Source organism: Mastigoproctus giganteus, chromosome 12 (assembly GCF_048544385.1).
Source record: "Mastigoproctus giganteus isolate SK-2022 chromosome 12, ASM4854438v1, whole genome shotgun sequence".
In the NCBI taxonomy this organism is placed as follows: Eukaryota; Metazoa; Arthropoda; class Arachnida; order Uropygi; family Thelyphonidae; genus Mastigoproctus; species Mastigoproctus giganteus.
The window spans coordinates 12,018,862-12,080,078 of record NC_143586.1 but is presented as its reverse complement, the minus strand read 5'-3'; the positions used below and the strand labels follow the sequence as shown (position 1 = coordinate 12,080,078).

The 61,217-nt window shown below is 38.4% G+C and overlaps 1 protein-coding gene across 3 annotated transcripts; it reads right to left on the bottom strand.

The window, feature by feature from the left end:
• Positions 1–34,015: 34,015 nt before the first annotated feature.
• Positions 34,016–60,136, bottom strand: LOC150076689 (uncharacterized). Of its 3 annotated transcripts, none has more exons than XM_090386846.1 (3): positions 60,003–60,136; positions 46,485–46,742; positions 34,016–35,477 (listed from the first exon to the last, which is right to left on the bottom strand). In XM_090386846.1, the coding sequence occupies exons 2-3, from the start codon at positions 46,651–46,653 to the stop codon at positions 34,231–34,233; spliced, it is 1,416 nt and encodes a 471-aa protein (XP_090242972.1). In that variant the 5' UTR covers positions 46,654–46,742; positions 60,003–60,136; the 3' UTR covers positions 34,016–34,230. The 3 variants fall into 3 exon arrangements, with proteins under 3 accessions (XP_090242972.1, XP_090242973.1, XP_090242974.1); XM_090386847.1 differs by having other exon boundaries at positions 46,557–46,742; XM_090386848.1 differs by lacking the exon at positions 60,003–60,136 and adding an exon at positions 39,733–39,792 and having other exon boundaries at positions 46,485–46,587.
• Positions 60,137–61,217: the final 1,081 nt, after the last annotated feature.

Sequence of the window (61,217 nt, the reverse complement as noted above, 5' to 3'; positions counted from 1 at the left end):
TTATTTGTTATCGTTTATTTCGATAGATATTATGTTTTTATTATATTTTGTGTTTATTTTAAAGCTGTTAATGGACTGATTGGTTGGCCGTGACCGTTCAGTACATTTAGCACTCAGTATATTTTTAATTTCACATAAATACGTGAAGGGCAAAAAAAAATGTCTTCAGTTAATTGTATTCGTTGTATTACGTGAGATAAATTCATCTGCAGCTCGAAGATTGTTTTTTTTTTTTTTTTGAAATCCCTCCTCGAAATAATAACGATCCCTAAATATTCCATCTCTAATGTAATCATAACCTACTTTGGCCATTCAAGTGTGCGTTTGTATATTTATAATCGCGAAATGAATGCAGCAGGCTTTTCTTTCTTTTCCAAAAAAAGTGACTGTGACTCATGGTTTCGAAATTATCCAGATGAATTATTTGGTTACGGTGATTATTTAGGGGCGGGTACTCACTGGCTGTTTTATGTACTTTTGTTAAGGCTCCCGGCACGAAAAACTCCGCGTCACATGGCCACCACTGAAAGGGAACTCCACTTTTCGTCGCGCAAGTAGGTTTTGAGGAAATTGTGTTATGAAGAAAATTAAGAGGTAATGATGGAGGACTTTGAGTGCGAGTCGGCGAAATATTTTAATTTTATCTCCTGTCCTTCACGGAGCATGACGACCTCCTTTAAAAATATTGATGGAAGTGCTTATAAGAATTTTCAGAAAAAAATAGAACTTGAATCCTTACGTTTACTTTTTATAGCATTTTTTTTCATGAATTTCTGAACGTATAGGAAGGTAAATACGATAGATTTAAAGAGTGTGACATTTTAGCTGAATGACATGATCTGAGGAGAAGGTATCCCTTAGTTTTTGCGTCCCCAAAAATGCTTAACTTGATAACAGAAAAGGACACACTAGATAGACGGATTTATTTCATCCATGTATTATTTCAATCATCCATCCATCCATGGATTATTTCCAATTACTAATATCGCCTAAGCAAGAAAAGTCCTATTTTAATTATATTTTTATTGTCTAAGGCGCTTTTCATTTACTTCTACAAGTTTGTTATTTAGTTAAGAAAAGAAGGAATTGCCTCTATGATGTCCTGTAGAACACTTCTGTGCTGTTACTCTTCCTTGTTGAATTAACTATGCAAATAATTTAGACGGATTCCTCACACTCGTAGACAAAATCAAAGAACCAATGTACCGCGGACCCCAAACCCGATCCCAAAATACATCGAATCACCAACCGAAATCTTTGAGCGAGAGAAGACAATAAGTCCATACTTTAAAAACAATTGAAATACTTTGAAACCAATTTAAGCCATAAGTCCATTCTTTAAATTTAAAAGAATTTCGTAACTTTCCTCTGAAACATTAAGAAACTTGCTTTTTGAAATAATTTCTTAATGTTTCAGGGGAAAGTTGCGAAATTCTTTTAAATTTAATATTTTTTTATTTTTTTAACATTTGTTTTTAAAGAATGGACTTATGGTTTGAATTTGTTTCACAGCATTTAAATTGTTTTTAAAGTATGAACTTATTGTCTTCTCTCATTCTAAGATTTGGGTTGGTGATTCGATGTATTTTGGGGTCGCGGCCCTCCGATTTCGCGGTGCATTGGATAATTGATTTTGTCTACGAGAGTGAGGAATCCACGTAAATTATTTGCATAATTAATTCAACAACGGAAAGTATCTGCACAGAAGTGTTCTACAGGACATCTTAGAGGTAATTCCTCCTTTTTTTAACTAATTGAAGTAGAACATATTAAGCCATTGCAACTCTGGCAACTATTGATTACACAAGTTTATCATGGATAATTCATGGTGTCCTCTTAACTATATCATAGAAAAACTGGCCTTCTTTTAACTCATGCGAAGGATATGTCTGAAATGGTCAAGATAGATAGATATTGCACCCGTTTGGTAATAACACAGCGGTCACTGAATTTGTTATAATAGGGTTTTAGGAGCATCAGTGACTAAGGCCATATTGCTTCGTATATAATGTCTGTAAATTGCATGCGTTATATTATCGACTTTCTGTTTGCTGGATAAAAAACCCGAGTTTCCGGGATAAAAAACCATGCCTGAAACCGACTAACTTTGAGCAGACTGTTTGCACTCTGAGCAATGCAGACAGTCTGCAAGAGTAGCTCATGGTGGCTTGTCAATGATATACAGGAATTTTTTTAGCAGGGATAAGGAGGTGATTATCACCTTGTATAAGGCAATGGTCAGGCCACATCTTGAGTACTGTATACAGGTCTGGAGGCCTTATTTTAGGAAGGATGTAGAATTGCTGGAACGAGTAAAGAGAAGGGCAACGAGATTAGTGAGTGGAACAAAAGGTTGCTCTAACGAAGAAAGGCTTAAGCTCTGCAAATTGCATGGTCTGGAGACTAGGCACCTGCGAGGGGATCTGATTGAGGTGTATAAGGCCTTGAATGGTTTGAGCATGTTCAATTCTGATGAGATTCTTCCTCTTGCTCAGAATAATCACCTGAGAGGGCATAAATTCAAATTGAGGAAAGACAGTTGTAGAATAGATGTGTGGAAATTTGCCTTTAGCCAGCGGATGGTTGATTGCTGGAACAAACGTCCATCTGTCCTTGGAAGTTCACATCTTAAATAAATTTAAGGCAGAACTATACAAACATTTGGAATAAATGGATGGGTGAAATGGGAAGGTTGTTATTTTCTTGCATCACATGCCTATGCTAATGCTAACGTGTGAAAAAGATCCATAAAAATTCCTCACGTCATCGACAGGACTGGAACAAAGGTCTTTTCCACCTGGTCGGCAATTCTACCACTGTGCCACCCACGAAGGCTACTGAATTTGACCCAACCATCATAATATTGTTCGTCATAATAGCATCATAATATTGTTTGCTGAATTTGTTAAAAGTTTTACATATGACTGTCTCCAGTGTACCGAGATGGCTTCAAAAACCAAATAACATTACTGCAACCCTCGATGGAAGCTGACCAACTCTTGTGCATGATAACAGAAAGGCTACAGTTAAGTAAAATAACAACAGTGGCAACCGAAGAGACATTTCAGAATGCATAACTAGTCGTATCTTGTGACAGTTGGATAATCACAGCCGACGACCAAACCGAATTTTATTCCTGTCAACAAAACACAAGAAAGGATGGTTACAGTGGACTTAGTAATACCGATACTAGACAATGGATGATTTGAAAAATGCTGCTTGGTCTGAAGAATCCCAACTTGCTGTTTCATGCTGGTTGGAAGATCAGAATATGAAAAAAACATGAGTCTATGGATCCATCTTGCTAAGTGTCAACAGTGCAGGCGGTGGTATTGTGGGGAAGTTTTCGTGGTACACATTGGACCCCCATTCCTCTATTAGTGTAATAACGTCTGGATGCCACAGGAAATGTTTTCTAGAAATTGTTTCCCAAAAGGTTCATAGCTGAAGTGTAATTCATATCCAAATGTAATCTTCCAACAGGGTAATGCTATGTCACAAGCTGTACAGAAATGTACAGAAATGGTTCCAAAAACATGAGATTGAATTCAGCTACTGTGGTGGCCTCCCCAGTCGACAGATTTCACTACAGTTGAGTACCTGTGGGATGAGGCAGAACGAGCTTTTCGAAGTAGAAATCCGCAACCATCCAGTTCGCAATAAGTGTGGGAAAATTGACTAAATGCAGGCCAGCATTTGCTCAATTTTCTTCCTGTGGTATGCTTCGGACATACTACAATGAATCCAAGCTGTTCTGAGGATTAGAGCGAAACCTACTCGCAAGTTCCACTTGCGAATCAGCAATTAATGAGGTTGGCTGCTTGAAGAAAAGAGTTAATGCCTTGAAAGCAGTTAAATCAGTGTTATCATCTTGTAATAATGTATTTGGCTCAAGGCCGAAGCCTGGCTTGTATCTAGTATGTGTGCCATGGGAAAAAGTTAATGATATCATAGAATATTTATCATCTATAAGGGAAGGAAAGGTGCCTTGTACATATAGAAATCTTTATTGCAATAATAATAATAATGGTAATACAATGGATACATTGCAATAAGCCCTTCACGGCCACAAGGCCAGGGGTTAACAGTGATATTACAATATGTAAGAAAGGAAATTAATAAATTAAATATAAAATACATATATGAACGAATCAAAAGTAAATAGAGCTCAACACTCAAAGTATAACACAATTATAAACATCACAATGAACAAAGAATATACAGGTGGAAAATTACAAGGCTCATTGGTAAGCCATCTTCATGTCGCATTTCTGGATTGCGGCGTTAAGGCGAGCTTCAAGGAGTAGAATCAGGGACGGGGAAGTACAATTTAAGGATGCGGCGTCTATACTCCTTATCACTAGAAAACTTATTAAGGTCAGCATCCAAAGACTGGGCACATGGAAGTAGCTGATATGGCAGAAACCTATCGGATAGGTGGAGACGGCTGAGATGTGGGCATAGAGCTGGAGTCGCTCTGAGGGAAGGCTGAGGGACTCTCCAAGAGCACAGGTCCCAGAATGATGGTGCCGAGATCTTTCCAGTAATCATTTTTACAGTTGTGGTAAGGCATTTCACCTTAATCAGCGTGGGAAGCCTGTGAATTTTTATCAAACTGGCCATTTCAGTTGTCCTTAACTGTGGAGGAAGTTTATGTTTGTTTATGACCCATTTTAAGAGCCAAAACTCAGTAGAAAAGAGTGGTCGAATTGTGCTAGGGGCGGCAGATGCCCATACTTCTGCAGCATATAGAAGCGGAGAGTATACCGTGCTTTTTATATATCTTCTGGTGATCGTTACTTCATTAATGTAATGCAAATGCTGTTTGGCCATCCATCGGAGTCGAGCTGCCTGGGTGAGCAGCTTTTCCATGTGGTTACCAAAGCAGAGCTTAGGATCAAAAACAACCCCCAAATCAGTATGTTTCTTGACGATGGGAATAGGGGAATTGCATAGTATTGGCTGAATATAGGAAGGCGTTTTCTTTAACGAGAATATCATAAATTCAGACTTTTCTGGATTTATTTTTAGTCCAAACTGGTTGAGGTAGTTTGCAAATTCCAGAAGTATATTGTTAATTGATGCTGTTATCACAAGAAGATCATCATGTGGAGAAATCAGTGTGAGGAGCTTCATATCATCAGCATAGCATAGAGTATCATGCCTGGACTCAACAAGCGGCGAGATGAGCGCTGTAAATAAGAGGCCGGATAAGACACCACCCTGTGGCACGCCTGAAGAGACACATCGCTCGTATGTTTGGCCGTGGACAGTAAGCCGGATTATTCTATTTTGAAGGAGTGAAGTGAGGAACTGTAGGGTGTCTCCCTTGATTTGATAATGGTCTGAAAGTAGCTTCAGCATTGCAGGAACATTTATTGAGTCAAATGCTGCTTCGAGGTCTACATAAGTGACTGCAAGCTCTGCATGAGATTCAAACGCAGAGAGGATAGAGCTGGTGGTGGCTAAGAGATTAGTCACAGTGGATCTATGAGGAAGAGAGTAGTGGATTTGATGAGGCTGATGTGGAAGAAGTTGTTTAGTTAAAATGGGGAGAAGTATCTTCTCTAGGAGTTTTAGAAGACTTGAGGCATTGGAGATTGGCCGGTAGTGCTTAAGAAGAGTAGGTGATTGAATTTTTGGTATAGGCTTCACAAGGTAGATGTTCCATTGCTGGGGAAAGAAATTACTTGACAAAATAGCATTAAAAATAGTTTGAAGGGGACCCAAAATGTATGAGCTAAGACATTTAATAATGAATTGGGGTATTTCATCTGCACCTGCCTTAGCAGAAGCCGGTGTAGAATTTATGGCAGAAATAAGCTGTTCCCTGGAAATTGATACTGCAGAAAGCGTGTCGGGGGGGATTTCAGTTGTTGGTGTCTCAAGATGAGGACATTGTTCCGAGTTCGAGGCAAATCTGGATATAAAGTCTAGCCACTGGTTAGGTTCAAGTTTTTGTGGGAAATCAGAAGGCCGTTCAAAGTAGGGGGTTTTTCCTCTACGAAGGGTGGTGTCCATATAATTCTTAATTGCTTGAGATTTCAGCCTGTTGAATGTTGCACGGGATCTAGAGTAGGCTATCCTGTCTTGAACACTTTGCGACTGCTTCCACATTTTGTGGAGTTGCTGTTTTAATTTGAAGCTCATATTAAGATGGGGAGTCCACCATGCTCTGGACCGAGGCATAATAGAAATTCTCTTTGATGCTGCAAATGTCGCAATCGTCTTAAGCCAATTAGTAAGCAGATTTACTGCAATTTCAAGATCACAGTTTTCAAGGATTGACCACGGGATGGCAGAGGCAGCCTCAACACATTTAGCAATGCTCAAAAATCTGGGACTAACTATTACTCTGGTGTTAATTGAATTCACAACATTGAAGTTTGGAGCAGGTATCTGTAAAATAACAATAATTGGCTTGTGGTCCGAATTAAAATAAGTCTCTGGCATGTAATCAGGTGTGCAAGGAAAAGAAGCAAGGATGAGATCTAGTTGATTGTTACCTCTGGTCGGGAGGTCATTAATCATTTGTAACCCAGTACAAGATAGGTTTGACAGGAGCATTTGCTGAAGGTTAGCTAGTTGGGGAGGAAGATTAAAGTCTCCACAGACAAAGTGCAAAGCTGACGGATGAAGCTGGTTAATGATCCAGTTTGATATTTCATGGATGGCGTCATATGAAGGTGCTGGGGGTATATATATGGCAATTACATCTATGACATATACTATGACAATTACATATACTTACTAATGATATCAAGCGTTGGAAATCTGATACCTTAGCGAAGAGTTATGAGGTGATACTAAGAAAATTCTGCAAATCAGGATTTGTCAGCAGTTCGAACTGGTCGAGTAAATTTTCCCAAACCGGCCTGGGCTTCTTAAAATAAATCTCTTAATTTCTAAATACAGATAATTTAAACAGAAGAGTTACGTGAATATCAGCTGATGCTGTTTATTTATGATGCAGAGTAGTTATTTCGGAAAACTGTTGATCTGGTACGCTATATTAATGGTATTAAATATATATATATATATGTAAATCAGATGGACTAAATTCAATTCAATAAAATTAAACAAATTTTCTTTTTATACTCCGGAATGGCCACATATATTTAAAGGAGCTTTAAAAAATACGGTGCTGTTTTATAAAAACAATAATGAAAATTCCTTCTTTCAGATTTACATCTGTAATATTAGGAAACACTTCCATTAGGTAGCAGAATCCATTTCTTAACAAAATTCTTCATTAATCCAAGCTTGATGGATAACACAGTGGGTAACACCGTTGATAAGATCGCCGTCCTCCCAACACCGAATGGAAAAGACCTGAGTTCGAGCCCTATCGATGACTTGAGGAATTTTTATGGGTCTTTTTCGCAATGTGGCTGAGTGAATCGGTCTCGGGAGAGGATATCATGGTATTTTCTCCCGGAAACTCGAGGTTTTGTCCAGCAAACAAAATCAAACACAGAACACACGCAATTTACAGACAATACACAAGGAGCAATATGGCCTTAGTCGCTGATGCTCCTAAAACTCCACTAGAACGAAGGCTCCTTATGGACCTGCACAATAGACACGTCTGTTCAGTCTTGTTTTTGTGACAATCCCATTTAAGAAAATTTTCATTAACGTTATTGAAATCATTCAAAAGCATTTTTTGTTTTTGTTATTATTTATTTATTATTATTATTTTTTTTTCCAGTTTCGTCAAAACAAGAAAATCCTGTTAGTGTGATTAAAACACGGCCTTTTGCTTTGTCTATCCTTCCTTGTACGGAAAGGTTGGCATGGCAGGAACTGTGTCACCAACAAAAGTTTTGTGTATTTAGGTCAGTTAATACTCAGTTTAGATAGAAATTCATAATAACACGCCAGCAGGAGAGGAGCTCGAAACAACACATGTTTATCGGTGTCACGTGGTATCCCAGTGAGATATCCGGTCTGAATGACAAAACCTAAGCCACGTAAGGGAAGCGAAATTCATCTTCACGGACTAAGCTTCATTTTGTCGCTAGAGGTCAGCACCAGTTTATGCTGCTTTTCGTTTTTTTCTTTCTTACAGTAGTTGCGATTCCATCATGAAAATAACACATGCTTGTGCCTGTGGAAGACACATTGTGCATTTAACTGAACTTTTTTATTTTCCATACTTCTGTGGTGCCCTCGTGGGTACCACAGTTGGTAAGCTCGCCATCCTCCCACAATGTCAATGACGGATGGAACTTTTATAGGTATTTTTCACAAAGTGGCTGAGTTAGACGGTCTCAATCGAAGGTAGTATAGTTTTTCCTCCCGGAAACTCGGGTTTTTCATCCAGCAAATAGAAAATCGATCTCAGAACAGACGATATACACGGAGCAATATGGCCTTAGTCACTAATGCCCCTAAAGCCTATTACAACAACCCTTCTTAAGTATATGAGCAATGTTTATTAAAAAGTAATAAATTATATAGTTTAATAACAAAGTGAGACTGGCAGATCATAGACTGGATGTTATGGCTGCAGTACTTGAATAAACATATTAGTTAAAAATAGATCTCCGTTTATCCTCTAGAGGGGCGAGACCAGAAGAATAGCGGCTCGAACCTGCTACCTCCTTACTTGTGGCGTATTAACTACTGGATCATTTCGGCCACGTGACCCTGAAGAACTACCTCGTAAAGGATTATTAATTGTAGTCCTAATTTCAATTCACCAAGAACGAAGTGCTCACTTTTTATTGTTCTCTGGTAAACGTAATATGAAAGTTTGTTTTAATTACTAGCTCTTACCCTCAGGCAGGGGGTCGGATGACAGGGAAATATATATATATTTTTTCCTTTCATTTTTAAGTACGTTTTAATTTCATCCTAAAAATCAGCACGAACAATAAAAACTGCAGCAGGTCGGTAAACAATGCCTCTGATGCTAGCTGCTTCAGAAAGCAATAAATTCCGAAGCTTTCTGGACAACCACCAATGGTCTCTCTCTCAGAAAGATTTCATCTTCAGGACTGAGGGCTCAGAAGAGATATTGCAATGGTTTCAAAAGTCAGGGATTTGGCTTTTGTTGTCAAATGATTGATCTTCACATCATTCACAATGCAAGAAAACAAGTAGGTTTATTAAATGGCAGAAGTCTACTCTTTTCAGGTACTACTACTATGGCTTTTCAGGTACTACTACTATGGCAGAGAACAAAAATGCATGGGATACATACAAATTAACACATGACACAGAAGCCTATGATAGATACAAGTTGATATGCAACCAAGTTACAAAGGAGGTTAGGCAGGCGAAGGCAGATTACGAGAAATCCTTGGCAAGGGATGCAAAGAAAAACAGCAAAGAGTTCTTTACTTATGTAAACTTTAGAAGGAAGGGGATGAATCAGATTGGTCCACTTGATATTGATGGGTCAAGTGTTGATGATCCTGCTCAGGTAGCTAACAAACTAAATGAATATTTTGCATCGACATTCACACATGAGGAGGTATTCAGCGAGGGGAATGCCAGAGGTGTATTCAACTGTAGCAGTAAGCTACAGAATCTTGAAATAACTGGGAGTAAAGTGGAGGAGAAACTGTTGAAGATAAACACAAGAAAGGCACCCGGGGTGGATGGGATCTATCCAGTTATATTAAAGGAGGCAGCAAAGGAAGTAAGCAAACCCTTAGCCATAATTATGAGAGCTTCCTTGGACTCAGGGGAGGTACCCATAGACTGGAAATGTGCAAATGTGACCCCAATTCACAAAGGAGGATCAAAGGCTGACACAAGTAATTATAGACCTGTGAGCTTAACTTCTGTTCCAGGAAAATTAATGGAGGCACTGGTTAAAGAAGCACTGCAGGATCATTTAGACAAGACTTCAGTTATAGCTCAGACACAGCATGGTTTTGTTAAGGGGAAGTCTTGCCTGACCAACTTGATTGGATACTATGATGCAGTCACAAAAGAACTGGATGCAGGGAATAACTTTGATATTATATACTTGGATCTTAGAAAGGCTTTTGATACTGTTGCACATGGAAGACTGCTACACAAATTGGAGCAGTGTGACATTGGAGGCAAATTGCTGCTATGGATAAAGGGGTGGTTGAGGGGGAGAAGACAGAGAGTGGTAATCAATGGACACTGCTCATCGTGGACTGATGTTATTAGTGGAGTCCCTCAGGGCTCAGTGTTGGGTCCATTATTGTTTTCTGTATTTATAAATGATATTGATGATGGTATATCGGGCTTAATGTCCAAGTTTGCAGACGATACAAAGGTTGGCAGGGTTGTCAAGGACACTACTGACACTATGCTGCTGCAACAGGATCTGGAAAGGTTGAGCAGATGGGCTGAGAGGTGGCAAATGAAGTTTAACATTGACAAATGTAAAGTACTACACATGGGAAACAGCAACCCCAGAGCAACGTATCAACTCTGTGGTACAACACTGACAGTGGTAGAGAATGAAAGGGACTTGGGGGTGGTTGTGCAGGCAGATATGAAGTTCTCTGAGCAGTGCAGACGGGCTGCAAGAGTAGCTCATGGAGTATTGTCAATGATATACAGGAATTTTTCCAGCAGGGATAAGGAGGTGATTATTCCATTGTATAAGGCGATGGTCAGGCCACACCTAGAGTACTATATACAGGTCTGGAGGCCTCATTTCAAGAAGGATGTAGAGCTGCTGGAACGAGTACAGAGAAGGGCAACAAGATTAGTGAATGGAACAAAGGGGTGCTCTTACGAAGAAAGGCTTAAGTTTTGCAAATTACAGTGTCTGGAGACTAGGCACCAGCGAGGTGATCTGATAGAGGTGTATAAAGCCTTGAATGGTTTAAGCATGCTCAATGCTGATGGGATTCTTCCTCTAGCTCAGAAAAATCACCTGAGAGGGCATAAATTCAAATTGAGGAAAGACAGATGTAGGATAGACGTGCGGAAATTTGCCTTTAGCCAGCGGGTGGTTGGTTGGTGGAACAGACTTCCATCCCTTGTGGTGGAGGTTGATAGCCTAAATAAGTTTAAGGCTCAGCTGGACAGGTATTTTGAACGAACAGAGGGGTGAAGTGGAAGTGGTTTTTTTTTTTTTTTTTTTTTGGCTGATGCTACATAAGCTTGCTTTCTTGCATCAAATGCCTCTACTAATGCTAATGCTAATACTCGTTCAGTGTGTCTCACTGCTTCCGAATTCATACACTAGTCACGTGAAACATCAAATGAAATAAGTTCAACGCCACTTCATCTATTACATCACCAAAAGAGGATCACTGTTCTTTAGCAGGATATTCTACAAGCAATTATGAAGTTGCTTAAGATCAAAGATTGGAATGAACCGGTGTGCACTGGAACGCAACTCCACCACGTCTTTTACGCATTGTTGATGCCATGCACGTTCTTGATTATTAAAAATAAGATAAAGGACCTAATTGTGCAGTCGGATATGAAGTTCTCTGAGCAGTGCAGATAGGCTGCCAAGACAGTATATGGCATTTGTCAATGATATACAAGAATTTTGCCAGCAGAGATAGGGAGGTGATTGTCCCTTTATACTGGGTGATTCAAGAGGAACAGTAAATATTTTAGGTTATAATATCGATTATTCTGAGTAAAAAGGTTCATATAAACGTGTCCAATTCTCAATGGATATGGAGATGCAGCTGTTTGAAACTGGCACGCACAGCTCCCTGAATCATATGTGACCAAGAAACAGTTATAACCAGACGCTGTTTGGTGTTAGAAGTGTTGGAATGGCGCACATCTTCACACATGCTCAATATGCCGATATGGTGTTTGTCTACGGTTTTTTACCATTGACGGTATCCTAACCACAGAATACCAGACTCAAAAGCGTTTACAAGTGTTTACACCAAACCCTCAGCATCGCTTCTCTGTGGTGTGGTATCATCGACAATCAGTTGATTGGTCCTGTTGTGTTAAAAATCGTCTTACAGGCCCATTCTAGAATTTCTGAAAAACGAACTTCCACTACTAGTGGAGGATGTTCCCTTAGCTTTTGATTTGATTTTATTGGCGCAGTTCCCTTGGCTACAAGGATTAGTGTGTACTTTCGCTTGACGGAGGTCTTGCACATTAAACCCGTCTGGTGATACGGTATCTAAATCGAACACTTCCTGATCGGCCCGCGGTGGTCCCGTTCTTGGCCACCAAGGTCTCCAGACCTCACTCAGTTAGATTTTTGTTTGTGGGGAAGGTTGAAAAGCACAGTATACAAAGAAAAAGTGAATACAAGAGACGAATTGCTCACTCGCATTTTGGATAATACTGCCCTCATAAAGGAACGCCAAGACGACCTCAGAAGAACGATACGTCATTACCACAGAGTCGCAAAGTGCTTTAAAGTTAGCTGTGGGATATTCGAACATTTATTGTAAACTGTAAAAAAATTGTCAATTTGTGTTTTGTATCATTCAAAAGTGAATAAATACAAACAATAAGTCATTTATCGTTCTTTAATACCTCATAATGGCTTTGTGCGCACCAGGTTCAAACAGCTGTATCTCCGCATCCATTGAGAATTGAACACGTTTATATGAAATTTTTTACTCAGAATAATCGATAGTATAACCTCCAAAATATTTACTGTTACTACTAAATCGCCCTGTATAAGGCAATGGTGAGGCTACATCTTGAATACAAGCCTGGAAGCCTAATTTTAACAAGAATATGAATCCGTTGGAACGGGTGCAGAAAAGAGCAACAAGATTGATGAGGGGAATAAAAGGGTGCTCTTGCCAAGAAAAGCTTAAGTTCTGCAAATTGCAGCTTCTGGAGTCAAGCCACCTGCAAGGAGATCTGATTCAGGTGTTTAAGGCCTTGAATGGATTGAGTAAGCTCAATGCTGATGAAATCTTCTTGCTCAGACTACACATGAGGGATTATAAATTCACATTGAGAAAGGATCGTTTCAGGTCGGTTGTGCCGAAATTTGCTTTCTTCATTTGTCCAACCAACTACCCTCCCGTAGTTTATTGTTGGAGCAAACTCCCATTCTGGTTCTTTGGAGGTGGGTAATTTGAATAAATTCAACGAACTAGATAAACTGCTAAATGGGACAGATAAGTGATTTTTTTTTTTTTTTTTTTTTTTTTTATGTGTAAATATCTTTGGCGGCACCTACTGAATTTCGGACGCCGGTAAAATCAATTTGTCACGATTTTGCGACGCGGAAATGACGTCATTTTCGTTTCATATAAAAAAAGTGTCGAGTTTGCGCTTATGATCATTGGAAGTGATCTTGGATGTGCTCAGAGCTGGCATAAACCAGTTGGATGCGGATAAACGTTTATGATTCGGGGCATACCACTTAGGTGGCTTTGGGGTAGCCATTGCCACCCGTGGTAGAAACCTTTTAGTAACCAGTGAAATGAATACCTTGCAAAATTTAAAGTAAAGCATTTAAAGCAAATGCTCATGGGAGCTGATCTTGGATGTGCTCAGAGCTGGCATAAACAAGTTGGTTGCGGAAAAAACATGGAAAAGGCAAAAAGAACGGAGTCGGAGAGGAAATCGCGCAAAGTATCATGGGAGGTGATCTTGGTTGCTCACAGCTGGCATAAACCAGCTCTGAGTACATCGAAGGTCATTACATTACATGCGCTTCAGCCTGACCAGTTGAAATGCGTTACAGTACCCGTCTGTATTACTGAAGCAGTGTTTTATTTTCATCAAGCCGGTCAAGAATATTTTGAATCGGTTCACGATTGGGAGATCAGACTCCAAATTACCTGTATGGGTCGAATCTTTTGCTTATCATTGGCCATTCTCATTAAGTTGCAGAAGTCCTCGTTGGTCATCAAGTTTTCGCGTGTCTTTGCAATTGCGTGAGTCGGTTTTGCGTGGCGAACTTTAGATCCTCATTCAACTCGCTGTTTGGATGATTGTAAAAGTTTCGAAGGGGGGTCTTCTTCTCGCAGTCGCGTTACAAGTCTATGCAAGTCATTACAGCATGCTTCGTCAGGGTCACCGATGTTGTCTTGACACATCGTTTTACAAATTTCAATCGTTTTGCGACTGTCTCCAAGTCCGATTCATACAGTTAACGATCTAGTATGAGCTCTTCATTGTTGTCCTAGATCTTGACATATTTTATCTGTTACAATATCTCTGATTCCTCATTGCGAAACGGAATGTACCATCTCGCGCTAGTACTCGTTGAGCTCCTGAGCCAAGTCATAGTTTCGATAGTGTATTATGCGTGGATACTGTCGTTTATTGCAGATCTCGTTAGTGTTGCATGTGTAATTTGCGACAAAGCATGACAGAGTAACATGATCGAACGCGATAGTATGATTGTAAAAATACAAATACTTGTATTGTTGCAATCAACAAATTGTACTGTTGCAATTCAACAAATGGCTATAATCAAATGGGTAATTAGACTATTGGCCTAACGTTGATTCGGTAGGGCAAGCAGCGGGCGTGTGTATCCTATTTATCACTAACATTGATTCGGTAGAGTAAGTAGCGGGTGTGAGCATAAATTACATCGTTCATGATTTCGGTTCTAGCTGTTCGAAATTTAGTAGGTGTCGTCAAAGATGTTTACACATAAAACATCTTTCATGCGTACAGGTTACACACGCAATTTTTTTTTAGTGGCTGATGCTGTATAAGCTTGCTTTCTTGCATCGTTTTCCACTTCTAATAATAATATTTTATTAATAAGCATTCAGGTTTGTAAAATTTTCGATTTCGACTCCTGCTTCAGACTAGAGTCAGTTTAAATTCGCATGAACTAATTTGCGTGATCTAAATGTTCACCATCAAATCTTCAGCAGACATTCTGGTGCCAGACCTCTTTCTGCATCTCCTTCAACAACCGTCCTTATACCCACACCCAACAAAGAGTTTTCTGACCCATTCCGTTTTCCTTGCCAGTGAACCGAAGTTAGATGCATCTGCAAAGCTAAATAAATTCATTCAGACTGCTCATGGACTTCCAGTCCAGAACGTCTTTCGTCTGATGCAAACCATATTGGCTTGTCTGTGTATATATATATATATATATATATATATATATATATATACTGTATTTCATTTTAAATATTGTAATAAACAGTAATCACACAATAATCAACATTTGGAATAATGTCCAGCATATCTCACTTTCTCTTCCCACTCCATAATCTTGCCAATACTATCAGATGACCAAAGAAGTTGGTGCAGATTTTTAGGACAAAATTTTAAGCTTCGATAATAAACTGAGATGTAGATATAAATTTCTTTGGATTTCCAAGGTCATTGCTGTTCTGCAGAGGCAACCATACTGGCTTCTCCCTTTTCACTTCAAACTGACTACTGTTGTGCCACCTGGGAAAATTAGATTGCAAAAATATTATATCTCCAAATGTAGAGAAGTCTATGGCTGTATTCAATACTAGTGCAGAACAACGTTGAAGAGCCGTTTTGATTTAGAGGGAAGAAGCCCTTTTATCTTAAGCTTGCTTGGTTCTACAGTTCACAGGAGTGTGTATATATAGATAGAGTTGTCTGTGGTGTATTGCAGGAAGGTGTGAGAATCAAACCTGGCATTGAGGCTTTTCTTTTGGAATGGCTTAAAGTTCCCCGCAGGATATCATTACAAACATTAATTACCTATATTCAAGATTAGTGCAGAACTAAGTTTAAGGGCTGTTTGGATTTGGATGGAAAGGCCATTGTATCTTAAGATTGGTTGGCTCTACAGTACATATGAGTGTATATATAGATAGGGGTGCTCGTGGTCTATTGGAAGAAGGTGATCTGCCGTCTGGCATTGCGGATTTCCTTTGGTAGTGTCTTAAAGTTGCCCATAGGATGTCATTACGGCGACCATTTTGAATCCTATACTTTGTATAATTTCTATGTTAATGTACAAGAGTAAGTAATAGGGTGTATAATAATGTGACCAGTCATATTGATTTTTTCAAAAATATTTGGGACCAACTTAGTGTGCTGCTCCCTGGATTGCTGCGATTACAATTTGGTACTGACTATAAGTAAATTATAATAAATTTTCTGCTTATACTCCGGGACGACCACACGGTCAGTGGAGTTCACAATAATACAAGAAACAACACCATATTTAGCATTCGCGGGCTTGAACCCCGGTCACCCAAGACACGTGTACATATGCACTTTTTCGAAAGACCACTCGGCTACGGCGGCCAGATCAATCCTTAGCTTGATTGGTCAGGTTTCAATAAAGATTAGGTGCCCCTGGCGTATGGATTGCATTTAGTGTAGAAGAATTATTTGGTTATTTTTGGGACACTACTTCATGAACATTATTGATTAGCACATAACATGTGACCATCTGGGTACGTATAAATGGGAAACTGGAAATATATAGTACGATAGAGTTACTCCCAGCTTTTAATATCTTATGGTTGGTATACATTGATAGCAGATCATAAAACTATGCTTAAGGGCACGATATAGAGTGTGGGGATTAAGATTCTGCTGGAGTTTCAGATCCTCTTAAGCTGGGTAAGCATAGAGTGCGTAAAAGGAAACAATATTTATGAAACCGGGATGAGTAAGGATGATTTCCAAAGACTTTAGTATTAGCACAGGCATATAATGCAAAAAAGCAAGCTTATACAGCAAAAAAAAAAAAAAAAAAACCTTCCCATTTCACACATCCGTTCGCTGCAAATCGGCCCTGAATTTATTTAAGCTGTCAACTTCTACAACCACAGATGGAAGTTTGTTCCAGCATTCACCCACCTGCTGGCTAAAGGCAAATTTCCGCACATATATTATACAACTGTCTTTGCTCAATTTGAATTTTTTTTTTGTTTGTTTTTGTTTATTAATATACTGGAATAGACCGCAGAACACTTTATTTTGGCGGGCTTTTGCGTAGAGGTAATGACATCTACAAAAAAGTAGAAATGTACTGATGTGCACCGATGAGCCAAAACATTATGACCAGCGAGTCGTTATGGAAATCGAAGCAATTGCAGGTGTACTACTGCGCGTGCGCAGGTCGGAACACGGTATTTAAAAACTGATACTGAGCTCCGTTAATCAGTGTTACTTTTGTTCTTCAAATGGGAAAGGCAGCAGACTTAAGCAAGTTTGACAAAGGCCAGATTGTAATGGCCAGATGACTGGGTCAGAGCATATCCGAAACGGTACGGCTGGTGGGATGCTCACGGTCAACCGTGGTTAGTACCTATCGAAAGTGATCCGAGGAGGGAAAACCCACGAACCGCCAGCGAGGTGTTGGACAACTACGGCTCATCAATTCTCTAGGTGAGCACCCGAATGGTACGTGGCAACAGAAGGGCGACTGTGGCACAACTCGCCGGTAATTGGAATGCTCGTGACGGGAGTAATGTGTCACAAGTTCACAACACACGGTACATCGAACCCTGCTGAAAATGGGGCTGCGTAGCCGCAGGACGCTCAGAGTGCGCATGCTAACCGCAGTTCATCGACTACAGTGGGCACGCGAGCATCGAAACTGGACTTTCAGTGGTTGGAAGAAGGTCGTCTGGTCCGATGAATCACGTTTTCTGTTGCACCATGTGAATGGCCGTGTACGTGTGCGTCATTTACCGGGGGAAGTAATAGAGCCTGGATGCACCGTGGGATGAAAACAAGCCGGTGGCGTTGGTATCATGCTTTGGGCGTGTTATGCTGGAATACTCTGTGTCCAGCATTCTGACATCTATCACCTACTTAAACATCATTGTTGACCATGTACACCCTTTCATGGCAACGGTATTACCCTCTGGCGGTGCCGTCTTTCGGCAGGATAATACACCATGCCACACCGCCCGAGACTGGTTCGCGGAACATGACGATTTCCAGGTATTACCCTAGCCTCCAAATTCTAAGTCCAAAGACATCAATCCCATCGAGCATCTGTAGTTTGGGTTGGAACAGCAACTCCGATCTGCGGTGTCTCAACCACAGACCTTACAGGAGTTAAAGGATCTGCTGGTTACGTGTTGGGCGTTTAATGTGTCTTGTGGTATCAGATACCACAAGACACATTAAAAATCTTGTAGCATCCATGCCGTGCCGGGTACGAGCTCTTTGGCTGCAGGTGGAGGACCATCATATTAGCTAGGTGGTCATAATGTTTTGCCTCATCAGTGTAATATGCTATTCGTATGCGATTTAAACTGGAGTTTTCCTCTTGAAAGAGAGGGAGAAGCGAACCGATATCATAACTACATTCGCTTCCTTATATAATTTTTTTTAAAATAATTATCAGTATTTCGAAATATTATTATTAAAATAAATGAACATAGACTTGTGGTTGAAAAAGGAACTTTAAACGAGAAGCAAGTACTCGTAGTAGTGCAACTGTAGTCGATCAAAACGAACACAATATATTATCGCACTTCAAAGCGAGGATGATTGTTTCTTTGTTTGGGAATTTAAGCACATCAGCATCTATGGCCATAGTGCGCCAAGTGAGGATGAACAATCGTAGCCTTTTGTTCCCCAAAAATCTGAAGTGAAAAAAAAAATAGTAACCAACTAATAAAAGACCAAGACGAAAGTATGATGATAGTTATTTGAATTTCGACTTTACATTTGTTGAAAATAAAGTGCTCCTGATGCAAAATGCGTAGTATCTAATAAAATTCTTCTTTGGCTCCAGCTAAACTCGTGTTTCGTGACTAAAAAAAGTTTGGGAAACGCTGCTCTATATGCTGTAGTTTGCAGGACTTAAGCCTTTCTTCGTAACAGCAACCCGTTTTTCCATTCACTAATCTTGTTGCCCTTCTCTGTACTCGTTCCAGCAGCTCTACATCCTTCCTAAAATAAAGCCTCCAGACGTGTATACAGTACTTTGAAGAAAGGCAGTTGTAGAATAGATGTGTGGAAATTTACCTTTAGTCAGCAGGTAGTTGATTGATGGAACAGACTTCCATCTTTGGTGGAAGTCTGTTTTCCATCTGATGCTGCATCTGCTTGCTTTCTTGCATTGTATGCCTCTACTAACGCTAATGCTCAAGTTCTGGCCTGACCATTGCCTTAAACAAGGAGATAGTCATCTCCTTATCCCTGCTAGAAAAATTCCTGCATATCATTTACAAGACACCATGAGCTACTTTTTGCAGACTGTCTGTACTGTTCAGAAAATTCCCAGGTCCTTTTCATTCTTTACCACCCTGAGTGTAGTATCACTCAGTTGATACGTTACTTTTGGGTTAATTCTACTCATATACAGTACTTTATATTTGTCAATGTTAAACTTCAGATGCCACATCTCAGCCCTTCTGCTCAACTTTTCTAGATTCTGTTGTAGTATCGTACTGTCATTAACAACCCTGCAAATCTTCGTATCGTCTGAAAACTTGGACAATAAGCCTGATATACCTTCATCATAATCATTAATAAATACATAAAACAACAATGGACCCTCAGCAATGAACCCTAGGGGATTCCACTAATAACATTATTCCACGAAGAGCAGTGTCCATCGATTACCACTCTTCTCCCACTAAACTCCCTTTATCCATAGCAACAATTTACCCTTAATGCCATACTGTACAGTAGTCTTCCATGTTCAACAGTATCATAAGCTTTCCTCAGATCCAAGTATATGATATAAAAATTAATTTTTGCATCCAGTTCCTTTGTGACCACTTCATAGTATCCAATCAAATTGGTCGGGCAAGACTTCCCCCTAACAAACGCATGCTGTGTTTGAACTATAACCGAAGTCCTGCAGTTCCTCCATTAATTTCTCCAGAATAGAAGTTAAGCTAACAAGTCTGTAATTATTGTGTAACCCTTTGATCCTCCTTTGTGAATTGGAGTCACATTTGCACAGCTCCAGTTCATAGGGACTTCCCCTGAGTCCAAGGAGGCTCTCATAATTATGGCTAAGGGTTTGCTTACTTCCTTTGCTACCTCCTTTAATATAACTGTCTAGATCACATCCACCCCAGGTGCCTATCTTATGTTTAACTTCAACAATTTCTCTTCCACTTTGCTCTCACTTATTAGTCATTTTGCTCACTGCCAGTTTAATAAACCTCTGACCTTCCTCTTCCTGAAGAACTCCTCATGTGTAATGTAGATGCAAAATATTCATTCAGTTTGTCAGCTACCTGAGCAGGATCAAGAGTTGAACCATCGATATCAAGCAGACCAATGTAATTCATCCCATTCCTTCTAGAGTTTACATAAGTAAAGAACTCTTTGCTGTTTTTTTTTTGCATCCTTCTCGTAATCTGCCTTTGCCTGCCTAACCTCCTTTGTGACTTCATTACAGACGAGCTCATTTCTAACTTAGAGTTCTATGTCACCTGCTAATTTATATGTATCCCATGCATTTTTCTTTTTTTCCACGTGCGTCATTAGTTAATTGGACATCCATTTAGGCCTAGAGACAGTTATTCTGGATCGTGCGGATAAGTTTTAAGAGATGACCACAGAAAGGCATAATGAAGAAGGCTGTAGACCAATGGAATTGAATCTAGGAATAAGTGGAGCGAAGTACTTAAGCCTGCTAACGATGCTTTTATCATGAATCATCTTTGAGAAGTATTAAACACCTCGACAATGGGCCAGATATCCAGAGCAAAACACCATTAATGAAGACCAGAACCGGCCTTTAAGGATTCCAGATGTTGGGGTGATAGGCCTACATAGATAGTAAGGTTTTTTTCTCCCCACAAACTGAATTTTTTTTCGTCCAGCAAAACAGGCAATTTGACCAGAGAACACACGCAATTTACAGACACAAATACGGGTAGATGTATTAAATTACGGGTGACCCTAATATAATAATTTGAGATGATGATGATGAGTGCCACTACTGTATTGACGTCATTCCATTCGGGTTTTGAAAGTTATAGAACTGTATTGGACAGGGAGAAAAAAAGCACAAGTAGCTAATGATGTGGTTAACGATGACTTCCTTGATGTAAGGATGAATTCGATGCTATTAAAATAGTAGATATATTTTCTCAATTGCACATAGACATTACAACCTTTTTGAGGTCAGCTGGATTGGATGACAATAACTGATTTGCTTGGGTGCGTGATAGGTGGAACTTGTTGATGGGCTTTGCATTTAAGACGTTTCCAGTGGGTGAAATAACCAAATGAAGAACGCTGTGTAACCAAAGCTGAAAATGGAGACTATGGGAAGATATAGATGCGCGAATAGCAAGGAAACGGTTTCTGATAAATTGGGGCATGCCCATCCTGAAGGAATGAAGAGCTTGAGCAGTTGGCTGGAGAAAACTGTTCACAGCGGGCAGTCTGTTAGGTAGCACAGTGGTATGGTCACCGTCCTCCCAACACCGGGTGGAAAAGGTGCGGGTTCGAATCCCGTCGATGACGGGAGGAACTTTAATGGGCTTTTTTTTTTTTTTCACTCCTTGGCTGAGTTGCCTGTCTCAGGCGTAGATAACGTTTTTCCCTCAGAAACTGCAGTTTTTCGTCCAGCAAAACAAATTGACCAGATAACATACGCGATTTACAGACACAAATACGGGTGACCCTTGAATTTTTGTTCACAGCAGACAGTCCTGTGGTAGAATCTGATGTTCAGAGAGCAAAAGAGGATTTTGTAAAGGTTTAGAGTTCTGAAAGCTATGAACAGAGCATTTATAAAGGAGACCAGAGGTTTGTTCCTTGACGACTGAAAAGACCTTTTGCAGTGAATGCAGACCCTCATTTGAGGCTGAGGAGACACAGCGATTCTTCCTGCCCTTCAGGAGATGAAGAGACCAGAGTGAGAACTGAGGGTGATATCTTAATTGAATCGAGATTGTTACGTTTGGAGCGTTCACACTGGGTTCTGGGGCATACCCAACAGATGAAAAGCTCTGCAAAACATTGAGCGGTCACTGCAGAATAGCAAGCCGAGTGAATAGGCCACCACGACTAGAAATATGCCCATTAATTGCGAGTAAAATCCCTCTTCGAAACTGTAATAAAATAGGAGTCAAATCTTTCATCGCTGGACCAAACAAGCTGCAATATTTAAATCAGAAGAGATTGGATAAATCTTCTGGTGAAAATGAGTTACGTATGATTTAATGGTAACGTTGTGAAATAAGACGCGATAGATTAAGAGCGAAGATATTCAAAAAATTCTGAGGATTGTGGATAGTCTTTCAGTTAGCATTAGCATTGGCATATGATGCAAGAAAGTAAGCTTATTCAGTATCAGCCAAAAAAAAAAAAAAAAAAAACACACACACCACTCCCATTTCACCCCTCCGTTCGTTCGAAATACCTGTCCAGTTGAGCTTTAAATTTGTTTAGGCTATCAACTTCAACAAGTGATGGAAGTCGGTTCCACCAACCAACCACCCGCTGGCTAAAGGCAAATTTCCGCACATCTATCCGACATCCGTCCTTCCTCAAATTGAATTTATGCCCTCTAAGGTGATTATTCTGAGCAAGATGAAGAATCCCATTGGCATTGAGCATGCTCAAACCATTCAAAGCCTTATACACCTCTATCAGATCACCTCGCCGGTGCCTAGTCTCCAGACTCTGTAATTTGCAAAACTTAAGCCTTTCTTCGTAAGAGCAACGCTTTGTTCCATTCACTAATCTTGTTGCCCTTCTCTGTACCCGTTCCAGCAGCTCTACATCCTTCTTGAAATGAGGCCTCCAGACCTGTATACAGTACTCTAGGTGTGGCCTGACCATTGCCTAATACAAGGGAATAATCACCTCCTTATCCCTGCTAGAAAAATTCCTGTATATCATTGACAAGACACCATGAGCTACTCTTGCAGCTCGTCTGCACTGCTCAGAGAACTTCATATCTGCCTGCACAATTACCCCCAGGTCCTTTTCATTCTCCACCACTGTCAGTGTAGTACCGCAGAGTTGATACGTTGCTCTGGGGTTACTGTTTCCCATATGTAGTACTTTACATTTGTCAATGTTAAACTTCATTTGCCACCTCTCAGCCCATCTGTTCAACCTTTCCAGATCCTGTTGCAGCAGCATAGCGTCAGTAGTGTCCTTAACAACCCTGCCAACCTTTGTATCATCTGCAAACCTGGACATTAAACTTGATATCCCATCATCAATATCATTCATAAACACCGAAAACAACAACGGACCCAACACTGAACCCTGAGGAACTCCACTAATAACATTAGTCCACGTTGAGCAGTGTCCATTCATTACCACTCTGTCTTCTGCCACTCAACCATCCCCTTATCCATAGCAGCAATTTGCCTCCAATGCCACACTGCTCCAATTTTTGCAGCAGTCTTCCATGTGCAACAGTATCAAAAGCCTTTCTAAGATCCAAATATATAATATCAAAGTTATTCCCTGCATCCAGTTCTTTTGTGACTACATCATAGTATCCAATCAAATTGGTCAGGCAAGACCTGCCCTTAACAAAACCATGCTGCGTCTGAGCTATAACTGAATTGTTGTCTAGATGATCCTGCAGTGCTTCTTTAACCAGTGCCTCCATTAATTTACCTGGAACAGAAGTTAAACTAACAGGTCTATAATTACTTGTGTCAGCCTTTGATCCTCCTTTGTGAACTAGGGTTACATTTGCACATCTCAAGTCTATGGGTACCTCCCCTGAGTCCAAAGCTCTCATAATTATGGCTAGGGGTTTGCTTTCTTCCTTTGCTGCCTCCTTTAATATAACTGGATAGATCCCATCCACCCCAGGTGCCTTTTTTATGTTTATCCTCAACAATCTCTCCTCCACTTTCCTCTCAGTTATTACAAAATCATCCAGCTCACTGCCAATGTTTACTTTACCTACATCATTCTCCTTCCTGAATAACTAACTCCTCATGCGTGAATGTAGATGCAAAATACTCGTTTAGATTGTTAGCCACCTGAGCAGGATCCTCAACTGTTGAACCATTAATATCCAGTGGACCAATCTGATTCATCCCTTTCCTTCTTGAGTTTAAATAGGTAAAGAACTCTTTTGTTTTTCTTTGCATCCTTTGCCAAGTTTTTTTCGTAGTCTGCCTTTGCCTGCCTAATCTCCTTTGTGACTTGGTTACAGACAAATTTATATCTATCATAGGCTTCCATGTCACCCATTAATTTGTATGTATCCCATGCATTTTTCTTCTCTGCCACATGTCTCATTAGTTCATCTGACAACCATTTAGGCCTAAACCTTGAACAATATTTCTTAGTTGGTATGTAAAGCCTGGTAGCCTCCAAGATTAGTTCCTTGAATGCTTCCCATTTTGAGTTTGCTGTTGGTAACATCATCAGTTGGTCCCACTGTATAGAATTTAAATACTGTCTCAGACCATCATAGTCGCCTTTACGAAAACAAAAACCCTTCCCTTTACCTCTGATGGTAGTTACCTCCTTGAGTAAATCCCACTTGATGATATCCAGTTCATTGAAGGTGAAGAGGATCAAAAATTTCCTCTTCCGTATTGACACACTGCTGGATGTTGATTAGGTCCAAATTTATTCACTGTCCAAGAGGTGAACATTCTGATGTTAAATGTGTCTTTAGGAACACAAACCAGACTTGTGCAAATTTGGCTACAAATCACTGCTACATATTCTGAACAAAGTAATCTCTCTCCATTATTTCAGAATGCTATGCAAGACAGATTGGGTCTTTCCTGAAAATTGTAATCAGCTAAGTATGGACACAAATCTAGTCTTGTTTCTTCTCTTCACTCGTTTTCTTTCCTATTTTTGCTTTTAAACTAGTTTCTTACTTCTTACTCTGCATACCTACACTAGTTTTTCAGATATGTATGCTGGATGGATGGGCACAAGATTACCTGTGCTAGATAGGTTCCTGGACCAGCTCCATGTGCTAGGGATGGAAACTAGCTTGCTGCAATTAGCTAGGCTAAGTGGCCAGTCACTCAACACAAACAAAAGAAGCGGACACTACAACGCTGATTGGCCTTTATCTGTACAGTATCTACACACTGAGTTGCAATAGTTTGATAGGGGATGCACCCACCAAATAAAGTGTCAACTGTAAAGTATATTAGTAATAGCATGTTGTCTGTAAAGTACATTATTATTAGCTATATGGTGCAAGGAAGCCTGAGGCTTATGCTGCACCAGTCAAAAAAAAAAAAAAAAAAAAAAAAAAAAAAATTCAAGTTACCCTGAGAGAGAGAGAATCAAAAGGGAATCACCAATAAAGACAAGAATGATATCCAGCTCAGGACGCTGGGTGTGCCAAGCCCATACTCACCAGATGTGAGCCCCTGGGGTTAAATATATGCTGTAATCGATTTGGCAGCTTGCTGGACAAAAAAGCCAACTTCCAGGATTTAAAAAAGGCAGCCCTCACCAGAGACTAACTCACCCAGGCGTTTTCCATGGAGAGGTTATATCCACTGTGCTGCTACTGCTGCCTCTCAGGTATGGGGGGTAGCATTCTGACACTCCACTTTGCAGGGCACCCTTGCCCTGCAAGCATGCTACTTTCTGTGAGTGGACCTCTCAGCCCAGGGGGATTCAACTCTTATTTCCCATCCTCCCTACTTCCTTCCCTTTTCTTAAACTATCTCCCTTACTCTCACATTTTTAAATTGGTCTCCATCAGGAAGTTTGGGTAATCTTGGCAGAGACTAGCCAGATCAATGGATTGCCTGGCTCAACTCCCGTGGAGGAGGGCAACATTGATTCACAGTAGGGAGTACTATGGCCAAGTAACCAGAATAAACTATACTACACAAATCATGCACTTCTGGCCTTTACAGAGTTCTGTTACCTCACAAGGGTATTGATGGTGCAGTTGTGGGAAAACACCAGTAGCACCTTACGCCCAACACTATGCACTGCCCACAAGTGCTGATAGTTCTCGTGCCAAAGTATAGAAGGAAAAAAATGTGATGGAGGGGAAAGAAAGCAGGGAATTAGAAAGACAAGGACAGAAAAACAGCAAGACTTCAAAGCCTAATGGCAAAAGGAAAACAGCTATTTAAATTGTTGTTTGTAAGCTTTACGGCAGTAAAGGCTATTTAAATTGGAAGAATAAAGTTGGACCAAGAACTACTGGACCCGAATGTGCACACGAGCACCAATATTTTCAAAATGTTTCTGAAGGAAAAAGTAACATTACCTTATTAAAGTTTAATGAGATAGGTGGCAAACATCTTCAAAATGGTTATTTAAGTGGCCTAATTACAACTGGTATTATTGAGTTTGGGCTACAACCAGAAAGAGAAATAAGGGTGACATTTCCCTTCACATGCTTATTTTATTGGTTGATACAGAGGGAGTGCAGGTATATAGAGCAACTTTCGGTTCTATTCATGGTAGATCAAAGGGAGTAGAAGTAACACTGCAACCTTGCGTGCTGCTAGTAGGCAAAATGAAATTTACCAACCTAAACGTTGACTGATAAACATTAACCAATCAGAAGGGAATGTCAAAAAAAATTGGAGCCCTCTTGCACTGACGCCCATGGGCAACGCCTACTCGCAGCAACCATGAGAGCAGGCATTTCCAGTTTTAAATGTATGCTACTGCAAGAGGATTTAGATCTTAATTCTGCTTTTAACATAACCTCACAACAAGTTTTCATTTCTTTGTTAATTTCCTGAGCTTTCTTGCCCTGAAAATGCAGGAACTTGATCACTGCTTGACACTCCACTTTGTCAACCATAGCATCCTTCCTCAGATTCCAGGCTCCACCTCTAGTGTACCTATGTGAAAGAAATTTCACACGTTAGTTACTGAATATGTTGAAAACATTAAAAATGGCATCTTCCTACTGATGTAGCAGGCCTGACGTAGCCCAGTGGTCAGGAGCGAGAGTGCATAGCACACGTTCCTTGAGTGGACCGGGGTTCAAGCCCGTGACTACTAAATACGATAAATATTTGTATTGACGATTTATTGTAAACTCTACTGACTTGGTTGTCGTGCCGGAGTATAAACAGAAAATTTATTTATTTATTTTATTTTAGTATCTAGGTCAGGGTACAAACTTTTCGATACTCTCTTATACATGGCATTATACACATATTTTAAATGCAATTGTATTTGATAGTACACAATCATGTGTAAAAATAAAAATCATATTTCAGCTTAATAGAATAGCATTTTTTTTTTCTGAATCCTATAAAAGATTTTCTATTTGGGAAAACTGCAGTAAATAAGGTAATAAAGTAAAAAGAAAGTATTTTATATCATACTGATGAAGACATATCAAGCTTAATGTCCAAGTTTGCAGGTGATATACAATAGTTAGTATTTATGGTATGCTACTGCAACATGATCTAGAAAAACTGAACAGATGGGCTGAGAAGTGGCAACTGAAGTTTAACATTGACAAATGCGAAGTACTGCATATGAATAGCAGTAACTCCAGAGCAAAGTACCGACTGTGCAGTAATACACCCAGGGTAGTGGAGAATGAAAACAACCTGGGGTTAATTTATCTAAGTTCTCTGAGTAATGTAGACAGGCTGCCAGTACACCTCATGGGGTTTTGGCAGTGATATACAGGAATTTTGCTAACTTAGATAAGAAGGTGATTATCCCATTGCATAAGGCAATGGGCAGGCCATATCTTGTATAGAGAAGGGCAACAAAACTGCTAAGGGGAAGAAAGGGAGATGCTACTGCCACAAAAAGGCCTGTTCTGCAAACTGCAGCATATATCGACCAGGCACTTATGATGTAATCTGATTGAGGTGTTTAAGGCTTAGAATGGATTGAACATGAATCAATGCTGATGGGATTCTTCCTCTTACCCAGACCACACATGCAAGGGGTCACAATTTCAACCTGAGGAAGTATAGATGCAGAATAGATGTATAGAAGCTTACCTTTAGCCAGCAGGTGGTTAATTGCCGGAACAAACTTCCATCTGTTGTAGTGGAAGTTAATAGCTTAAATAAATTCAAGGAAGAACTGGACAAACTACTGGAGGGAATGAATAGGTGAAATGGGTTGCTGATGCTGTATAAGCTTGCTTTCTTGCATCATTTGCCATTGCTAATACTAATCTTAAGTAAACAAGAAATATAAAATAGTATCAATTTTGATGAAGAGATATGCTCAGAAACAGTTTTTATAAAAATGGAACTACTTCACTGTCTTTACTTTATTATAATTATTTGTAAGTTTAACACCAACATTAATTATTTGCAGATGCAAGGCATAGATTTCATGCAAGCTAACCATATTGTAATAACCCTGAAAAATCAAATAAAAATATGGTAAAGGAAAGCAAAACAGTAACAAGGCATTAATTTGTATACTGCAAAATATTATGCTGACAACATAGAACTGCAGAATGAACTGATTCAGTCTAGTGAAAATTATCAAAATTTAGAAATAAAAAACTGAACTGTCTTAACATCAACAGGGATAACTTATGCAAAGGTTGCATTCATTGTATATTTAATGTTATTAAACTATACAATATGCATATTTGCACATATTCTAACCCCAGGGGCTTGCATCTGTGGATATCGTCATTCTTCTTTCTTGGATATTCCTTTCTTCGTGTGTGTGTGTGTGTGTATTTTGGCTGGTGCAGCATAAGTCACAGGCTCCCTTGCACCATATGACTAATAATATATAGCGTAAAAATACATTGACATTGTCATCCACAACAAGCAGCATGTGAACATGTTTTCAATATTAAAAATAATGAAATTGCATTTATAAAAGCACCAACATGCAAAAGAAATTTTACAGGCACAAATGATAAATTCTTGATACCATAATTCTGTTTAATCAGAAGTACTTATTTTGTACCAGGTTTATTTAATAAAAAAAAAGATTTTTTTATACAATTAGTATTTTTTTTGCTTTTATACTAATTGTATTTGTTAATTTGAGTTATAATAAAGGAAATAATTGAAATAATTCTACTTAATTTTTTAACCATATGAACTTATTTAATATCATGTTTATAAATATACATATGGGGCTGCAAAGTTCTAATTTTTCAGCGGGCGTTTTATTTGCATTAGCATAGGCATTTGATGCAAGAAAGCAAGCTTATGCAGCATCAGCCAAAAAAAAAAAAAAAAAAAACCCACTTCCACTTCACCCCTCTGTTCGTTCAAAATACCTGTCCAGCTGAGCCTTAAACTTATTTAGGCTACCAACCTCCACCACAAGGGATGGGAGTCTGTTCCACCAACCAACCACCCGCTGGCTAAAGGCAAATTTCCGCAAGTCTATCCTACATCTGTCTTTCCTCAATTTGAATTTATGCCCTCTCAGGTGATTTTTCTGAGCTAGAGGAAGAATCCCATCAGCATTGAGCATGCTCAAACCATTCAAGGCTTTATACACCTCTATCAGATCACCTCGCTGGTGCCTAGTCTCCAGACACTGTAATTTGCAAAACTTAAGCCTTTCTTCGTAAGAGCACCCCTTTGTTCCCTTCACTAATCTTGTTGCCCTTCTCTGTACTCGTTCCAGCAGCTCTACATCCTTCTTGAAATGAGGCCTCCAGACCTGTATACAGTACTTTAGGTGTGGCCTGACCATTGCCTTATACAATGGAATAATCACCTCCTTATCCCTGCTGGAAAAATTCCTGTATATCATTGACAATACTCCATGAGCTACTCTTGCAGCCCATCTGCACTGCTCAGAGAACTTCATATCTGCCTGCACAACCACCCCCAAGTCCCTTTCATTCTCTACCACTGTCAGTGTAGTACCACAGAGTTGATACGTTGCTCTGGGGTTGCTGTTTCCCATGTGTAGTACTTTACATTTGTCAATGTTAAACTTCATTTGCCGCCTCTCAGCCCATCTGCTCAACCTTTCCAGATCCTGTTGCAGCAGCATAGTGTCAGTAGTGTCCTTGACAACCCTGCCAACCTTTGTATCATCTGCAAACTTGGACATTAAGCTTGATATACCATCATCAATATCATTTATAAATACAGAAAACAATAATGGACCCAACACTGAGCCCTGAGGGACTCCACTAATAACATTAGTCCACGACGAGAAGTGTCCATTGATTACCACTCTCTGTCTTCCCCCTCAACCACCCCTTTATCCATAGCAGCAATTTGCCTCCAATGTCACACTGCTCCAATTTGTGTAGCAGTCTTCCATGTGCAACAGTATCAAAAGCCTTTCTAAGATCCAAGTATATAATATCAAAGTTATTCCCTACATCCAGTTCTTTTGTGACTGCATCATAGTATCCAATCAAGTTGGTCAGGCAAGACTTCCCCTTAACAAAACCATGCTGTGTCTGAGCTATAACTGAAGACTTGTCTAAATGATCCTGCAGTGCTTCTTTAACCAGTGCCTCCATTAATTTTCCTGGAACAAAAATTAAGCTCACAGGTCTATAATTACTTGTGTCAGCCTTTGATCCTCCTTTGTGAATTGGGGTCCCATTTGCACATTTCCAGTCTATGGGTACCTCCCCTGAGTCCAAGGAAGCTCTCATAATATTGCTAAGGGTTTGCTTACTTCCTTTGCTGCCTCCTTTAATATAACTGGATAGATCCCATCCACCCCGGGTGCCTTTCTTGTGTTTATCTTCAACAGTTTCTCCTCCACTTTACTCCCAGTTATTTCAAGATTCTGTAGCTTACTGCTACAGTTGAATACACCTCTGGCATTCCCCTTGCTGAATAACTCCTCATGTGTGAATGTCGATGCAAAATATTCATTTAGTTTGTTAGATACCTGAGCAGGATCATCAACAGTTGACCCATCAATATCAAGTGGACCAATCTGATTCATCCCCTTCCTTCTAGAGTTTACATAAGTAAAGAACTCTTTGCTGTTTTTCTTTGCATCCCTTGCCAAAGATTTCTCGTAATCTGCCTTCGCCTGCCTAACCTCCTTTGTAACTTGGTTGCATATCAACTTGTATCTATCATAGGCTTCTGTGTCATGTGTTAATTTGTAAGTATCCCATGCATTTTTCTTCTCTGCCATATGCCTCATTAGTTCATCTGACATCCATTTTGGCCTAAACCTTGAACAATATTTCTTAGTTGGTATGTAAAGCCTAGTAGCTTCCAAGATAAGTTCTTTGAATGCTTCCCATTTTGAATTTGCTGTTGGTAACATCATCAGTTGGTCCCACTGTATAGAATTTAAATACTGTCTCAGTCCATCGTAGTCGCCTTTACGGAAGCAATAACCCTTCCCTTTACCCCTAATGGTAGTTACCTCTTTGAGTAAATCCCACTTCAGCACACTGTGATCACTGCCACCTAGTGGTTCATTTATCTGCAGATTCTTAATGCATGAAGAATCACTGCTGATAATCAAATCAAGAGTATTAATCCCTCTAGTTGCCTCCCGAACATGCTGATGTAGAAAACAATCATCCAATAAATCCACAAAAGCCCTGCTAGTGTGTGAGTAACCAGCCCCCAAATTCCAGTCAATATCTGGGAAATTAAAATCTCCCATTATAAGACTCTCTGATTTACTGGCCCACTCTATTTCCCTGTACAGTTCCTTATTATACTCATCAGAGTCATTAGGCCTATAGCACACTCCTACTCTCAATTTTGATCTCCCAATGCTTATGTCACACCAAACTGACTCAACACTGCACTGTCCAGCGATGTCGACTGGCTTCACTTCCTTGGTTTTTATGTGTTTCTTAACTAATAGCATAACCCCTCCCTCCTTCCTATCTATCCTTTCTGTAGACGTTGTACTCCCAAAACTGCAGTTCTGCATCCCTTATATCTGTGTGACATCACGTCTCTGATATTCCAACAATATCTGCCTTTGATGTTTTGAGCAATACCTCAAATTCATTTACTAAACTCCTAGCATTGGTGTACACGCAAGTATACCTGCACCTGTTTCTATTCTTAGCTATCCTAACACAACCCATGTGTTTACTTGTACCGCAATGGCTCCCAGCAGTCTCTGAAATACCATGCATCTTGTTTTTCAGGCTTCTGCTCATTCTAATAGAAGCAGTGCAAGAATCTCTTTCACCTCTGCCAGTGGCTACTGTCAATCTATTGGTCTTTGTCTCCCCCCAAGCTAGCAGTTTTCCGACCCACCTAACACTGCCTCGATAGCATCAGCAAATATTCTTGCACCCTTTCTATTTAAGTGTATCCCATCCCTGTAGAAGCAATCTCTCCTGTTAACAAGTACAGTCCAGGCTGAAAAAAATTCTACCCCTTGAGCCTTGCACAATCTTTCCAGGGCCGAATTGAACGACAAGGCTCTCATCATATACTCCCTCCTATCGTGTCTGGGCAGAATTGCAGACACTTTCAAATTCAACCCTAATTCTCGGCTTTTGTTCAACAGTGACCTGTACTTGTTAAGTAATTCTGCCGGTCTCCTACTCTTAATATTATTAGTGCCAACATGTACAACTATATCACCTTTTGTGCCCTTAAAAGATGATATTCGCTCTACAACGTCATCAACCTTTGCCCCTGGCAGACATACCCTGGTCCTGTTCCACCTATCTTTTTTACAAAGCATGTTCCCCGTTTCCCTGACAATAGAGTCACCAACAACTACTAGTTCCTTCGGGACCAGCGCATTCTGCCTTGGGGGTTGTCTCTGTGTCACGCGATGCCCAAGTGCAAGCTCTGGCGTTGATGTGGGCAGCTGAGAGCTTGATGGGCCCCTCAATTTAGTTTCCTCGAGGGCATCCACCCTGTCCTTCAAGCTCTCATATAGGCCCACAAGAACGCCGAGTTGTTGCCTGATATCGATACACTCCTTGCATCGCGCACACACACAGACATCCCCCTTGGCAGTATCATGTCCCGTACCCGATTGCTCTGCAAACATCAAGCAAACAGTGCATTTTATAAGGCTGTGAGTCAGAGGACAACTGCCCCCCTCAGTTCTGCTCTGAGCCACAGCACTTCCATTAGCTTGAGCCTTTTGCTTTGCTGCTCTGGTCTGAATCATGATTCTATTAATTTATTAATTAATTATAATATGTTATTAATTATGTTAAATATAATTAATTATATTACGTTTGTAATCTAAGTCGTTATATGTATTTATTTAAACTTACAATTTAACTGCTAACGAAGTTCAACTAACGCTATCTAGTACGGTATATAATTATCGTATCACAAAGGCGGGAAAATTACGAATGGTAGCGGAGTTGAAACACGTGGAAACCTTTACCGATACTTTTATGCAATTACAAGGCCGAGTAAAGAATAAATACACCAAATTAATCAGAAAATCACAAAATAATGTTATACTACTAAATTTAAATCAAAAGTTTTAGAAAAACAATAATTTCAAGTCAATAAATAAGAAAAATCCACTTAGCGGCTTTGAACACGACCGTCTCTAGTAGCCTCGTCAGCAGATCCTTTATCTTCAGTCCAACCCTGGCTCGGTATATTCAAATACACATTTTTCAAAACAAGTTTCTGCATTTAAATTTTAAATTTAAAAAATTCATTTGCTATTTTTTACTAAAGCAAAATACAACGAAATAATCCTGTTAAACTCAGAAGGCTTCAAAACATTTGACTGTGTTACTCGATGGAACTCAAATTCCAATGGCATTGTTATCTTATAAACTCAAAAATAACCTTGATTGGGCAACAACACACACCTGATTAAATCACTGGAAAGCGTTTCTTTGAAACAAAAATTCAAATTTGCCAAGACAATATTGATATAGCTGAGTGGTCATGAGCAAGAGTGCAGTAACATACACTCTCTGAGTGAACCAGGGTTCAAGCCTGTGACTACTAAATATGATTAATGTTTGCATTGATAATTTATTGTTAACTCTTCTGACCTGGTGGTCATAAAAAGTGTAAAGTGCAGCCATTATCAACCCACTGCAGGATGGAAGCCTCCTCAACAATTCATGCTGAGGGAAATGGACCATAATCTGCCACGCTGGTCCAGTGCGGGTTGGCAGATCAACCATATTCAGCAGTCAGGGGCTTGAACCCCAGTATACTCAAAGAGCGTGTGCTACTGCACTGCCTCTCCTGACCACTCGGCTATGGAGTCATGCCAAAGTATAAACAAGAACATTTTTAGGTGATGGCACTTAAAACTCTGTTTAAAATGGTTTTTTTTTTTTTTTTATTAAGTTAACAGATTTCACTAAAAACTATTAGGAAATAAAATTCAGACAGGGAAGTTTATTCCTCATTTTATTTAAGCTTAACAGCAATAAAATCAATTTAAAATTTATAACTTTATACATAAATACACATTTCCCAAACAATTAACTTGCACCAGATTTCTTGCATAACATGTATGAAAGCAGAAAAAGGCAAACAATATGTTTTGAATTCTTCCCAGTTAGTTATAAGAAAATTCCATTAACACAATCAACCCAATAATAATCTATTAAATATGCTTAATTATACCTTTAACCTTAAACATTTCCCTCATTAAGCCCTTTAAATATGACATCTCATTACTTAGCTGCTTAATCTTTGCCTTCAATTCTCTATTCTTATTTTCTAAAGATGTTTCTTCATTCTTTAGCAACTCTAATTCTGCTCGTTTCTTCAGTCGGTATCTAGTAGCTGCATTTCGGTTACTGAGTTTCTTCCCTTCCCTACGAGACTCCCGAAAGACTACTTTGCAACCTGCTGCAGATGATTTCCCTTTGACTTGTTTTGCAACTGACTGAGACAGAGATTTCCTTAAATCTGAATGGTATTCCTTGGGTTTTACTTCATCCAGAGTTTTCTTAGAATCACAGCTGCTTAGAGTGTCTACTGAAATATAAGTGTTGTGTGCAAAGGGCAGGTTGGAACAACTTAGTGATGGATGTGAATTAAGATTTGGTGCCAAGTTTTCCACTGGAGGTTTTCCATCACTATTTACTATAAAATTACTTTTTAAAGGAGAATTTTCTTCCCTGCCTTTCTCATCTAAAGTAACCATTAAATAATCATAAGGAGTGCAATTTAGTTCTTCCAAATCAGTGCAGTCACTAGATGCATCACATTCGGAAGAATGTGATGGACTGCAAGAAAACTCTGATGAATAAACAGAACCTTTGTCTTCTGGAGAAGACGGGGGTGTATAAGCTAGAAGACTGGCTTCATCAAATGGAGAAGCCTTTTCCTTTGTGTGCAGTTTAACTCCTGGCAGTGCTGTTTCTTCAAAAGAGTGTGGTGGGCTCTTTCCAGAAGTATGATTTGAACACAATACTGTTTCATTATCATTTTTGTTTTCTGACCACTGGGAACATTGAAGGGGTCCTTCAACAAAATTAAATATTGGTACTTTTTCATCATGTTCAGGGGTAGGTGGAACTTCATGACACAATACTGGAAGACTGTTTTCTGTTCTATACTGCTCATTAGAAAAAAGATTCCCAGGAATGTAATCATGCCCAATAAGCATAATGGTCTGATGATCTATACCAACTTTAGGAATATGAGAAAGGGATATGGTGCACAGAACTTCTTCTGTGCATGATATATCCATGGCTGTATTTAACCATGGCCTATCCAACAAGGAGTCCAAGACAGCACTAACATCTCCTACCATCACCTCAGGATCATCCAGGAGAGGTAAATGGCCATCTAGCAACTCCAATTCAGACAGGTCTACTTTCCCATTCTTTGAGAAGTTGTAATCTAAAATAGAAAAAACAGAGAAAATATAAAACAAAACCACAGAATAGAATATCCATAAATCAATGGTTGAGGTTGGCCAAGCAAACATTACAGAAGGAGAAAAAAAATTAACATTACATATTTCAAATTTTGCAACTTGTGCATACAAGGAACCGTTTATCACTACTGCTACCATTCAAAATAAGAACACTATAAAGGGTACAAGTTAGTGCAGTTGCATCATTTCTGTACATAGCCAACTACTTAAACAGTTATAAATAGGAATCATTAAATATATATCTCTTATGTGAATACCTTCACAACAAGTTACCATGACATTGCACTACCTCACATAAGTAATGCTTCACCATAGGAGAAACTTATTGTTACTCATTCTCAGCAGATACCATCGCCCATACACCATTTGTTTTGGAGCTTATTCACTCTGAATCAGTGGGTAGGCAGGTACCCTGGTGTTGCAATGATGACAACCCAGTTGCAAAGTATAAACCCACAATATGAGAGATGCCTGAAGGTGGGGATTAATTTACATTACAGAACAGTTTAGGGCTAAAGCCTCGGGTTACATAATAAGGAGTTGACTAGTGTACAAGTTAGTGTAATTGCATCATTTCCGTACATAGCCAACTACTTACCATGTAACAACGTACAGAAATGATGCAATTGCACTAACTTGTATGCTAGTTAGCTCCCTACGTAACCTGAGGCTTTAGCCCTAAACTATTCTGTAATCTGAACACTAAATTACAACATTCCTGAAAACTTTACACTATTAAAACTGACAAGCTAATCTCATTTTACCTAATAAATCATCATCAAAAGTTATGTAAATCATCAAAAGTTATGAAAATTATATTTTCATAATTTTTTGATGAACTGAAATATTTCAATATATATATATATATAAATAAAAGTAGTGCAAATCAAGCTTACTATTGTTGCAAACTACAGTTATGCTGGTTCACTTTTGACTATTTTCAAATTAAGAGGCCAACACCAGCAAGACAAAACATCTGTGGTGTGCCATAGCAACTTTACTGTACTGCTTCCTGTGCAATTATACTCTCAGTGTCTATGCAATACATAAAAGATGACCCTGGACCACATCATTCTGTGCATGAAACAGCACCATATTAAATTTTAAAAGATAATCAGGAACTTGGAATTAATCCAAAATATTTGTCAGTGACAGTCTTGGGCAAAGAAATATGTTGCTTTGCCCAATGTTTCCACTGCCACTGACATGAATATTTATTGCATTAAGAAGCCAATTTTTAAAAACAGGCATTACAATATAGAACACTGCACCAAACCCATACAAATAATGGAAATATGGAAACTTATTTGTAAGTATTTGATATAAAAAAAAATGTCAAAAATAAGTTTTGATTAGCATTAGTAGAGGCATATGATGCAACAAAGCAAGCTTATACAGAATCATCCAAAAAAAGAAACACTTCCCATTTCACCCATCCATTTGCTCTAAACGTTTGTCCAGTTGAATTTACTTAAGCTTTCAGCTTCCGCAACGACAGATGGAAGTTTGTTCCAGCAATCAACTACCTGCTGACTAAAGGCAAATTTCTGCACAGTTCTTCTACAACTGTCTTTCCTCAATTTGAATTTATTCCCCCTGAGGTTTATAATCTGAGCAACAGGAAGAATTCCATCAGCATTGAGCCTGCTCAACCCATTCAAGGCCTCATACACCTTAGTCAGATCACCTCACATGTGCCTGGTCTCCAGATGCTGCAATTTGCAGAACTTAAACCTTTCTTAGCAAGAGGACCCCTTCATTCCTCTGACCTTCTCTGTACTCATCATAGCAGCTAAATCCTTCTTAAAATGAGCCTCCAGACTTTTATGCAGCTTGAAGTGTTGCCTGACCATTGCCTTATATAAATAGATAATCACCTCAGTATAATACCTACTAGCAAAATTCCTATATATCATTGACAAAACCCCATAGGCTGCTCTGGAAGCCTATCTGCACTGCTCAGAAAACTTCATATCTGACTGCACAATTACTCAAGTCATTTTCATTCTCTACTAACCTTAAGTGTAGTACCTCACAGTTGGTACATTTCCCTGGGTTACTGCTACCCATATGCAGTACAGTCTGTCCTCGTATAGCACGATAGTTGTGTTCCTAGAAACCCTCGTGCAATGCAAAATCGTGCAATATAAACAACAGGCCCTATGGGAAAAGTGGGGTTAGGTGCCGACCACCCAAGATTGAACACACATTTGGAACCAAAACATTACCAAACACAATAAATAATCGGGTAATTTTAATCGTTATAAAATACGTAATAAAAAATACAATATTTTAATTATAATATAATAAAAGTATTTTTAGTATTTTTAATACTAAAAAAGTATTTTTTACGAATACAATATGTATTTTATTCGTGAAAAATTTATTATATTAAATAAAAGTCGTAATAAAATACTTTCGTATTTTATAATACGAAAGTCATAATAAAATGACTACGTATTTTATTACGACTATTACGTAATAAAATATTGCTAATGCTTTTGCTTCTATCGTAAGCAAACTTGTTTTTTGTTTGATTTTCTATCCAAACAGATGACAGCCGTTCCATCTCTTCCAATTTTTTGTTTCTTAATCTAATGGATTTTAATTACACTTTGAGTTGTTCCCGCTATGAAAGTTGTTTTTATTTTCTCTGCATTCTTTGTAATTCTCGGCGTTGCCTCATTTAGGTCTGTAGCACGTGCAATATCACATGGTCTTTCATTTCGCTCAAAGCGTTTCACAATTTCATATTTTTTTCTCTATTGACAGAGGCGGACTGGCCATAAGCCTTACCCAGGAAATCCCAGTGGGCCGGAGGCCGGTGTGATTTTGGCCATAAACCGTAGTATGAGGCCACTATAAATTTTCCCGGGTAAGAATTTTTGATCCAGTCCACCTCTGTTTATCGATACTGCTTTTTTTTTTCTCTCTCTGAATCTGCAGTGTCTTCGCCAGAACGTTTCCTTTTCACACCTTTTAAGTATTTTATTAATTTTTATGGAATAAAGCGCAATTACAAAACGAGGAGGCACGCTTAATACACATAAACAAAGCTGCGTGCGTATAGCAACTGAATAAACAAAACCGTAAAGGCCGAGATACACTATTAACACCCCACATTTTACTAAAGCACATTTCTGGGGGTTGCTACCATAAAACAATAAAAACAATTTCCAGTTTCGTTTCTGCTAGTGGAATCTGTTATAAACTGGTAGTAAACTCCACCTAATTGCATTTGCGATTATATCGATAGCTGGAATTGTGTTGATTTTTACGTTATTATGGTGAAATGTGTTTCCCCTTCACTGATATAAAACACACAAATACATTTTCAGAATCTTCATCATTCCTATCGTGTTGCGTTCGGTTGGAGTGATTCCACGTTCGACTGCCATTTCTTGTAAACACAAAGGCGAATCGTGCATAAGTGAATTCGGTTCATGTTATATAAGATAACGTTCCCCTATTTATAAATCGTGTATGATCGAATTCGTGTAATGTAAACACGTGTTATACGAGGACCGACTGTACTTTACATTTGTCAGTGTTAAACTTCAGTTGCCACTTCTCAGCCCAGATGCCCAACTTTTCTGGATCTTGTTGCAGTAGTGTACTGTCATTATTGTCATTAACAACCCTGCCAAACTTTGTATCATCTGCAAACTTGGACATTAAGCTTGTTATACCTTCATCAATATCATTGATGAATATACAAAATAACGATGGGCCCAACACCGAACCCTTGGGGACTCCACTTATAACATTAGTCCATGAAGAGCAGTGTCCATTGATTACTACTCTGTTTTCTCCCACTCAACCATCCTTTTATCCATTGTAGCAGCTCGCTCTTAATGCCATACTGTTCCAATTTGTACAGTAGCCTTCCATGGGCAACAATATCAAAAAACAGCTGTCCATAAAGTATCTGCAACACCAGTAGTGCATCACTTCTCTCCATAGATTCCCTACTACCCAAAAATTCAAGATATAGCCAGTGTCTTTTGGAATGCAGGAATAGTCCACATTTATTTTCTACCATGAAGTTCAACAATTAATGCAGGTTATAAAAGTAACCTGCTTTGCAATGGTTACATGCATCAGAATTAGCAAGAAGAGGTTCAGAAAACTGTCAATACAAATGAACCACGTCTACATATATCATAATTTGGCAAAAAAGACACTTGGCAAAATTGGGCTATGAAATGAACTACCCACCTGATAACCTGAACCTGGGCTACCAATAATTTTCACTTGGTCAGCACAATCAAGAATTATCTGTGAAAGCAAAAATCCTAAACAGATTAATCATTGTACAGAGAAAATCATTTTAGTAAATCCTGTATTAAAAAAAAAAAAAAAAAAAAACACATTAGTTCTATCCACTTCAGAGGGAAGAAAATTTGTAGTCAAAAATTGTAATTTATCTCCCTTTGTGCAAGATACACTGAAGTTCACTTATATATATATATATGATCTTTATTGTAAGGTTCCTAGGTACACGCAGGTACCCTACCTTTACAAACCCTTCACAGCACTAAGCCATATCTGAGTCAGAGACTTGACTTATATTCTTTTGCTTTACTGTTAATTAAAAAAGACATTTTTTGCTCCTAAATTGGATGCATTTATAATTAATTAATTAGAAAATTATTTGTACTCTTTGTAGTTTAAAGTGTGCTGATGTGGGATTACTCAAAGAGGTAATTACCATCAAGTGTAAAGAGAAGGGTTTTTGTTTTCGTAAAGGTCAGTTGTATTGCTAAAAAAAAAAAAAAAAAAAAAAAAAATAGTACTGGAATGCTCGTTCTCCAGAAAACTATATGATAACGGCACATCGACTGTACACTAACTGAATCAGACTTCAGACTCACGGTTCACAGAACAACCAGTTCTAGCGTTCGGCTCATGGCGAATCAAAATGCAACGTTCACATGCATCACAGTTTATCTCTTCCGTTGGATCTCTTTATCTAACAAATTGTACTTTAGTAAGAAATGTTCATGTTTCATTGCAAAATTTATATTTTTGTTTTTAAATAAATTTTTAAAGAAATTTATTAATTTTAAAGATTACTATTAATACATATTTTTAGTAGCAATGGGTAAAATAGATATTTCACCCTCTCCTTTGATTATGGCATTGTTTATCATAATACTAGGTGTATAAATTTAATAATTTTATGCCATTTATAAAAAATGGTACCAGAATGTCGTTCTGGTCCGAATAAACCACTGGTAAAAGTGTCTGAATGGTGTCTCACAGTGGTCTGAAACAGTTTTTAAATTCTATGCAGTGGGAACAAATGATGATGTTACCAACAGCAAATTTAAATGGGAAGCATTCAAAGAATTAATCTTGGAAGCTCCTAGGCTTTTCATACCAACTAAGAAATATTGTTCAAAGTTTAGGCCTAAATGGATGTCACATGAATTAATGAGACATGTGGCAGAGAAGAAAAATGCATGGGATACATATAAATTAACAAGTGACACAGAAGCCTATGTAGATATAAGCTGGTCTGTAATCAAGTTACAAAGGAGGTGAGGCAGGCAAAGGCAGATTACAAGAAATCTTTGGCAAAGGATGCAAAGAATTCTTTACTATGTAAACTCGAGAAGAAAGGGGATGAATCAGATTGGTCTACTTGATATCGATGGTTCAACTGTTGATGATCCAGTTCAGGTAGCTAACACTGAATGAGTATTCTGCATATACATTAACACCAAGGAGTTATTCAGGGAGGGGAATGTCAGAGGTGTATTAAATTCTGGCAGTGAGCTAAATGATTTTGTAATAACTCAGAGCAAATGGAGAAATTGTTGAAGATAAACATAAGAAAGGCACCTAGGGTGGATGGGATCTATCCAGTTATATTAAAGGAGGCAGCAAAGGATGTAAGCAAACCCTTAGCCATAATTATGAGAGCTTCCTTGGGCTCAGGGGAGGTACCCATGGACTGGAGATGTGCAAATGTGACCCAAATTCATAAAGGGGATAAAAGGGTGATAAGTAATTACAGCCCTGTTAGTTTAACTTGTGTTCCAGGGAAATTAATGGAGGCACTGGTTAAAGAAGCACTGCAGGATCATCTAGACATGACTTCAGTTATAGTTCAGACACAGCATCGGTTCTTTAAGGGGAAGTCATGTCTGACTAACTTGATTGGATACCATGATGTGGTCACAAAGGAAATGGATGCAACGAACAATTTTGATATCATATACTTGGATCTTAGGAAGGCTTTTGATACTGTTGCACATGAAGCCCTGCACAAATTGGAGCAGTGTGGCATTGGAGGCAAACTGATGCTATGGATAAAGGGATGGTTGAGTGGGAGAAGACAGAGTGGTAATCAATGGACACTGCTCTTTGTGGACTAATGTTATTAGTGGAGTTCCCCAGGGTTCAGTGTTGGGTCCATTGTTGTTTTCTGTATTTATTAATGATACTGATGATGGTATATCAGGCTTGATGTCTAAGTTTGCAGACAATATGAAAGTTGGCAGGATTGTTAATGACACTAATGACAGTATGCTGCTGAAAAAGGATCTGGAAAGGTTGAGCACATGAGCTGAGACATGGCAACTGAAGTTTAACATTGACAAATGTAAAGTACTGCATATATGGGTAGCAGTACTTTACATTACATTACATTGCAGTAACCCTAGAGTAGCATATCAACTGTGTGGTACTACACTGAGGGTGGTAGAGAATGAAAAGGACCTAGGGGTAATTGTGCAGTCAGATATGAAGTTTTCTGAGCAGTGCAGATGGTCTGCAAGAGTAGCTCATGGTGTCTTTTCAATGATATACAGGAATTTTTCTAGCAGGGAAAAGGAAGTGATTATCCCCTTGTACAAGGGCCACACCTTGAGTACTGTATATAGGTCTGGAGGCCTCATTTTAGGAAGGATGTAGAGTTGCTGGAACGAGTACAGAGAAGGGCAACAAGATTAGCGAACAGAACAAAGGGTTATTCTTACAAAGGATTAATTTTTGCAACACCAGCCAAAAAAAAAATTTCTGAATTAATGAGAGAGAGAGAGAGAGAGAGAGAGAGAGAGAGAGAACACAAGAATCAAAAATAGAAGAAATCACCAATAAAGAGAAGAGCGATGATATCCAGCTCAGGACCCCCATACTCACCAGATGTGAGCCCCTGGGGGACTAGGCACCTTCGAGGTTATCTGATTGAAGTGTATAAGGCCTTGAAATGGTTTGAGCATGCTCAATGCTGATGGGACTCTTCCTCTTGCCCAGATTAATCACCTGAGGAGACAGAAATTTAAAGTGAGGAAAGACAATTATAGAATAGATGTGCAGAAATTTGCCTTTAGCCAGCGGGTTGCTGATTGCTGGAACAAACTTCCATCTGTCATTGCTGAAGTTGATAGCTTAAATTCAAGGCAGAACTAGACAAACATTTAAAGCAAATGGATGAGTGAAATGGGAAAGGTTTATTTTTAACTTGCTTTCTTGCATCATATGCCTCTATACTAATGCTAAATGGCCTTCAGCTTCACAAATAAACAATATTTTGCAAGTAAATGTCCTTTAATCCCTTCCCTGCCTCCCATGTATCAAGTACTGCTTAAGTTGTGAGGACTGAGGGAAGCATCAAAAAATTATTTAAGGTTACACCTGGGGTAAGATAGGACTGCACACCTTTTTACTATTTTCATGGATCATTTTTTTTAACTTTAATTACTGACAAAGTTCAGTGAAGGAGATGTAAAACCTGGATCGCTTACACTGATGACATTACAAAATAGCAGTTTGAAAGAATTTGAAAAATAGAGATAAAAACTGTAGACAAATCGGCATGAAAACTGGTTAAAAAATAAGATTACAATAATTTGGCAAGACAAATTTAGAATGTGGACTAAACAAAAAATATTGTAACAAGTTAGAAATATTGTATATCACCTAGGAACAGTGTTTAATAAAGATTGAAAATTAGACACTACGATAATTATGAGGTGTGGCAATTAAGTCTGTTTGAATATCTTAATAACCTTTAACCCATTAAGAGATATAGTTAGATGTTTCAAGAATGAAAACAGTCACAAAATCAGACATTTACTTTAGTAGACATCTGACTGATATTAGCAATGATCCAAGGAAGCAAACGTTATAAAAGCACAAGTCAAAAAAATAAATGAAAACGCTCCAAGCTGAATGGTTTTAAAAGGGGCATTCCTTATGGAAATTAACTGAAAATAATAATAAAAAAAATGATTACCTTCTGTTTCTACAAGTTATGACATCACTATGCTGTGTAATTTAAAATTATATTTTTGTTGTTGATTTGTGTTTTTAATCAGAAATCGACAAATCATATATCATTAAACTAACTTCATTGTAGTATTTACCATTTACATTTCTATATTTAACCTTTAGGAGTATGATGAAACTCATAATGGAGTGGACTCATGCAGTTTGATTTGTTGCTTAACTTTGATATTACTAGTCTTCATATACCTTTTATGTGCAACTATTTCAGAATACACTGATGTTCAAAGAAAGTGCATCACTCCTTAAAATTGTAATTGTCGTCCAAATAACACAAGTATATGGCAATATTTCTTACAGATTGCATCAGATAATATTGACATGCGTAGGGGATAACATAATATTGCATCAGCTGTTACCTTCAGCTATATAAGCACGCTCTGCAAGAGTTACAGTCATTCCTTGACTGTGTCAGGGTGGCGCGTTATGTGCAGTTGACACCAAGAAGAAAGAGTGCTATGGTTGCTTTACGTGAGGAAGGATGCTCTTCCTGTCATATTGCTTATGGAATATCTTTTAATCAGTCAACAGTGAGTAGATTTCTTTCCAAACTCAACAATACTGGTTCTGCTGATAGGAAAAAAGGAATCTGATGCAAACTAGTCTCAACACCAAAACAGGACCATGTTCTGAAGCGCTTATGCCTTAAAAACCGTAAAGCTTCTTCTTCTGAGCTGAAAAGAGAATGGGAAGAACATACAGGAGTGGTAGCAAGTGCAGTAATAGTCAGAAGATGCCTCTTCAAAAATGGATCTGTAGCCCATCGTCCTAAGAAGAAGCTCCTCCTCACACAAAAAATGAAAAAGGCCCATTTAATTTGGTGTACGGAGCATGTCAAATGGATACCCTGATCAGTGGAAGCCAGTTATTTTCTCAGATGAGAAGAAATGAAATTCTACCTACATGGCTCTGATGGGAGACAAACGATTTGCAGTAGACATGATGAAGAATACCATCCAGACTGTATGGTGTCTACAGTAAAATCCCCTACCAGCCAAATGATATAGGGGTGCATTTCATATCGCAGAGTAGGTCACCTGCAGTTTATAAAAGGTTCCATAAATGCCAATAGACACCTGGCTATATTGGAAAGCAAATTGCTGCCAACCATTAGAGACAATTTCAACCTCCCAAGTAACTGCATCTTTCAGGACGACTCTGCTCCTTGTCATCAGGCAAAAAGTGTAAGTAGGCACTTCTGTAATTACTTTAGCTTCATTTCTGCATTAGAGGTTAGACAGTAATGTGTTTACATTTGTTAAAGGTGAAAGAATGGTCGGAAGAACAGTCCATTATAACTCTTAGCTGACCAGGAAACAGCCCAGACCTGAATCCTATAGAGAACTGTTGGCATCATGTGGAATCTGCAGTTGCCAGAAAGAAACCAAAGACCCTTTGTGAACTTCAGGAAGCCATAATTCTTGTTTGAAACCACAAACTATCAGTTGATTATCTTCAGAAATTGATCTTGTCAATGCCTTGAAAGTGTGCTGCTGTTATCAGGGCCAGAGGCGGTTCAACTAAATATTAGTTTGCACCTGGTGAACTTTTCATTTTGTTTTCCATTTAAAATGATAAACTGAAGCAAATTGAGGGCTTTACTAAGACTGTTATATAAAGGTTGCAAATGCTCATTTTGGAATATTTTGAGAGCAATGTCAAATATTACTTAGCTTCACCTTAACTATTAATAAATATCTTTTGTTTATATTTCTATTTGTAACATACCATCACAAAAAAAGGGTTAGAAATGTGAAATTTCTGTGATGCACTTTCTTTGAACACCAGTGTATCTCCACATGCAAGATATAGCTTTGTTTTACAAAGTTTAACAACAAAAGAAAAAATTAAATACATACACATGCAAGCATATATATATAAATAAAATATTGATAAAAATAATTAAGTTACCAAATGACAAAGTAAGCAAACAAAGTATTAAATCAAAAATATTAAACTGTGTTATGGATCCGGATACTACTAGTTACAGTAGAGAAACCTGGCAACCATAATGAAATAGAGCCAAATATTTATATTCAGTGTATAGGGAAGGGATGTGGACCTGTCAATTGTAATTATCATGGAAAAATTGAGAAGGCCTGTAAGATGAAGGAGAACCTGAAATAAATTGATTAACATAAAAATAGAAATAATAATGAAGATAACAATGTTACCTAAAGTAGTGGATCCTAAAGCTTTAACTACTTCTTCATAGGGTTGGCAGCCAAAACCATAGGAGCCGCAACAATAAGCAGGATCTCTGTTTCTTAAGGGGAAAAAAAAAAAAATTTTTTTCTCCCTTAAAGTTCTATTGGCAATTTTTATTTTATTTATTTTACTCTTTTCTTTTTGGTCTCTTGTCAGGTCAGCTATGATTTATACATTTTGCATGTATACATCATAACAGAAACAGAGACCCTGCTTATTGTTATGGCTCCTATGGTTTTGGTTGCCAACCCTATGAAGAAGTAGTTAAAAGCTTTAGGACCCACTACTTTAGGTAACATTGTTATCTTCATTATTATTTCTATTTTTATGTTAATCAATTTATTTCAGGTTATCTCCTTCATCACCTTACAGGCCTTCTCAATTTTTTCATGATAATTACAATTGACAGGTCAATATCCCTTCCCTATACACTGAATATAAACATTTGTCCAAACACACACACTTACCAAAACTATCATTTTGATTTGATAACCTATTCAGAGTATCACTTGAAGGCAACTGATTCTTCAAGAGCTTACTCGTATCTGAAGGATGAAGGTCCTCCCAAGAAACACCGTTCCCATCCATCAACCACTGCTTGCAGTTTTCTTTTTGGCATAGCCCTAAAACATCCATTCTCTATTTCTTCACACAAGTCTGATATTTGATATTCTGCCTGGTCTCCCAGGGAAGTAGGAAAGTTGGAGAAGAAACTCCTTAACAACCTAGAAAGTAAGAACTTGTATTAAGACACTTATTAAACAAAAATTACTAATGTGGATAAAATGAATTCCATTTTTAACACTCAAAACCAGCAGCAGTTTTTCATAACATGATGATTCTGCTACATAACTAACCTCCTACATGTCTGCACATGTGTATGTGATCTAACTACAACTGTAACATCAGATAGCAAATGTAGTTTTTAAATGTTCTTCAGAATTCAAACTCAAATCATACATTTACAATAGAACATCTTTAACCAATTCTTAAATGTTACTTCATAACAAAAACCAAACAAATGACTATAAACCAAGAAAAGTATGAAAACAGTAGGGGGTAAAGATGTCATGGTAGTAGTGAAACAATTTCTTGTGTAATATATAAACAACCATATATATATATATATATATATATATTAATTATGGTTGATGCATTGAAAGGGTTAGCCCTCGAAAAAGTCCCTTTCAATGTATCTTATTGCCATAATTAGCATTTTAATATTTTTATATATGTTTATAATTTATTGCTTATGTCATGGCATAGATTGATTTTTTCCAGGTCACGTTGGGTACCCGCCATGGTTTATGGTTTACCTGATAATCTAGTATATTTTACTTTTAAAAACTCTTACCACTATCAACTTAACTCATATATATATATATATATATATATATATATGATAAGAGCCTTGTCAATCAATTTGGCCTGGGAGATATTGTGCAAGGCTCATGGGGTATAATTTTTCTTAGAGTGGTCTGTGCCTGTTAACAAGAAAGATTGCTTTTACAGGGATGGGACACTTAAATAGGAAGTGTGCAAGAATATTTGCTGATGCTATCGAAGCAATGTAATGTGGGTTGGAAAACTGCTAGTTTTGGGGGATTCACAGACTAATAAATTAATAGTAGCAGCAGGCAGAGGTGGAAATGATTCTTGCATTGCTCCTATTGGAATGAGCAGCAGCTTGGAAAGCAAGTTGCTAGGGATTTCAGGAACTGCTGTGAGTCATGAAACAAATAACTACATGGGCTGTGTTAGAGTAACTAAGAGTAAGAAGAGATGCATGTACACCAATGCTAGGAGTATAGTAAATAAATTTGAAGTGCCAGTCAAGACATCAAAGATGGATATTGTTGGGATTTCAGAGACGTAGTGTCACAGATATAAGCAATGCAGAATGGAATTTGGGGAGTACAATGCGTACAGAAAGGATAGGAAGGGAGGAGGGGTTATGCTTTTAGTTGAGAAACAAAATCTAAGGAAGTGCATCCAGTTGATATGGGTGGACAGTGCAATGTTGAGTCAGCTTGGTATGACATAAGCACTGGGAAAGCAAAAATGAGGGTAGGCCTAATGACTCTGAGTACAATGAACAATTATACGGAGAAACAGAGTGAGCCACTAAATCAGTGTCTTATAATGGGGGATTTTAACTTCCCATATATTGACTGGAACTTGTGGTTTTGTCACTCGCACACTAGCAAAGCTTTTGTGGATTTATTGGACGACTGTTTTCTACAGTCGTCCAATAAATCCAATAATTTCTACCAGCAACACGTTAGAGAGGTACCAGAGGGAGTAACACTCCTCATCTGATCATGAGCAGTGATTATTCATGCATTAAGAATTTACAGATAAAGGAACCACTAGGTGGCAGTGATCACAGTGTACTAATGTGGGATTTACTTAAGATTAACTACCATCAGGGGTAAAGGGAAGGGTTTTTGCTTTCATAGAGGTGACTACAGTGGTCTCACAGTTTTTAAATTCTATACAGTGGGCCAACTGATGATGTCACCAACAGCAAATTCTAAATGGGAAGCATTCATGGAAGTTACTAAGCTTTTTGTTCCAACTAAGAAATACTGCTCTAGGTTTAGATCCAAATGGATGTCAGATGAACTAATGAGACCCGTGGCAGAGAAGAAAAATACATGGGATGCATATAAATTATCAGGCGACACAGAAGCCTATGGTAGATATAAGTTAATCTGTAATCAAGTCACAAAGCAGATTAGGCAAGTGGAAGCATATTAAGAGAAATCTTTGGCAAAGGATGCAAAGAAAAACATCAAAAACTTCTTTACTTACATAAACTCTAAAAGGAAAGGAATGAATCAGATTGGTCCACTTGATATCAATGGTTTGACTGTAGATGATCATTCTCAGATAGCTACCAAACTGAGTATTTTGCATCTACATTCACACATGGAGTTATTCAAGGAGGAGAGGGCCAGACATTTATCAAACTCTAACAGGGAGTTAAATGATTTTGTAATAACTGAGAGGAAAGTGGAAGAAAAATTGCTGAAGTGAAACATAAGAAATGCACCTCGGGTGGATGGGATCTATCCAGTTATATTAAAGGAGGTGGAAAAGTAAGTAAACCCTTAGCCATAACTATAAGAGCATCCTTGGACTCAGGGGAAGTCCTCATGAACTGGAGATGTGAAAATGTATCTCCAATTCACAAAAGGTGGATCAGAGGGTGACGAGTAATTACAGACCTGATAGTTTGACTTCTGTTCCAGGGAAAATAATGGAATTGCTGATTAAACAAGCACTGCAGGATCATCTAGACAAGGTTGCAGTAATAATTCAGACAAAGCATGGGTTTTTTTAAAAGGGAAGTCTTGTCTGGCCAATTTGGTTGGATACTATGACATGATCACAAAGTTTTAATTGCAATAATTTTTTGCACATCACTATGATGTGCAAAAAATTACTTTGATATCATATACTTGTATTTCAGGAAAGCTTTTGATAATATTGCACATGGAAGACTACTGTACAAATTGGAGCAGTATGGCATTAAGGACAAATTGCTACAATGGATAAAAGGATGGTTGAGTGGGAAGTTGAGTGAAGACAGAGTGGTCATCACTGGACACTGCTCTTTGTGGACTAATGTTATTAATGGTATCCCCCAGGGTTCAGTGTTAGGCCCATTGTTTTGTATATTTATTTATCAATGATATTGATGAAGGTATATTATGCTTAATGTTAAAGTTTGCAGATGATAAAAAGGTTAGCAGGGTTGTTAATGGCACTAATGACAGTACGCTGCTGCAACAGGATCTAGAAAAGTTGAGCAGATGGGCTGAGAGGTAGCAACTGAAGTTTAACATTGACAAATGCAAAGTACTACATAATGGGAAGCAGTAACCCCAAAGAAATGAAATGTACCAACTGGGTGGTGTTACACTCAGGGTAGTGGAGAATGAAAGAGATCTGGGGGTAACTGTGCAGTCAGATATGAAGTTCTCTGAGCAGTGCAGACAAGGCTGCCAGAGTAAGTCATGGGGTCTTGTCAATGATATATAGGGATTTTGCAAGCAGGGATAAGGAGGTGGTTATCCCCTTGTATAAGGGGATAACCACCTTAAGGCAATGTATAAGGCAATGGCTAGGCCAGGCCACACCTTGAGTACTGCATACAGGTCTGGAAGCCTCATTTTAGAAAGGATGTAGAGAGTTGCTGTTATTTTGTTCATTGTTGTTATTTGGTTTTTAAGAACATTAGCAACTAAGGCCATATTGCTCCGGGGATATGCAGTGGTCATTCCCTGACCTTTCTGCATCCTCCGTATTTGGTGGTCACGGGCTCGAACCCCAGTCTAATCAAGAAGCATGTGCTACGCACTGCTGCTGCTCCAGCCTACAGAGGCGCCAAGTAGAGTTGCTAGAACAAGCACAGAGAAGGGCAACAAGACTAGTGAGTGGAACAAAGAGGTGGTCTTACAAGAAAGTTAAGTTCTGTAAATTGCAGCGTCTGGAGAGTAGGCACCTGCCTTTATCCAGCAGATAGTTGATTGCTGGAACAAGCTTCGATCTGTTGTTGTGGAAGTTGATAGCTTAAATAAATTCAATGCAGAACTAGACAAACATTTGGAACGAATAGATGAGTGAAATGGGAAGAGTTTTTTTTTTTTTTTTTTGGCTGATGCTGTATAAGCTTGCTTGCATCATATCCCTCTACTAATGCTAATCAGACTAGAGGGATTTCTTTTAGCAGTCATATGATATATAGAATATAACCCCAGGGGCTCACACTAGTGAGTATGGGCACACCCAGGGCCCTGAGCTGGATATCATCATTCTTCTCTCTCTGTGTGTGTGTGTGTGTGTGTGTGTGTGTGTGTGTGTGTGTGTGTGTGTGTGTGTGTGTGTGTGTGTGTGTGTGTAATCAGAAATTTTTTTTGGCTGGTGCAGCATAAACCTAAGGCTTCCTTGCACCATATGGCTAATAATAGTCTATAATCATAACTAAGGTGGTTAGTCATTCTAAGGCAGATTAAGAGAAATCTTTAGCTAAGAAAAGTAGCAAAGAATTTACTGCATATTTCAACTATAGAAGAAAGGGATGAACCACATTGGTTCACTGGATATGAATGGTATAATTGTTTAGGTTGCTGACAAACTGAATAAATATTTTGCATTTATAGTCATGTGTTAAATTCTCAATGATGGATGGGGATAACCTGGGATTGATAATTTACCTATTTAAATTAAAAGCAGCAGCAAAAGAGGTATGCATTAGCCACAATTATGAGGGTAGGCCCTACACGAACTGAAGATGTGTAAATGTGTACTATTTGCAAATGGGAATGTGTAAAGGCCAAGTAAGTAATCACAGATATGCAAGTTTAACTTCTCTACCAGAAAAAAAATAATCTCAGTGGATGAAGAAGTAAAGCATGCAGACCACTATCATCAGAATAATGCAGGTATACAGTAATTATAGCATTGATTTGTTAAGATGAAATGTCTGACTAATCTGATAAACTACTATGAGGTAGTCACAAAGGACTGGATGCAAAAACTAATTAACATGACCTGATGAGATTTCAGTAAAAGATTTTGATACTTTCCACTTGGATGGCTTCTGTACAAATTGATGCAGTGTGGTTTGGAAACATGTTACTACTATGGATAATAGTGTCAAGAAATTATAATGGTTATTAATGGCCCCTACTATTCATGGACCAATATTATTAGTGGAGCTCTTCAAGGTTAGGTGCTGGGCTCCTATCCATTTTTGGAATTCATTAACAGTACTAAGAGAAGGATATCAAATTTAATGTCACACTTGGTTGTGAAATAAAAAAAAAAAAAAAGGCTGGCAGGGTGGCAAATGACAATCAGTGTACACTATTCTGATTTCAGCCTATCTGTTTATTGAGCAAGATGGATGAGGTAAACAGACTGAAAAATGGCAAGTTTAACATTGATAAATGCAAGTATTACATTTGTAGCAATTATTCCAGAATAATGTACCAATTGGGTGGAACCGCACTCAAGGTGGTGGAGAGTAAAAATGTCTAGGCTGTCAGTCTGATGAGAAGTTCTCTAAGCAGCACAGACTGCCAACTAGGAGTTCTTAGGGCTCTATCAATGATATGCAGGAATGCATGTTTCATACATTTCAGAAACATATGAAATGTTAAAAACTGTTTATGGTGATTAAACATTACGTCATACCAGTCGGTCTGAATGGTATAAGCAGTTCAAAGATAGATGTGAGGATGTTCACGATGACCAGAGAAGTATCTGTCAACTTCTTGAAATGACGATGAATAAAAAAGTTTAAGAAATTGTGGCAAGAGATTCTTGTTTGACCTTTAGAACGATGGCTGATGAGTTGAATATGAATAAGGAAACAATTTGTCAAATTCTGCATGAAGATTTAGGGAAAAGAAAAGTCTATGCAAAATTTGTGCTGCCCAGTCTCACCAACGAGCAGAAGCTATGTTATGTTGTTTTGGTTTTTAGGAGCATTAGCAACTAAGGCCATATTGCTCCGGGGATATGCGGTGGTCATTCCCTGACCTTTCAGCTTGATCCGTATTTGGTGGTCACGGGCTCGAACCCCGAGCTAATCAAGAAGCGTGTGCTACGCACTGCTGCTTCTGCCCACCTGGCTACGGAGGTGCCACGAGCAGAAGCAACAAAGCATATCATCACAGAAGACTTCATGATGACTTGTCAAGACAATCCTAATTTCCTACACTGTATTGTTACTGGAAATCAGTATTGAGTGTTTTAGTACGATCCAGAAATGAAGCATCAGAGCATGAAGTGGACTTCAAAATCATCACCAAGGCCCAAAAAAGTTTTGTTTACAGCTGTCCAGGATTAAGATGACACTGATCATGTTTTTCAACAAACAGGGTGTGATTCACAAGGAATTTTTACCTGAAGGGGAGAAAGTCAATGATGCATTCTATTGACTATGTATAGAATTATTTCAAAGACTACTGAAGCACATTTTCCAGGTGAGCCGCAATTTCAAAAGAAAAGCAGCTGGTGCACAACAATGCCCCAGCCCATTCCACACTTGTGAAGACATTTTTGACAACCGTTGGTAACCAACAGTGGTTACCAAAGGCAAAAGTGGTTACAAAAGCACATTACTGATCAACTTTGAGAGTTATTTTCAATATGAGAACTTTAATTGCAATACACCTCACACACATGTAACTCAGCAAAGTAGACTTTGTAAAACCTGTTAATTTGTATTAGCCAGAGAACACAAAAATGTTTAAACACCTAGTCATGGAGAGTAGCAATGCTAATAGGCATGGAAGATTTAGTGTGGGATATAAACAAGAGGAGAAATGCCATCATAACATAATGGGAAGAAAAAAAAAAAAAAAAAAATTTTGTATTTAAGATTTCTGTTACGATATATTAATGCAGTCACTTGTGGTCCATTGGTGTCTGTGTCATCAACTAGTTGATATGTAAAGGGTTAAGGAAGCATCTTGATGGAGGGCATTCAAATCAGTATCAACTCCGAGTCCAATTATTTGTACCAAAGTCTCAAGAAATCCTACCTTTACACATCCATTCATTCAGAGAATATTCACTTACAAATGGATACACTCAACTAATTAAAAAAAAAAAATTATAAGAAATGTGTAATTTCTACTAGACCAAGAAGCCCTCATAATCAGCAATAAGATAAAATAAACAAAATACTGCAATGTCATTTAAAGACAGGACTGTCACCTGAGGCAAAACCTTGTAATGCCACCAAATTCATATCATATCTTAACACGCATATACATGTAGTAGCACATCTAGCAGCACTCATTCTAGGTGGTGCCTAAATTTCAATATGAGAACTTTAATTGCAATACACCTCACACAAGTGCCTCACTTGCACACCCCTAGCACCAGGTCTGTTTAAAGATAAACAAAAGTTGCATGGAAAGGTGATTATTTCACTTCAGGAGTTATGATGTTGTGGGAGCAATATCTATTATTAGATGTTACTAATAGTCTATTAGATACTACATGAGTGATGGATGACTACAAGTTAAGTATATATATATCTGCAGTTAATATTAAGCAATCAAATTTCCTACACTTTTGATCCAACACCATCCAACAAATAGGGTTTTTACATTTGTCTCTTGTGGAAATGGTTAAAGAAGCTGAAAATAAGTTGAACTGAGTGGCTTTAAGGATAAATTAAATTATTCAAGAGTGAATGAATATGGTGATATCCTCATCATACTCTGTCAGCATTTACTCTGTCACAAGTTCATAAAATACTTCTCTTATGATGTTCAAATACACTAATGCTTTCACCAGATTTAACACCATTCAGAAGTGCATACCTAATGTTCAGGTTCTAATGTATACGTGTATGTAAATAGGTTTTGAATATCAAATTAAAGTTGGTTCCTTAGTTTATGTGCAATTCCTCTACAATAGAAGACATTAGACTTTGTACAAATATCATTAGTATATCAAATGTCTAAACATTTAAATTCTAAATGTGTTTTACAAAGGATGAATCGCTTTTGATGTTTTCAAGCTACTGGAAATAGCTTTGTGAAAGGAAGTATCACTTCCTTTTCCTGCTGCTTACAAGCTAGACTTCGATCGTAGGGGTTGCATTAACAATTCTGCTAATGCAACCCCTACTTTTCATTTAACAAAGGCTTCATGTTAATTTAAAGATCATTTTGTTCAACTTAAAACTGCATTAATATACAAAGTAACGTTTATTAACTGCTTCTTCAACAAGCCGCTCAGGGCTCAAACACAAAAAAAAAAAAAAAAAACTTAGTTAATTCCTTCATGAGTGCAGTCTACAAACATGTTTTCTAATGTTATGAAATCTTGAAATATCAGGCTACTAGTTAAAATGTCCTCTACTGTTATGCAGCATCCTTCTCCAATATAACTTTCACTTATGTTTCACTTCTCACAAACATGACAATCCTCAACCTTACATTTTCTTTCACAACCCTCCATTTTTCATTAGCACTAAAAGGATGCAATCACCAATTCATTTGCTGATGTATTATCACTCACACTTCCAATTAAAATTCAGATAAAACATAAGAATAACTGGCATTCATAACTATAGCTATGCAAAAGCACTATAAATATGTTACCAAACACTGTTGGCATAACATCCTGACTTCTAAATGTACAGTGATACTCAAATTATGAATATTGTTCTTTACAAGACATGTCAGGATATCCAGTGCAAATGCTTTCTTTTGAAGGGGAAGAGGGATTAAAGAATCCCTATTCAGAGATGACTAGAGCACAGTCTAATACAGTGGTTTTCAACCAGGATACCACGGCACACTAGGGTGGTGCAACAACATTGTTGGGGTGCCGTGTAATTAGGGTTTAAGTTACTTAAAGTTATTATTGTTATTTTTTTGACATTTATATATTTATTTCATTATAAAAATGAGTACCGTACAATATCCATTGTACCGTATCTTTTTAATTTCGTGGTGATCTATAATTGATCTTTATTTAGTACCTATATATAAAGAATAAAATTATTATATAAGTATATATTAAAAAGGTCGAAAACCACTGTGCTAGGCATTTCTTTTTGCTTAGGGGTGTAGTGAAAAAATTACTGGAACAGTAAGGTGCAGTAACCAAGAAAGTTTGGGAACCTCTGGTCTAATAGATTGAAGTAGAAGCAAATGAGGAAAAAAAAAGTCCCATGCACAATTTCTTTTCTCAGTGTGTGGAGTGAATATCACTTTGTGCACCTATTTTGCACTGTTGCATAAAAAAGTAATTAATGAATACAATCGATTTTGTACACAGTATCAGAAAAAAATGGATCAGTCACACAGAAAGAATGAACCCAAATTAGATCCCAAAATTAGCATTTAACTACAAACCTTTAGGTAAGAGGGAGGATTGTGGGCTGATCAAAACAACAATGGCGAGTTCACAACCACCTCCAACAGAATGGTCTTAAAAGACCTAAGCTGTATTATGTTCATGATGATTTTGATGTATGATTTTTACACTTACAGTGGCAGACAAAAAAACTGCATCACTTGTGAATTTTGCAAATAATGTCTTGCACTGCACTGCATTGTGGGTTGCAGAAATGTTCCAAATGCATTTGTTAGATGGGATATATATCTCTGTGAATGAAATCCAATAAAGACTCCACCTGATATACCTAATTGGCATAAATTATGCATTTTACCAAAGGGTAAAATACATAATTAATGAAAATATGAGAAATCATGCAAATGGCAATCATGACAACCAAACATACATTTTATTGCATTCATGAGTACAAACTGAAATGACAAGTTAACATAATAGTATTACGTAATGTAAATCAACAAAATAAGTCCTCAATATTTTGTTGTTCCTCCTCAAGGTGCAATTACAGCATTGCAACCATCTGGCATAGTTCATCAACATCTGGATATACAGTTCTCCAATTTCATGGTACCACAATCTTACAGTGCTCTCCCGCAGCTGAATCTTACTTGGTTTCTTCTGAGCAATTTTAGACAACATTATGTACCAGCAATTTTCAATAGGGTTCAAATCTGCACAGCTGCTAGGCCAGTTCAACACTGTAATGCAAGCATTTCTGAGGTATGACTGCACCTTAAAGGAGAAAAACATTGGTGTAAGTATGTTTTAAGCTTTGTGAGACAAGAAGACAAACTCATTATTAAATCTAAACAGCATAAAACTTACCAATTTTGCTGTGTGGCAACATGCTCAGTCCTATTTAAAAATGCAGTTTTGGACGTGTGTGTGGTGACCCCTGATAACGGGTTTCAGGCATTCCTCCAAGATAGCAGTGTAGGTTTCCACATTCACCGTTCTGTTAATAAACTTAATTTGCACCATCCCTTTGCTTGTTATGCATCCCCAGACCATCTGCCTGGCAGGGAACTTTACAGTCAGTGTTATGCAGTCAGGATGGTATGCCTCCGATTTTTGTCTTCTGACATAGCTTCCCATCCGAGCCATGCAGGTTAAATTTCAATTCATCAGAAAAGATGAGTGTTCCATTGCTCTTTTGTCCATGAAACGTGTTTTAGCCCAAGCAAACCACTTCTTCCTCATTTGTTGGGTGAACAAAGGTTCTTCTTAGTCCATTAGGCATTCAGACCACATTCCGAAAGCAATCTTTGGACAGTTTGTGCACTTGTTTCAACACCAGAGACCAACTCAAAGTCCAGTTTTAGATCACAAGCGCTAGCATGGCTATTACAAAAGGCACGGCTGTTTCAAATATCGATCTTGGGAAGGCGTAGTCACTCTCTTATAGCCTGATCCAGGTCTTCTCTTCACATCACTGGTTTCACACTTTAATTTCTGCATCTGGGATACTGTTGACTGGTGTCAGCCTATTTTATTAGCGAAGCATATGTAGAAAGCCCTTCCTGGGACAGAACAACAGCTACACTTTTTTTTTTTTTCTTGGTGTTAAATGAACATATGGAGCCATGTTTACACCTCTACAAAACAGGATACTAATGAGTGTGTATACCCCTCCAAGGCAGTATTTATAGTTTGTTATTGTTATTTGGTTTTTAGGAGCATTAGCAACTAAGGCCATATTGCTCCGGGATATGCGGTGGTCATTCCTTGACCTTTCCGCATACTCCGTATTTGGTGGTGACGGGCTCGAACCCCGGTCTAATCAAGAAGCATGTGCTACGCACTGCTGCTCCTTCCCACCTGGCTACGGAGGCGCAGCAGTATTTATAGAAACAGCTGATGCAATACTTTGCAATTACTGTCTGATGCAATAGAAGCATAAAATGACACAATACCTTTGCTGTGAGTCAAACAAAATAACTGTAATCAAACAATATCTTATACATTTCACTACAGATGTTACTTTTTTTTTTTAAGGTGATGCAGTTTTTTGTCCGCCATTGTAGATTGGAAAATAAACAATTTATTAACAGATAATTATAACTATCAGATCAAACAGACTTTACAAGCAAAAAATCAGCTTTATGAAAACCATCTTTAACAGTTTTAACAAATTTTATAAATTCTGCAGTGAACGTTTGAAAAATAATCCTTATATGCCTCCCTTACATCCTTCATTGACAGTAAGATAATGCAATCTCTTATTGGTTAGGAGGTACATTTTCCTTGGAAAATAATTTTCGAACCGTTTGTGTTGTAGTTCCGAGTTTTTCTGGACATATGGTTCCTAACAGATATGAAGCATAATTTATATTTCAGTAATAAATATACACAAACACTTCAAGAAGAGTCCTGTCAGGTTGGATTCCAGGTGTGGCCACATTTGCCTACATTAGATAATGTAGTGCACACTGAAAAAATTTAAGAGTGCATCACTTCCAAACTCACTGCATAGCCATGCAACATACAGGGTACCATTTTCACATGTCCTCCACCAGGGCAGATGGTGCTGTCAACCTGAAGGAGGAAAGGCAGTATCAATGGATTACTACTACAAAACCTATTCCCTATATGTGCAACTAGTAAATGACATATTCCACATGGGTCAGTTATTTGTTGTTGTTATTTGGTTTTTAGGAGCATTAGCAACTAAGGCCATATTGCTCCGGGATATGCGGTGGTCATTCCCTGACCTTTCCGCATCCTCCGTATTTGGTGGTGACGGGCTCAAACCCCGGTCTAATCAAGAAGCGTGTGCGACGCACTGCTGCTCCTTCCCACCTGGCTACAGAGGCGCCTGTCAGTTATTTGACTGAAGCCAGTTACACAAAAAGCAACAGTTTCAGGTTGGCAACAATACCAATCAATCAAGATTCCATGTTGCCTCGTGGAGTTGGGGGGAACTCCAGGGGTCACCAGACAAAAAACGCTACGCCCCTGAAGGTAATCTGTATAATCATCATCCTTCCATACTGTGTGCAGAAGGGATCACTGACAATGGAATTTTTATGGGCTATTTTTCACACCATGACAAAGTTAATTTGTCTTGAGCAAATGTGACAAGGTTCTGTCCCTTCTCAGAAACACATTTTTTGTTGAGAAAAAAAAACAAGAAAACTGACCAAAGAATGTGACATTACAGCCAATATATACAACAGGCACACAAGCTTTGGCTCAGGGAACACCAATGTGAGAATTTTTCCTTTTTTTTTTTTCTGCCATGCTCCTTAAGATACCCTCAGAGCCAAAAATCAGAAAATCACAGAGGGATGGGGGACTAATACAGAGTGGTCATGGGGTTGATCAGATCAACTGATCGCCAGCAAAATGCCTTCACAAGAGATCTTGCACAGAACAAACAATGTGAAGTTGATTCCAACCAGCATACAAACCTTGGAGTCCAGACATTCCCACTTCTGGAACACAAAAATAGTAGACATTTCCAACCAGAAGGTTTTTAGAAAACAGAGCAAAACTGCAAGAATTCTGTATGTTTAAATGCAGCAATGACAGACATTCATATTACCATTCAAAGTGAAGTACGTCTCATCTCCCTCCCCCAAAGAATGTTCCATAACCACTGGTCATCCATCTGCCACACTCCCTAGGAACTCCCCTGAATACATGAATATCTAATATGAGATAACATATATAAATGTTAATAAATCAGTCGCATGAGTGACAATCTTCACCTTGTGTTAGCCTCTGGAATCCCACTGCTGGGCAAAGGCCACCCCCAACTTTCTTCATTCATCTCGATTGAATGTTAGTCTTGTCCAAAATGCTAACTTCACATAGTGACGTCAAATGTGGTGGAAGCGTATCATTTACTATTCTTTTATGCATTCCTTAAATCTATGAACTACTTCGGGAAATACTTTACTAATAGTATATGAGCATCCAAGAATTTTAGCAATGCAGAAACTTTAAAATACCATCTCGTTATACGTTCAAAATGATACTGCAACCGTAGCTATCAGTGCCCATATGGCACCCATAACTGTGTTAATATAAGACATCATTATAAATTTTAGTACAATAAATCGAGAAACTTGCAGTGAAAATTTACTTACGCCATCGTGAAAACTTAATGCGACTGCACCTTACGGTGCGCGCTTCCTTAACCACTATTGATCCATCGGTATTCCTATCCGATAGTGTGGATGATACATAAACATACTTCTCGACATGGAGAAACAATGCGGAAGTAGGGCGCACGCTTCAATTATAGAGTGCCGCTACTCCCATTTTTCAACATGATTCATCCGCGTACATAACAGAATTCAATTGAAAAACCGATTCGTTATCAACTAAACTTGCATAACCATAGAATTTGAGCTTAGAATTATCAATATAAATAACCTATACTATGTGATTTCAAGAATAAGCTAATTTAGAGTTTATTATCATTAATACCCTTGCGTCTAATCACTGCGGATGAGCACTAGGTATAAAGTATTACATATCGTAAACAACATATAAGAAAAGAGCGAGTGGTCCTTATATAAGCAAAAAAAAAAAAAAAAAAGAGAGAAAAAAGTTAAATCAATAAAAAAACTTTAAAAATCGAAAAAAGTATTAAATTAAGAGTTCCGCAAAAAAACAGTGGTCTAAGCATGAATTTCGTACAGAAAGGGGTGCAAAACAATTTTCCCAAATTTCTATGGAGGGGCAGTGAAAAAAAAGTAGTCAATTAATTCCAGGAATAAGTCCTTCCCCACTCCTTCTTATCCTTCCCTGACAACTTCTATAATTCGAAGCAGAGGCATATTTTTCTACCAAAACTAATCATTGAAGAACAGCAAAGAAACTGGGTTAAATGTGCCGAGGAGTGAGTGCACTGGGCGAAAGAAAGGGGGGGGTGTAATTTTACTTCACCTTGAAAACAAAAACCAAACTATTATATTAGGGTCACCCGGTAATTTTTACATATGCCCATATATGTATGTCAATTGCGTGTGTTCTCTGGTCGATTTGTCTGTTTTGCTGGACGAAAAAAAAAAAAAGTTTCTGGGGGTGAAAACCTCGCAATTACGCCTGAGATGACTAATTCAGCCACGGAGTGAAAAAGGCCCATTAAAATTCCTCAAGTCATCGACAGAATTAGAACCCGGACTTTTTCCACGCGGTGGGGCAGGACGGTAATGATGCCACTGTGCTACCACGCAGACTCACCTTGAAAACAATGAAAATTGTTGTTGTTGATGTTGAAAAACCGGAGTTTCTGGAAGAAAACTGAATTAAGCAAAATACTGAAACTAAATTAATATACTACAATAACTAGCAGT

Coding starts and splice junctions, on each gene's coding strand:
- LOC150076689 (XM_090386846.1), bottom strand. CDS start 46,653: ATGGATGTTTTAGGGCTATGCCAAAAAGAAAACTGCAAGCAGTGGTTG. Junction 35,478..46,484: donor AAATCAAAATGATAGTTTTG/GTAAGTGTGTGT, acceptor TTTCTATTTTAG/ATTACAACTTCTCAAAGAAT.